The 72,089-nt window shown below is 44.2% G+C and overlaps 1 protein-coding gene across 3 annotated transcripts; it reads left to right on the forward strand.

Annotated features, from left to right (window-relative positions):
* The first annotated feature begins 7,606 nt into the window (after window positions 1-7,606).
* LOC124545294 lies at window positions 7,607-59,455 on the forward strand. 3 transcript variants are annotated; one of them, XM_047124188.1, is made up of 6 exons: window positions 7,607-7,737; window positions 14,967-15,200; window positions 20,122-20,331; window positions 32,732-32,877; window positions 38,789-39,193; window positions 58,998-59,455. In XM_047124188.1, the coding sequence occupies exons 1-6, from the start codon at window positions 7,649-7,651 to the stop codon at window positions 59,276-59,278; spliced, it is 1,365 nt and encodes a 454-aa protein (XP_046980144.1). In that variant the 5' UTR covers window positions 7,607-7,648; the 3' UTR covers window positions 59,279-59,455. The 3 variants fall into 3 exon arrangements, with proteins under 3 accessions (XP_046980144.1, XP_046980143.1, XP_046980146.1); XM_047124187.1 differs by having other exon boundaries at window positions 7,625-7,737; window positions 14,964-15,200; XM_047124190.1 differs by having other exon boundaries at window positions 7,625-7,737; window positions 14,964-15,200; window positions 59,001-59,455.
* Window positions 59,456-72,089: the final 12,634 nt, after the last annotated feature.

A 72,089-nucleotide genomic window follows, 5' to 3' on the forward strand; every position in this document is an offset into this window, starting at 1 on the left:
ACAGTAAAGCTGCATGCCCTCGGGAAAAATTACGGCTATAGTTTCCCCTTGCTTTCAGCCGTTCGCAGTACCAGCACAGCAAGGCCGTTTTGGTTAATGTTACAAGGCCAGATCAGTCAATTATCCAGACTGTTGCCGCTGCAACTACTGAAAAGGCTGCTGCCCCTCTTCAGGAACCACACGTTTGTCTGGCCTCTCAACAGACACCCCTCCGTTGTGGTGCACCTATGGTACGGATATCTGTATTGCTGAGGCACGCAAGCCCCCCCCCCCCCCAACAGGGGGGGGGTCATCCTCCGTTTACACCATTTTTATCGTCAGGTAGATCTGATGATGGCAGTCTAGTGAAACGCGTAGTTATAAGAAGTCAAGATGCTGTCAGGAAAATTTTGGGAATAAATGTATCATGCTCAGAATCTTCTACAAAGAATTCCTGTCTTCCAATAGAGTACCTATCGCATATACATGCGTCCATTACCTTGTACACTTGTATACTAATCAGTAAGTGCTAAAACTGAAAGTCCATTGCACTGTTCTGCATACTATCTCACGAAAGTCGTATTAAAAACTGACGATCGAATCAGCCGATGTTTGTTTTCATACGAGTGCTAGCATATTGTCCACTAGTTGAGACAGTCAATCACAGGTTCAATGAGGATGCATAATTTGCTATATGTACGTCTTTTGTTGTGTACCATGAATAAAGGGCTCCACACACACGAGAGACGGATCGCAGCGAGTCGTCGCAGGCAACATCGCTGCAGTCGGTCGCACGCCTTCGCTCCACACACGCACGGACGACTCGGCAACCAGTTTCAACCAGTAATACTAACACCACCGTGTCATGAAGATTTGCTAGCAGCAATGGCAGTTGATCTCCGTATCTCCACTATTACTTGCAAAATAAAGAAATAAAAATTAAAAAGAAGACGGGAATTAAAATTTATTAAAACTTCTTTGAAACGTTTTTCTTGGAAACTGTAGGTTCACGTTCTAGAATACGTTTTTCACTGACGTGAAATGCGTTGGTTTCATCCTACCAGTGTGCTAATACAATTATTTTTCAATCATTTTTCGGGTTTTCGTCTTAAGCTTACTGCAATTAATTTAAGAAATTTTGCGCTAAAAGCTTTACGCTTTTATTTACACAGTATCTTCTGTTGCCATTGGTGTTTCTGCCTCTTATTTACAATTCTGCAAATTACTGCCTTTTCCTTCGATATTACCGGAGCTTGCGGTCGGAAGAAGCTTAGTTGCATAGTCATTCTCGGCAATTCTTTGCCTTTTTTGAAACCACTTTTACTTACGCTGTATTGCCGATATTTTCACTTCACCTCGCTTCTGAACAGAAATAGAACTGCAGTGGCATGTGTTCCGCACTCAGCATAGTGTTTATGTTTATTTTAGCATTCTAAACATAAACACTATGCTGAATTCGGAACACATGTAACTGCAGCTCTTGTGACTTTTTTTTGTGCTGCCATCCAGCCTTTAATTCGTCATTGGACTGTAAGTTGTGAGTTTCAGTGAAGTAATTAAAACACAGCGGACTGAGGCCTTACCCAAACTTGACAACCACAACACATTGACACCCTACACCATTTTTCGTGTACCTGCGGTGCTGTAGTCCAATGTCAACAGCTACAGCTAACATATTTCCAGATCTTTGTCATGAGCTATTTCACTCCCCCGTGTTTTAATCATTTTATTGAACTCCCACACACACATAAATTTAACATGAGTTAATGCCAAAATAGAGTGATCATTAATTTTCAAGAAAACTGCTTCTGTGTCTGCCACGGAGTTAATAAAGACAGCCAAACGGAATATTCCAGGCACTGCATCCATTCCTGTCTTGAGTAATACTTGTAAGTAGGCTGTTTAGGTTTTTATGTTGGTAACGCCACGTAGTGCTCTGTATGAAAATAGCTGACTGCGCTGTGTGCAGTCTGTGGCTGGCTGGACTCATTGTTGGAATATTCGCTTGTGTCGTGTTGGGCAGTTGGATGTGAACAGGGCGTAGCGTTGGGCAGTTGGAGGTGAGCAGCCAGCAGTGGTGGATGTGCGGAGAGAGATGCCAGAGTTTCGAGAGGTTACTATGAGCGGACGATCGGGACGTGTGTCCATCAGAAAAAGGAAATTTGTTCAGTCGGATTGAACGTTATTAAGGTAAATACATTGTTTGTTCTCTATCAAAATCTTTCATTTGCTAACTATGTCTGTCAGTAGTTAGTGCCTTCTGTAGTTAGAAACTTTTATTTAGCTGGCAGTATTGCCGCTTGCTGTATTGCAGTAGTTCGAGTCACGAAGATTTTTGTGAGGTAAGTGATTCATGAAAGTTAGAAGTTATTGTTAGTCAAGGCCATTCTTTTGTAGGGATTATTGAAAGTCAGATTGCGTTGCGCTAAAATGTTGCGTGTCAGTTTAGTGATGATCAGAATAAGTAAAGAGAAAACTACCTAACTACTTTCAGTTCTGCTCAGCTGTTTGAAAATCAAATTAAGTAAGAGTTTTTCCAGTACTGTCATTTTTTTACATTCAAAGGAGAAGTTTCATCCTCTCACAACACTGTGGGCACCTCGTTGCAGATAGTCCAGGATACAGTTCTAGTCCGTGTGCTCGGTCTATACGACAATGTCGTCCACATACTGTAGAAAGGCGACCTGGTAACGTAACTGTTGACCGATCTCTGGGACATACTAAATGTAAAAAGTAACGGTCGTAAGGGATCCCTTGGTGGCAAACATTTGTAGATGGTTCTAGAAATCGGTTGTCCGTCCACCGTGCTTAATCTTAAGATGCTGTAGTGTAGTAAATGCGAGCACGAGTTGACCATTTTGGGTCGTACACGAAACTCACATAGTTTGTCGTAATATAGAAATATCAACATTACGATATCAATCTATATATCTTTAAAGGCTTGTAAACGTATTGCAGATTGTCGGATAAATTTAATTGCACTTCTGTAACAAAAGCACTTAGTATATCCGTTGCGCTCACATTTTTAGGGAATCCAAATATCCTGTTGTGAAGTATTTTATTATTCTTTACAAACCACTCAAATCTGTTCGCGATCATCTTATTCATAATTTTGCAGGTACAGTAAGTAAAGGATGTTGGGTGGAAAGAGTGGATTGACGCTGAATCTTTTCCCAGTTTGGAGACTGGCATCATTTTGATTCACCTCCATTACTCAGGGACGTAGGTGTTTTGAAACATATGGTTGATAAGCACAAGGAGAACGATTTTTATTTCGTATGGGAGACTAAAAATCATGCAGTACGTTATTTTGTCTGATCCTATATTTTTCTTCCCCATTTATACTAAAAGGTGTATCCAGCTGTGGTGTATAATTAGGTACATATCCTTGCTGGAAGGTCAACTCAAGCGCCCCTCGTGGCACATAGGATGGTGCTAACAGGTCCATGAATGACTGTTTAGTCCTCCTTTGCCTGGGCGACATTACTGTCGAGACCTGCTTCTTTAAAAAATTAAGTCTTTTTCCAGAGTGTTTGTGCTAAAACATTCTGCCCAAGTTTGGAACAACATTTAATCCAGCCTCCACGTGTGATCTTGCAGTTTTATTCAATACCTCTACAAAATTGTTAAATGAACCAATTTTAAGTATGTTAAACACAAGCTGTCTTATGGCGATTGCATAAGAACACTGTGCAACAATTCAACGGCAACTGACAGAATTACTTTCTCAAAGTACATCTATCTACGTTGGGGTCATCGTTAGGTGTATAAGCATTAAACATCTCAGTTAATGTTGCTTGATATCCTTGCCAGTTTATACGCCTATAGAAGCTCTCGCCATCCCATGTCTATCCATGGGGACAGTACATATGTGCCATGACGGAGATTATATTAAGATGGTGATCGCTGCGTAGAATATCAGTCAGCAGCTCCAATTAGCGTTTTAAGGATAACTGCGAAGATACTTGTGTAATATCTGGTCAGGATGGGCGTTGCATTGGAGCGCCTGATCTAGTTGGTGTTAACTGTTCAGTAAGAATAGATTTCGTTGAGCAATGGAGTCTGCGAGTTTGTTACCGACGAAATCATTTATCTGATCGTACCACACGCAACTGCGTGCGTTGAAATCTTCTGTAAGCATGCATTTCTTCAGTTACTAATTGAATATACAGTATGTGACTACGTGGCTGTGGGAACTTGGGAAAGAGGAGGAGAGTACATAGCAGTAACATTCGAAATGTCTTGCAAGTTCCTTCTGTCGAGCAAGAAAATATCTGTGGAAATATTATTTGCTTTTTTACTACAAGGAGGGCAGATAAAATGTTTTTCCACAACCTGAACTTCTCCTGCCGCGCGGGATTAGCCGAGCGGTCTAGGGCGCTGCAGTCATGGACTGTGCGGCTGATACCGGCGGAGGTTCGAGTCCTCCCTCGGGCATGGGTGTGTGTGTGTGTTTGTCCTTAGGATAATTTAGGTTAAGTAGTGTGTAAGCGTAGGGACTGATGACCTTAGTAGTTAAGTCCCGTAAGATTTCACACACATTTGAACATTTTGAAACTTCTCCTAGTCCGTCATCCCTGTCCTTTCCACAAATTCTAAAACAGCTGTCCTTCAGGTGCACTTTGTCTGTTAACGAGGTTTCAGATATTATTGCTATATTGGGATGCAATTTGCTCATAGGAGCATAAATATGCATATATTGTTGAACAGCGCACTCGAGCGCGCCCCGGCCGCGCGCGCGAGTGCGCGCGCGCGCTCACACACACACACACACACACACACACACACACACACACACACACACACACACACACACGCATACCACACATACATACTCTCACAGTGAACTGTTTTTGTACATGTGGCAACTAATGTAACCAACAACAAACGTAATCTAAACTCCTGAGGATGAACTTTTCGCCGGCCGGTGTGGACGAGCGGTTGTAGGCGTTACAGTCTGGAACAGCGCGACCACTACGTCGCAGGTTCGAATCCTGCCTCGGGCATGAATGTTTATAGTGTCCTTAGGTTAGTTAGGTTTAAGTAGTTCTAAGTTCTAGGGGACTGACGACCTCAGGAGTTTAGTCCCATAGTGCTCAGAGCCATTTGAACCATTTGAACTTGTCGGTTCGAAATCGGTAACGCTCTATTTATGTAAGTGAACAGCATTATTAACAGTGGCTCTCTGACGTTTTCCTCCTTTTTGTGCACAGACACAGTCTCGAAACATTCGTTTCCGACAAAACAGCATTCTCCCTGATGGTACGGTCGTAGCTCCGGAGAAGCGGACTGCTGCTTTTGTGGTTGTTGTTGCCACCGCTGATATTTTCTGGTTTCTGAGTAGTAGTTGGTGCTTCACCTGATGGAGTTGTTGCAATTGCTTTGCCTGGGTCTGCGTCTGGTGTGATGGCAACATATGTTAGGCTGCCTGCTGGATTAGATGGTCGCAGCTATAGACTGCCTGTTTGATTTACAGATATATCATTTCGGTAGACACTAGTGGGGTCAGCATAGCTGTCACTTGGCCAGTATCTATCAGGGGTTTTTCCACCACCTTCTTTAGTGTACTTCAAGCAACTTGTGTGAGTACTATAAACAACCAAAAGTGCGTAAAACACTCGGACCTGCACAGTTTCAGGTGTTTACTGTCGGTGACATCGAGAAGGAGGAATGCGCCCACGACCGCTGCCCGCGCCACTGTAGCTGCGGTTCTCTACGTCACCTGTAGTCTATCTAGAGAGAACCCTGTGAGCCCTTGTCTCAGGTCTTCTCTTCACAAGTACATCTGTTTCTTATTTTTGGTTTGCTGATTGCTGAAAACTGGCTTAAGTTCGCTGAAAATTTATTTTAGGTTCTTGTACTTGCAACGAAAATTACAAAATAGTCCACAAAACGTAACTTGCCAATTCTTTCTTTTTCTGCTTTCACTTCCTCTTCAAATTTGTCAACATATGTTTCAATTCTTTAATCATGTTTGGGAGTACCACTAAATATGTGGAGCATCCCTATCTTACTAGTCTTTCTATCAGTGCTTCTTGCCTGTGTCCGCCTCACTAAGTGGACACATGCAGGACACGATTTCTCTGCAATGGCAGTGTTAATTTTTAGTGTATTTGGGACCGTTCCTCAACAAACTGAGACAGAACTTCGGAAATAGGAAATTAGAATTTCTGCAATCATTGCTTCTGCTTAATGCAGATTCAGACTCAGTGAGGTTTTAGAGAACTGACACTTGTTTAAACAATTTGTTAACAATTTATAAAAAAATTGATTGTTTTGTCTTCGAATCGCAAGTGGTAAACTCACAAAAAGATATGAAGATCGGTTTGTTCATTAGACGTGAAATAACGACTGCATAAAATCTGAATTACTTCTGGTGCATGATTCTAGAATTGACTGTGCCTATACGTGAAATAAATGTAGCTTAGGGAAAAGGAAATTTAAAGTTTTATTTGGTTGTAACTTACAACTTTCAAGCATATTTTTTATAGTTAATATTTTACTGCCGTGTCTTCAGCATCGTCTGAATCAAGGGAAGGATATCTCTTTTCGTCTTCACACTTCCTTGCTTTCTGACTTATTTTGCGCAGTTGAGAAGTCTACACCTATTTTTGTGTCCGAAACTTTTGAAAAAATAACATCGATACTTTTCTATGCCCGTCCTGAGTTGTGCCTAGATTGACTCCTAATCTCTCCAGAAGATCGATTCTTTTATACACCCTCGTTAAAAGATGGAACAGCTTCTAAACCACCCAGTTTTACTGTTCCGTAGCGCACAAATACTGTCTTCGGTAAACAATTTTAATTTACAGATTATAAACCTTCATTGAGTTCTGGGTCTCCCCGTACTTAGAACGTTATTAAGCAAGGTCCCAGGTACAAGTATTATGGTGTTCACAACTGTCGTGTTTATGTTCGTAATTTTCGCCATGAGGTAATGCTCTTTTATATTTTCACTAGCTTTCAGGGCCGCTGGGACAAAGGTTGTACTATGGATCGCCATCATTTCGTATTTTATGAAAAAACACACAGCTTTTAATCATGCCGCCTCCAGAAACGAACCCAGGATCCGCACCTGCTACCAACAGCCTTTCTTCCCGGGTACCATTCATGACTGGAAGTGTGAGGGGGAGGAAGAAACAGTGCTATTCAAAATACCTTTCACCACACGGCATAATGTAGCTTGCAGAATAGTTGTAGGTTTAGATAATCGACAAGGAAGTCGCCATGAAATCGGTCGAATGATCAGCAAAGAAAATTTGAGAATGTAGAGTCATATACACATTTTAACAGTCGTTTTTACCGTGTCCAAGACTGGAGTCAACGACCCGACCCAGGACCGAGACAGTTTTGTAGCCGATACAAATTCTCTCCCTGGGCGAGTAACGGCTTGTTGTCTGCTCATGAGAGGTGAGTTCATCTGGTGGAGGGCAAATGAATTCGGCTCCCTTAACACCGCGGACGACGTTCACCCTGTGTATGGGTTTGTATTGTGCGGCGTTCGCCGCACTTGGGATCAACCGGAGCGTCTTCCTATCTCGCGGATCCCACTTCCTGCCGCCGGATACCGTCGTGTGCTCACTTCCGGCCCTAAAGCAGAGCTCGTGTCGCATCGAAGTGGCGGGCTTCTCCAGGATGCACTTCCAGTAGGTAACTGCAGGACACCGCTATGTCATCGCGACCGGCATGCTTCATTGTCCTGCTGTGCATCGCCATCGGCGTAGCCGCAGATGATCAGCCGCCAGTACAGGATAACAGGTGACGTTCTTGTCTACTGTTACTGTCATCGCAAGGCGGAATTTAAACTGTGGTGTCACCGCCAGACACCACACTTGCTAGGTGGTAGCTTTTAAATCGGCCGCGGTCCATTAGTATACGTCGGACCCGCGTGTCGCCACTGTCAGTGATTGCAGACCGAGCGCCGCCACACGGCAGGTCTAGAGAGACGTCCTAGCACTCGCCTAGTTGTACAGCCGACTTTGCTAGCGATGCTACACTGACAAATACGCTCTCATTTGCCGAGACGATAGTTAGCTTAGCCTTCAGCTACGTCATTTGCTACGACCTAGCAAGGCGCCGTTACCAGTTTATATTGAGATCATAATTATGTATCATCAAGAGCGATGTTCTCCAATTATGGATTAAAGTTAAGTATTCCAGAAGTTATGTACTATTTTTGGCTACTATAATTCCTTGTCATTTTCCAGACCTCACGCCAGTCTGCGTGTTGTAGGTAGTGAGTTCATTTCGTATGTTTTTCGCTGCATCCTGATCTTAGTACGGAGTCCTAGACACATTCTATTTCATAGCGGTTGATAGTGTAGTATAGAAATGTACGGCTTTAAAATTTGTGATGCAGTTTCTTCATGTCAGTTACCACAGAGGCTGTGGAATTGTTAACGGTTAAAACTACGCGTAAGTTTCCACTCCCACTCTGCCCTGTATTCCAAGTTCTTTTTTTTCGGTCATCAGGCATGTGACTGATTAGATGTGGCCTTCCAAGAATTCCCCACCAGTGCCATCTTTTTCATCTCAGAGTAGCACTTATGCTCAACGCTTCCACTACTTTGCTGGATATATTCCAATCTTCCTTTCCTGTACATTTTTTACCCTCTACAGCTCTCTCAAGTCCCACGGAAGTTATACTTTGCTTTCGTAGCACATGTCCTATCATCCTGATCCTCCCTCCTGTCAACGTTTTCCATGTGTTCCTTTTCTCGTCGATTCTGCGGAGAATACTTAATTCCTTATCTTATCAATCCACCAAGTTGTCAGCATCCTCCTATAGCAGCACACCTAGTGCGTTAGCAGTCACGTATTCGGTTACATGCTAGGAGCAGAAAACCAAAACAGAAACAAAAGTTTGACATGCTGCTTTTGCTGAGAGTGCGATGATAGTAAAAGGCAGTCGTGTTAGATCGTGCCGTAGTCCGGATTCATATATATATATATATATATATATATATATATATATATATATATATATATATATGGCATTGGTAGATCGCTGGAGGAAGTTAGCACCGCTTCTGCACACACACACACGTCACCTAATTCCTGCAAATTTGGAGAGCCTTGACGCCACGTTCCATCACATCACAGGGTTCAGATCTGGCGTGTTGGGGGCCAGCATCTTAATTGCAGCTCGCCACCGTGTTCCTCGAACCACTTCATCACACTCCTGGCCTTGTCATATGACGCATTATCTTGCTAGAAACTGCAACTGCCATCGGGAAATATGATGGTCATGAAGGGGTGTACGTGGTCTGCAACCATTGTACGATACTCCTTGGCCGTCATGGTGCCTTGAGTGTGAATGTTCCACAGAGCATAATGGAGCTGCCACCATCTTGTCTCCATCCCACAGTAATGGTATCAAGGAGCTGTTCTACTGGAAGATGATAGATTTGCGCCCTCCCGTAGATAGGATGAAGACCATTCAACGCTCTGCCACTGCACCAACGTCCAATGTCGTTGGTCACCTGCCCACTTCAATCGTAGTTGCCGGCGTCGATGTGTTAACATAGGTGCACACGCATTGGCCTTCGGCTGTGGACTGGCGTTCAGACACACTTGTGGATTGTGTTCAGGCACACTTGTTCTCTACCCAGAATTAAAGTCTGAGGTTAGTTCTGACACACTTCGCCTCCTGTCCTGCTTTACCAGTCTGCCAAGCCTATGATGTCCAGCATCTGTAATGATGGGTGGCCGCCCAACCCCACTACGTCTGGACGTAATTTCACCTTGATATCACCACAGAACTCCTCGAAACCCGACAAATTGTGCAGTTTGTGTATTTCGTGCCCTCGGTCAGACTCAGATAGACTACCAACCTTCCCCATCCTACACACAGTCGGCATGCTCACTCATACAATATGCGCCATGCGTGTGTCTGACTAGCAGTTATTCCTTGCCAGGTGACTATGCTATCGCCTAGACATGTTTATATCGATAGTAGGTCAGTCGACATTATCTTCTGTCTGCTCAGCGAGTTTTTGTATACACTACTGGCCATTACAATTGCTACACCAAGAAGAAATGCAGATTATAAACGGGTATTCATTGGACAAATATATTACACTAGAACTGACATGTGGTTATATTTTCATGCAATTTGGGTGCATAGATCCTGAGAAATCAGTACCCAGAACAACCACCTCTGTCCGTAATAACGGACTTGATATGCCTGGTTGTGCATTATCCTGCTGAAATGTTGGGTTTCGCAGGGATCGAATGAAGGGTAGAGCCACTGGTCGTAATACATCTGAAATGTAACGTCCACTGTTCAAAGTGCCGTCAATGCGAACAAGAGGTGACCGAGACGTGTAACCATTGGCACCCCATACCACCACGCCAGGTGGTACACCAGCATGGCGATGACGGATACACGCTTCCAATGTGCGTTCACCGCGATGTCGCCAAACACGGATGCGACCGTCTTGTGGCTGTAAACAGAACCTGGATTCATCTGAAAAAATGGCGTGTTGCTATTCGTGCACCCAGGTTCGTCGTTCAGTACACCGTCGCAGGCGATCCTGCCTGTGATGCAGCGTCAAGGGTAACCGCAGCCATGTCCTCTGAGCTGATAGTCCATGCAAACGTCGTCGAACTGTTTGTGCAAATGGTTGTTGTTTTGCAAACGTCCCCATCTGTTGACTCAGGGATCGAGACGTGGCTGCACGACCCGTTACAGCCATGCAGATAAGATGCCTGTCATCTCGACTGCTAGTGATACGAGGCCGTTGGGATCCAGCACGGCGTTCCGTATTACCCTCCTGAACCCACCGATTCCATATTCTGCTAACAGTCATTGGATCTCGACTAACACGAGCAGCAATGTCGTGATACGATAAACCACAATCGCGTTAGGCTGCAATCCGACCTTTATCAAAGTCGGAAACGTGATAGTACGCATTTCTCCTTACACGAGGCATCACAACAACGTTTCACCAGGCAACACCGGTCAACTGCTGTTTGTGTATGAGAAATCGATGGGAAACTTTCCTCATGCGACCACGTTGTAGGTGTCGCCACCGATTTTATTATAATATATGATAATCTCTGACATAATGCACATACTTTTTGTTGTGGATTGGCAAGGCAGCCAACCCACTATGAGAGGAAGCCGAAAGGCACGCGTTTTAGCTCACGCAGGCTGGCGTGAGGTCTGGAACAGGTCAAGGAAATGAGACTAGCATAGAAGGATGTAGCTGTGGAATACCTAACTTTAATCCATAATTGGTGAACATCGCTCTTGACGGTACATGTTTTACAGCATCAATAGTAACTGGTAATGGCGCCTTGCTAGGTCGTAGCAAATGACGTAGCTGAAGGCTATGCTAACTATCGTCTCGGCAAATGAGAGCGTATTTTGTCAGTGAACCATCGCTAGCAAAGTCGGCTTTACAACTGGGGCGAGTGCTAGGAAGTCTCTCTAGACCTGCCGTGTGGCGGCGCTCGGTCTGCAATCACTGATAGTGGCGACACGCGGGTCCGACGTATACTAACGGACCGCGGCCGATTTAAAGGCTACCACCTAGCAAGTGTGGTGTCTGGCGGTGACACCACAATGGGTGTTTCCGTTACCAGAGTGGCCGAAGTATTAGGCGTTTCAAGAGGCAACCACGTACAGGGAAAGCGGAAAACCTCATGTACCAAATCACAACTCGGACTATAGTGTATGTTGAATGATTGTGACAGACAGTCATTGAAGTGGACTATGACGAAAAATAAGAGGTTTAGAGCAAAACCCACTGCAGAACCGAATGTCGCACTCGTGAACCTTGTCTGCGCCGAAGGACGGGAATGGAGCTCCATAAACAGGAAAGAGTAGTGCGAGCTGAAATTCCAAAACCACTGGCCAGTGATGCAAATGCCCGTAACGGGAAAACGTGGTGCTGAGGCCATAAAACCAGACAGTGGAGAAGTGGAATAATGTCATTTGCTCGGGTGGGTCTTCTTTCACACAGTTTCCAACTTCTGGCCAAGTTCATGTACGAAGAGTAAGTGATGATTTGGGCAGCTATATCGGTGTATTCCCTGAGCCGCATGGTTACTCAGCAACATCGCATTACTGTCAATGATTATGTGATCATATCGCATGATCAGGTCCAGGTCATGACGGAATGTTCGTTCCCCAGTGGTGATGCCGTGTGTTCCAAGGCGACAGCGCCCATGTTCACATAGCTTGCGTCGTTCACGACTAGTTCTGGGAGCACGAAGATGAATTTTCCCATCTCCCCTGGCCAGCGTAGTCACCATATCTCGAAGGTATTGGCCCCTTTTGCCTATTTTGGACAGAAATGTGCATGATCGCTTTCCACCTCCACCGTCGTTACCTTACGCTGCCGCTATTTAGCAGGAAGAACGATACAACATTCCCTTAAAAACCATACTGGACCAGTATTCATCCATTCCGAGATGATTGGAAACTATTTTGAATGCCACCGTGTTCCCTACACGGTATTAAGCATGGTGATATGTTTGTGGCGTTTCCATATACAGGGTGTTACAAAAAGGTACGGCCAAACTTTCAGGAAACATTCCTCACACACAAAGAAAGAAAATATGTTATGTGGACATGTGTCCAGAAACGCTTACTTTCCATGTTAGAGCTCATTTTATTACTTCTCTTAAAATCACATTAATCATGGAATGGAAACACACAGCAACAGAACGTACCAGCGTGACTTCAAACACTTTGTTACAAGAAATGTTCAAAATGTCCTCCGTTAGCGAGGATACATGCAACCACCCTCCGTCGTATGGAATCCCTGATGCGCTGATGCAGCCCTGGAGAATGGCGTATTGTACCACAGCCGTCCACAATACGAGCACGAAGAGTCTCTACATTTGGTACCGGGGCTGCGTAGACAAGAGCTTTCAAATGCCCCCATAAATGAAAGTCAAGAGGGCTGAGGTCAGGAGAGCGTGGAGGCCATGGAATTGGTCCGCTTCTACCAATCCATCGGTCACCGAATCTGTTGTTGAGAAGCGTACGAACACTTCGACTGAAATGTGCAGCAGCTCCATCGTGCATGAACCACATGTTGTGTCGTACTTGTAAAGGCACATGTTCTAGCAGCACAGGTAGAGTATCCCGTATGAAATCATGATAAGGTGCTCCATTGAGCGCAGGTGGAAGAACAAGGGGCCCAATCAAGACATCGCCAACAATGCCTGCCCAAACGTTCACAGAAAATCTGTGTTGATGACGTGATTGCACAATTGCGTGCGGATTCTCGTCACCCCACACATGTTGATTGTGAAAATTTAGAATTTGATCACGTTGGAATGAAGCCTGATCCGTAAAGAGAACATTTGCACTGAAATGAGAATTGGCACATTGGTGGATGTACCATTCGCAGAAGTGTACTCGTGGAGGCCAATCAGCTGCTGATAGTGCCTGCAAACGCTGTACATGGTACGGAAACAACTGTTTCTCCCGTAGCACTCTCCATACAGTGACGTGGTCAACGTCACCTTGTACAGCAGCAACTTCTCTGACGCTGACATTTGGGTTATCGTCAACTGCACGAAGAATTGCCTTGTCCATTGCAGGTGTCCTCGTCGTTCTAGGTCTTCCCCAGTCGCGAGTCATAGGCTGGAAAGTTCCGTGTTCCCTAAGACGCCGATCGAATGCTTCGAACGTCTTCCTGTCGGGACACCTTCGTTCTGGAAATCTGTCTCGATACAAACGTACCGCGCCACGGCTATTGCCCCATGCTAATCCATACATCAAATGGGCATCTGCCAACTCCGCATTTGTAAACATTGCACTGACTGCAAAACCACATTCGTGATGAACACTAACCTGTTGATGCTACGTACTGATGTGCTTGATGCTAGTACCGTAGAGCAATGAGTCGCATGTCAACACAAGCACCGAAGTCAACATTACCTTCCTTCAATTGGGCCAACTGGTGGTGAATCGAGCAAGTACAGTACATACTGACGAAACTAAAAAGAGCTCTAACATGGAAGTTAAGCGTTTCCGGACACATGTCCACATAGCATCTTTTCTTTATTTGTGTTTGAGGAATGTTTCCTGAAAGTTTGGCCGTACTTTTTTGTAACACCCTGTATTTTCCCATCAGCAGGGTTTCATAGTTCGTACATGCCATCGAAAGTGAAATGATTAAACATTTTTATGTATAACGTATTTTGTTTTTGGTTGGTATGTACGATTTAGTAACACTATATCAAAAATTTCTCTCTTTGCCTATTCCGTGGAGGACCTCCTTGTTTCTTATCAGTACATTTAAATATAAACATGCTTCTGTTGTTGTGACTTGGCAAGACAGCCAAGTCACAATGAGAGGAAGCCGAAAGGCACGCGCTTAAGCTCACGCAGGCTGGCGCGAGGTCTGGAACAGTTAAGGGAATTAATAGTAGCAAATAAAGTACGTAGTTGATATAATACTTAACTTTAATCCACAATTGTAGAACATCTCTCTTGGCGGTACATGTTACAATTAAAATATAAAATAATACCAAATGCTATGGCGCCTTGCTAGGTCGTAGCAAATGACGTAGCTGAAGGCTATGCTAACTATCGTCTCGGCAAATGAGAGCGTAGTTGTCAGTGATCCATCTCTGGCTAAGTCGGCTGTACAACTGGGGCGAGTGCTAGTACGTCTCTCTAGACCTGCCGTGTGGTGGCGCTCGGTCTGCTATCACTGACAGTGGCGACACGCGGGTCCGACGTATACTAATGGACCGCGGCCGATTTAAAGGCTACCACCTAGCAAGTGTGGTGTCTGGCGGTGACACCACAAATACATTTAAATATAAACATGCCTCTGTGACGACGTATCCCACGCGCTTCGATTTCCATGTTTTCCAATATTCTACAGTTAATGATAACTTACCTGCACGAATTATTTCTGTGAATATCAGCCCTTGAATCTTGGAGCAGCCGACGCTACTCTGAGGAAGACTGCCAGTGTTTGGTAATGAAATGTGCCTTCCTCCTGCCGTACCAGCGGCACTGGCGAGATCCTGGTGCTGGAGTTCCCGGGACACCCAACCGCGTACTGCGGCTACCAGTCACATCCAGAGGTAGCGATCGCCGGCTCCTCCTTGAGGTTCACCGTGGTCCAGCGTGGCGAGGACGGGCGCGGAGTCAGAGACACCTACTACTGCGTGCTCGCGGGCGACGAGGTCGACTTCAAGCAGCTGGCGGAGGACAACATGCTGGCCGTCCGGCGAGGAGCTTTCACGTAAGTCTCTGCTGTTTTCAACAGACTTGTTACACTGTTCAACACACGAGAAGTGTGCCACATCGTTTCAAGCTTAAACATGCTCACACTTCGTTACATGTGATTGAAACCATATTTATGAATTTTCGCAGTTAGTTAACAGGAACAAGAGTTGCCGGATCGGTGTTCCGGTCCCTAGTCCAGTACAAAAAGGTTCGTTCCGTCGTGTAATTTCAAGTGGTAACTTGCTTTAGGAGATATCATTTACTGTATTACATTTATTTACAAGCATTGAAGACTGAGTGGTCTGTAATAACGTGTTTTCTGATATTTTCATTATCGTGATACTAATTCAATTTTTGACTGACAGCCAGACATAATTTTCTCTAGTGGTCTCTTGTAGTATACTCAAACGACTGAACGAAAAGAGAACAGAGGACCGACAAAACAGTTACATGATATGGGTTGCACACAAATGAGATGGAACGCAATTCAGTTTGTTCGGATACTTCTGCATGATAGTACATCGTCTTTATTGTGGGAATGTAATAAATACTGGAAGGATATTGTACGCAATCAGATGGATGTTCATCAGGGAGGGAATGGTAGTTGTGATGCTGGTGTTAGGAGATGGAGAGGACGCCAGCTGGTAGTCCAGGGTCCTGAAGAACAAAGGAGACTCAAGTTAATGGGAAATGTAGGAGAGGAGAATGTGTTCTAGGTGTTTCAGAAGGTGTGAGAAATTGATTAGCTGGTACAGGATACGAGTGGGAGAAGTAGCCGAATATGGAAAGCAACTTAATGTCATTCCAGGATTCGGAGGGAGTGCTGTTGCGCTTACTGTCAAGTTAAACAGATAAAGGCGGAGGAGGAGATTAGTGTTTAACGTCCCATCGACAACGAGGTCATTAGAGACGGAGCACAAGCTCGGGTTAGGGAAGGATGAGGAAGGAAATCGGCCGTGCACTTTCAAAGGAACCATCCCGGCATTTGCCTGAAGTGATATAGGGAAATCACGGAAAACCTAAATCAGGATGGCCGGACGCGGGATTGAACCGTCGTCCTTCCGAATGCGAGTACAGTGTGCTAACCACTGCGCCATCTCGCTCGGTTAAACAGATAAAGTTGTGTTGCTAATGATGATGGGAGTGACATTCTTCGAAACGTCGTGCCGTTCCGGTGAACTCACCCAGCTGGGAACTCGAGAATTCAATATACCGAGTGATCAAAAAATGGCTCTGAGCACTATGGGACTCAACTGCTGAGGTCATTAGTCCCCTAGAACTTAGAACTACTTAAACCTAACTAACCTAAGGACATCACACACATCCATGCCCGAGGCAGGATTCGAACCCGCGACCGTAGCGGTCACGCTGTTCCAAACTGAAGCGCTTAGAACCGCATGGCCACACCGGCCGGCAGTGATCAAAAAGTCAGTATAAATTTGAAAAGTGAGTAAATCACAGAATAATGTAGATAGAGAGGTAAAAATTGGAATGACATGGGGTTTTATTAGAACTAAAAAAAAAAAAACGAAGTTCACAAAATGTCCGACAGATGGCGTTGGGCAGCAAAACGTCAGTGACTGCGCATGACAATCGTGTATAAAAGGAGCTATAATGAGAGAGAGGAACGGCGGACATGCCGCCGCCATCAGCCCCCGTCCACCTTCTCCAGTTTGCCGATGACACCGCCTTCCTTGCCCTTGCCCCCACCCTACAGCGCTCCCAACACCTTCTCCAATCCCATCTTGACCGGTTCACCGCTTGGTGCAACCAGTGGTTGCTCAAGGTCAATCCCTCCAAAACCCAGGCGATCATTGTAGGCAAAACCACCCCTTCCTTCCGCCTCCTTGATTTCTGCATCACCATCTATGGCCGTCCTATCGCCCTCACTCCCACCCTTAAGTACCTTGGCGTCACCCTCGACCGTCGCCTCTCCTGGACTCCCCACCTCCGGACAATCCAAGCCAAGGCACGCTCCCGACTCAGTCTCCTCAAGCTCCTCTCCGGCCGCACGTGGGGTCTGGACCCCTCCACCATCCTCCACACTTATAAATCCCTCATCCGCCCTATCCTTTGTTATGTCCATCCGGCTTGGATCTCCGCCCCCCCTTCCTTTTATAAATCCCTCCAACTCCTTGAACGCCATGCTCTCCGCCTTGCCTATCGCATCCGTCTCCCCTCCCCTACGCGGATCCTGTACGATCTCATCCCCTTCCCCCACCTCCTCCTTTTCCTTGAAAGGATACAGATCCTGTACACCTCCCACAAACTCGATCCTCCTCACCCGCTCGTCTCCCCAACCCTCTCCCACCCCCGCCCGCTGCCGCGCCTGTATTCCCACGTCCCACCTGGTCTCCATCTCTCCACCCTCCTAACCAAGGTGGCTTCTGCCAGCTCCCCCTCCCTGATGATGTCCTCCTCCCCTCCATCTACCCCTCCTATCAACTTTGACCCTGCCCCACCCCCCACTTCCAGTGTCCTTTCCTTTAGGCACCCTCCCTCCCTCCCTTCTCTTCCCTTCCCTTCCCTTCTCTTTCCTTTTCCCCCGTCCCCTCCCTCCACCCCTCTTCCCCCCGGGCTTCCCCTCCCACTTCCTCCCTCCCCCCTTTCTCCCCTGCCCGTGGCATCTCTGCTCTCCCCTCTCCCTCTCCCACTCCCCTTCCTCCTCCTCCTCTCTTGGCAGGTCCCCGGACTCGCACACGCATAGTGAACATTCGCGCGCCGGAGATCGTCGCCATCAGTTTCTAGTGTGTGTGCTTCGTTTTGTGTTTCGTGCAGTTACAACTCAACTGTTCACATGTGCCGTCGCCGTTCTCCGTGTTTTGTGCGCCGTGTCACCAAGTGTTAGTGTTTTTATCGTCCAACGAGAACGGCTTCTTGTTTTTTGTTTTTTGTAACTACTTTCTTTGCCCGCCATTTTTTGTATTGTCTGTGTCACCTATATCATATTATTGTACCCCATAAGGCTGAAGAGCAGCGTATTAAGCTGCTGCCAGCCCGCCTGTATCAGGTGATGAAAATTACAATAAAAGAAAAAAAAAAAGAGAGAGAATCAGATGCGCCAGCGGTCGCAGCATGTTGACTTAACCTGAAAAGGCACTTTTAGTGAATCTGTATTATCAGAATAGGGAATGTGCTAGTTCAGCGTTACGATCGTATCGCTATAGGAAGGGAATTCGAACGGGTAAAGGTCCGTTGACAAATGCAACTGTGGCGAGAATGATTTCGAAGTTCGAAGCCACGGGTTGTGTAGACGATAGACCCCGTAGTGGCCGACCGAGCACAAGGCGTAATGCTGCGGAGACAGTTCAGGAAGAAATGGAGACTGTAGCGGGTTCGTCTATGCACGGGGAAGTCAGCGCTTGTGCAGTCGCACGTCGCGCCGTCATTCCGTACACTGCTGTTTGGTTGGCACTTAGGAGTACCTTCCGATGCTATCCGTACAAAATGCATTGGCATCATGAACTGTTACCTGGCGATTTAGTGAAACGGAGGGCATTTGCGGTGTGGGCGTTTCAAAAGATGGCGGCAGATGGCGATTGGTTGAATAACGTGTTGTGGACCGACGTAGCTCATTTCACGCTCCGAGGGTCTGTCAACGCCCACAACTGCAGAATTTGAGTTACCGAAATTCCTAGAACTGTCGTGGAAACTCCATTGCACGACCAGAAAGTCACGGTATGGGTTGGATTTACCACATCTACCGTTATCGGGCCTTTTTTCTTCGAGGAAATGCGTGATTCTGGTTTTGTAACTGCTACCGTGACGGGTGAGAGGTACGCCGATATGTTACAGAATCGCATCATCCCCAACCTGGCTGATAAACACCTGCTAGAACGTACGATGTTTATGCAGGATGGCGCCCCACACCATATTGCTAGACGCGTGAAAGATCTCTTGCGCGCGTCGTTTAGTGATGATGGTGTGCTCAGCCGCCACTTTCGTCATGCTTGGCCTCCCAGGTCCCCAGACCTCAGTCCGTGCGATTATTGGCTTTGGGGTTACCTGAAGTCGCAAGTGTATCGTGATCGACAGACATCTCTACGGATTCTGAAAGACAACACCCGACGCCAATGCCTCACCGTTATTCCGGTCATGCTTTACAGTGCTGTCCACAACATTATTCCTCGACTACAGCTATTGTTGAGGAATGATGGTGGACATATTGAGCATTTAAAATGGTTCAAATGGCTCTGAGCACTATGGGACTTAACTTCTAAGGTCATCAGTCCCCTAAAACTTAGAACTACTTAAACCGAACTAACCTAAGGACATCACAAACATCCATGCCCGAGGCACGATTCGAACCTGCGACCGTAGCGGTCGCGCGGTTCGGGACTGTAGCGCCTAGAACCGCTCGGCCACTTCGGCTGGCCTTGAGCATTTCCTGTAAAGAACATCATCTTTGCTTTGTCTTACTTTGTTACGCTAATTATTGCTATTCTGATCAGATGAAGCGCCATTTGTCGGACATTTTTTGAACTTTTGTAATTTTTTTTTATTCTTTTATTTTTGATTCCAATAAAACCCCATGTCATTCCAAGCATGTGTGTCAATTTGTACCTCTCTATCTACATTATTCCGTGATTCATCCTATTTTCAAATTTATGCTGACTTTTTGATCACCCGGCATATTAATAAACGATTTTTTTTCCTTGAGTTGTTCGTCAGCGCCGGCCGGAGTGGATGAGCGGTTCTAGGCGCTACAGTCTGGAACCGCGCGACCGCTACGGTCGCAGGTTCGAATCCTGCCTCGGGCATGGATGTGTGTGATGTCCTTAGATTAGCTAGGTTTAAGTAGTTCTAAGTTCTAAGGGACTGATGAGCATAGCAGTTAAGTCCCATAGTGCTCGGAGCCATTCGATTTTTGTTCGTCAGCTGGCCTTTCTACCGCCTTTCACCACTAGGAACTGAGGAATCGTGCTCGTATTTCGCAGAGACGGTGAGCCGGCGCTGGAACTGGGGCGCGTGCACTGCGTGCTGCAGCCCGCTGCCTCGGTGCCCGCCGACGTCTTTGACTTCCGCGCGACGCGCCTCGCCTCGGGGCTGCCTGCATTCCTCTGCCTTCGTCTGGACGCTGCCAGGACCCTCGCTGAGCCGCTGGTGGAGAGCGCCGCGCCGCCAGTGGCGGACGCACTCGTCTTCAGGTCAAGCTCTGTCTCGCCCACTTGAGCAGGCTGGTAACGCACTCCACAAAGGAGACGGTAGAACACTTGATACACTACTGGCCGTTAAAATTGCTACACCACGAGGATGACGTCCTACAGACGCGAAATTTAACCGAAGGCAAGAAGATGCTGTGATATGCAAATGATTAGTTTTTCAGAGCATTCACACAAGGTTGGCGCCGGTGGCGACACCTACAACGTGCTGACATGAGGAAAGTTCCCAATCGTTTTTTCTCATACACAAACAGCAGTTGACCGGCGTTGCCTGGTGAAACGTTGTTGTGATGCCTCGTGTAAGGAGGAGAAATGCGTACCATCACTTATCCGACTTTGATAAAGGTCGGATTGTAGCCTATCGCGATTGCTGTTTACCGTATCGCGACATTGCTGCTCGCGTTGGTCGAGATCCAATGACTGTTAGCAGAATATGGAATCGGTGGGTTCAGGAGGGTAATACGGAACGCCGTGCTGGATCCCAACGGTTCGTATCACCAGCAGTCGAAATGAAAGGCATCTTATCCGCATGTCTGTAAGGGATCGTGCAGCCACGTCTCGGTGCCTAACAGATGGGGACGTTTTCAAGAAAACAACCATTTGGACGAACAGTTCGACGACGTTTGCAGCAGCATGGGCTATCAGCTCGGAGACCATGGCTGCGGTTACACTTGACGCTACATCACAGACAGGAGCGCCTGCGATGGTGTACTCAACGACGAACCTGGGTGCACGAATGGCAGAACGTCATTTTTTCGGATGAATCCAGGTTCTGTTTACAGCATTATGATGGTCGAATCCGTGTTTGGCGACATCGCGGTGAACGCACATTGGAAGCGTGTATCCGTCATCGCCATGCTGGCGTATTACCTGGCGTGATGGTATGGGGTGCCATTGGTTACACGTCTCGGTCACCTCTTGTTCGCATTGACGGCACTTTGAACAGTGGACGTTACATTTCAGATGTGTTACGACCCGTGGCTCTACCCTCCATTCGAACCCTGCGAAATCCTACATTTCAGCAGGATAATGCACGACCGCATGTTGAAGGTCCTGTACGGGACTTTCTGGATACAGAAAATATTTGACTGCTGCCCTAGCCAGCACATTCTCCAGATCTCTCACCAACTGAAAACGTCTGGTCAATGGTGGCTGAGCAACTGGCTCGTTACAATACGCCAGTTACTACTCTTGATGAACTGTGGTATCGTGTTGAACCTGCATGGGCAGCTGTACCTTTACACGTCATCCAAGCTCTGTTTGACTCAATGCCCAGGCGTATCAAGGCCGTTATTATGGATCTATGCACCCAAATTGCGTGAAAATGTAATCACGTGTCAGTTTTAGTATAATACATTTGTCCAATGAATACCAGTTTGTCATCTGCATTTCTTCTTGGTGAAGCAATTTTAATGGCCAGTAGTGTACAACACACGGACAATCAAAGCACCCTCTTTTGTGCCAACTTCGTCACCCCACAGTAACAAATGCACCCGACGTCATCAGTTGGGTGATGATTACAGGGTGTTGAACAAAATGGTATTCCATATATTGAGATGTGGTAGTATGAACCAATATAAGAGAAAAAATTGTCTTCTAAACATGGGCTCTGAAATGCATCTATTGTCAAAGCCTCAAGCACTTGTTCATCTTCGCTACTGTGAAACACATCTCTTCTCCTACAAGCTCTTTTCTATTTCGAACGACCTACAGAACGCACCCCCCAAACTAATAGAAACTAATAACTACAGAATGAATCCTCCAAAAGTGAAGTACCTAAATGTCCCTACTAAAACTGAACTCCGCCCTAACGGACCACGAAGGCCCAACGGTACCGACCGGCCGGCGTCTCATCCTCAGCCCACAGGTGCCACTGGATGCGGATATGGAGAGGCATGGGGTCAGCATACCCTTCTCCCGGCTGTATGACGTTTTACGAGACCGGAGCCTCTGCATCTCGATCAAGTAGCTCCACATCTGGCCTCGCAAGGGCTGAGGGCACCCCGATTGCTAACAGCGCTCGGCAGACCTCATGGTCACCTATCCAATTGCTAGCCCAGTCCGACAGCGCTTAACTTCGCTGATCTGACGGGAACCGGCGTTACCACTGCGGCAAGGCTGTTGACAAATGGCCCTATACCCGCACCAAATTTTCTTGTCAGACGGTTGGTTGAGAACGACCATTCGATAACCGAATCCACCCCCCAAACCCCGCCTCTCAGGCTCTCCAATACATCTGACGCCCACCTCAACTTCAAATTGTACGGCGAACCGGGTGATTCAAGAAGAAAGAACAGATTTGAATTGTTTGTTACGGAAAAACTATAAAAAATAGAAACATATTCCGCATGGCAATGCATACAAGAAATGTCAAAGTTTTGACACAGCTTTGATGTTTCTGTGTTGGAATTTTCGCAAAGTTAATCCAATGGTCAAGGGCAACGTGCATTCCGCTGTCGATCCAGCAAGAAGCCACCTCTGCACATGCAAATTAACGACTGAGATACAAAATTCTCGGAAGCTGGTTGCATATGTAAAGGGAAGAGCACTGGTCGGCCATGCAGGTCTACGACCATAACAGAAGGAACGCATTATGCACTTCATTTCTCCAGTATATGGAATATGATATTTTTTATGGAAGATTCATTTCTTCGGATGAATCGACGTTTCATATGTCGGTTACAGTTAGCCGCCATAATGTAACAATTTGGGGGAGGGGGGGGGGGGCGCAAAACCCTGGCGTGACATGAAAGAGGACACGAAAAAGACTCACCGAAATTGAATGTGTTTTGAGCTGTTTCTGTTCACAGAGTTTATGGATCTTTCTTCTTTGTGGAGGAAACTCTGGCAGGAATATCTTACCTAGATATGATGAAGAATTGATTGTTTCCCCAACTACAGGAAGATTATAATGATTTCATTTTTATGCATGACAGCACTCCACGCCACCTACCTCTTGAGGTGCAGAGTTATCTTGTAAACACCATCCCACAAAGTTGGATTGGAAGAGGTGTGCAAGAAGACCTTAAGTAGTGGAATAACGCTGTTTCAAAGACAAATAATTTATTCACAATGGCGACTAGCTTTTTCCCACTCTCACTCCATTTGACATTACACCCCATCAACCCCCTGGAAACGGCGTGAAATTTTGGCAGGAAATAGCGCAATTGGGGTACCTCCACTATCCTAACTCCCTCACCCCTCCCCACACCCCTATGTGGTCACCCAATCTGCACCAATCCTATGATATCATCCCTGTAAATGGCAGAAAATTGTGAGTCTCTGTTCAGATGCAAGAGAGGAAGGCTAGGTTAGTGTCCTTTTTTACCTTTTTTTGTGGGAAACGGTAATACTGTGCTGGACTGGAAGGCAGGGTATTATATATATATATATATATATATATATATATATATATATATATATATATAGCTCAACTGGACTATTTAGAGTAACCTAAGTTGGAGACGTGTGTTCGCCTTGAACTGCAAGGACCGACTGAGCTAATTCACACTACATCCACCAGACAGCACTGTTGGCCTACCCCCTCCTGCTCGCCCCTTCCCACCCCTCTTATGAGGTCACTCACCCTCACCACCAACCCCTGTCCTGGAAATGGAAGGAAAAGGTCAGTATCTGTCCAGCTGTCAGAGAGGGAGGTTAGGTTAGCGTACTTTATTTTTGATGGGAAACTGAAGTAAAGATCACTCCTAATTATACATTTACATGCACAGTACTACATGAGTGCCTAAAATCTTAATATGCAAAAAATTTGAGATGTCATTCAACTGGTGTTTTCTTGCTGGAAAGATTCACAATTCCGCACTAGTAGCAGGCGGACTCAAAAAATTAATAACAGCTCTACGTAGGACACTTCCTTCACCTACAAGTCGAAATAAATGTCCCTGCTCCACAAACGAATAGGGGGAAAAAGTTTCAGTCTTAAACAATAATTGAAACAACCCCGTAAACTGGTGCGCGCAGAGAATTTAAGAAGGGAACTGCAGTTATGTTAAAAAAATGGGACTTTACGTACCTGTTACTTACAATAACACCATGGTAAAAAAACGATTGTACGAAAGATAACACTACTTCTTCCGTAAATTACAACTGCATGCTGTGGGATATAAAAACATGAAAAAGCTTTATAAATTAGCAGGTGCTGCGTCTACGACGCAGATAAACCATTTGTCTGCAATGTACCCTTGTACGGAAGTGAAACGTGGAGGGTAAGTTCAGACAAGGAGAGAAACCTTTTGAATTGCGGTGCTACAGGAAAGTGCTTAACAATATACGGGTGGTTCGAACAACAAAGGTAAAAAGCAAAGGAAGAAAGAAACTTATAGCACAACTTGACTAACAAAAGGAATCGGCTAATACATAAGGATTGTGCAAATGTTCGCAAAGCCTTGGTTTTGCTGTTTGGTATTCCGATTGCTATGGGTTTATTTATCGATAGTCATTTTTTATTTGTAGTTCACTGCTGCTATTTGAGTTTACATATTGTTATTTTGTCATTCAGAGATACTGAGTGGAGTTGTGGAAGCCACAAAATGGAGAGCCAAGTGGAGAAATCGGAACATTTCTAACATATGTCATTGAACGGAGCACCACAAAAATATGGTTTTCTCGTTTTAAGGGGGATCGTTTTGAGATTATTGACTCTCCTCATTCAGGAAGACATTAGCGGTCTGATGAAGCTCGTTTCAACGCATTAATCCACACTTATCCACGTCAGTGTATTCGGGAACTGCTAAATGTGATCATTTCATCATTCTGCGACATCTGTACGCAAACGGAAGGTTCAAAAATCAGGTGTTTGGGTACCGCATGCGCTAAAACAAAATCACAGAAAATAGTGCATGAACATACACTACTGGCCATTAAAATTGCTACACCACGAAGATGACGTTCCACAGATGCGAAATTTAACCGACAGGAAGAAGATGCTGTGATATGCAAATGATTAGCTTTTCAGAGCATTCTTACAAGGGTAGCGCCGATGGCGACACCTACAACGTGCTCACATGAGGAAAGATTCCAACCGATTTCTCATACACAAACAGCAGTTGACCGGCGTTGCCTGGTGAAACGTTGTTGTGAAGCCTCGTGTAAGGAGGAGAAATGCGTACCATCACGTTTCCGACTTTGATAAAGATCGGATTGTAGCCTAACGCGATTGCGGTTTATCGTATTGCGACATTGTTGCTCGCATTGGTCGAGATCCAATGACTGTTAGCAGAATATGGAATCGGTGGGTTCAGGAGGGTAATACGGCCTCGTATCACTAGCAGTCGAGATGACAGGCATCTTATCCGCATGGCTGTAACGAATCGTGCAGCCACGTCGCGATCCCCGAGTCAACAGATGGGGACGTTTGCAAGACAACAACCATCTGCACGAACAGTTCGACGACGTTTTCAGCAGCATGGACTATCAGCTCGGAGACCATAGCTGCGGTTACCGTTGACGCTGCATCACAGACAGGAGCGCCTGCGATGGTGTACTCAACGACGAACCTGGATGCACCAATGGCAAGACGTCATTTTTTCGGATGAATCTAAGTTCTGTTTACAGCATCATGATTTTCGCATCCGTGTTTGGCGACATCGGGGTGAACGCACATTGGAAGCATGTATTATTCATCGCCATACTGGCGTATCACCCGGCGTGATGGTATGGGGTGCGTCTCGGCCACCTATTTTTCGCATTGACGGTACTTTGAACAGTGAACGTTACATTTCAGATGTGTTACGACCCGTGGCTCTACCCTTCATTCAACCCCTGCGAAACCATTTTAGCAGGATAATGCACAACCGCATGTTGCAGGTCCTGTACGGGCCTTTCTGGATACAGAAAATGTTCGACTGCTGCCCTGGCCAGCACATTCTCCACATCTGTCACCAATTGAAAACGTCTGGTCAATGGTGGCCGAGCAACTGGCTCGTTATAATACGCCAGTGACTACTCTTGATGACCTGTGGTATCGTGTTGAAGCTGCATGGGCAGTTGTACCTTTACACGTCATCCAAGCTCTGTTTGATTCAATGCCCAGGCGTATCAATGCCGTTATTACGGCCAGATGTGGTTGTTCTGGGTACTGATTTCTCAGGATCCATGCACCGAAATTCCGTGAAAATGTAATCACGTGACAGTTCTAGTATAATATATTTGTCCAATGAATACCCTTTATCATCTGCATTTCTTCTTTGTGTAGCAATTTTAATGGCCAGTAGTGTATGTGCGTCTCTATTTGCTCATCATCAGCTGGCTCGTGAACAACACCGACGTTTACTATCCTGCATCGTTATCGCCGACGAAAAATGGTGTCCTTAAGCTAACATTAGGAAAAGAAATGGGGGTTGAGCCCAAAGAAAGCAGCAACTCCCCGTACAAAGATTTGCGTGCATTCATAAAAGACAATGTTATGCACTTGGTGGAACAGCGACAGTTTGGTGTACAACAAATTGCTTGCCCGAGATGTAACCACCACTTCTGACATTTATTGTCAACAACTGAGACGTCTTGCAGACGCAATCCAAGAACAACGACCAGAAAGACTGCGTGAAGTGATGTTGTATCACGATAACGACCACCAGCGCTCTGCTAGACTGAGAAAAAACATTATCTAGGAGCTGCGTTGGGGAAGTCATTCACCTTGTTCAATGGATCTTGTGCCCTTAGATTTTCGCGTTTTCCGCCCTCTGTCGAACAACCTTCGAAGATCTTCCTTTCCAGGTGAAAACGAGCTCCGAACATGCCTCGATGAGTTAAACCACGTTATTCCTATAATTGCGGACTCGAAAAGTTACCCCAGCATTGGCAGAATGTTGTAAATAATGGAGGAGAGTGACTGAAGTCTCTGTCATGTGTAACTGTTGTGATTATCAAACTTAATGGAGAAACGCTACCAACTTATGCTCCAACCGAGTACATTCTGAGGCATCAAGGACTAGAGCCAGTTTTGTATGGAAAGTAAGCGTGTGAGATGAAAGATTAGTGGGAGACCTAGGCGTGAACGCAGTAACCAGGTTCAAAAAGATGGAGATTACAGTAGTTAATCAGGGAGTAAGATGCTTGTACGGGGTAGACTAGGGTAGACAGCTGTGTCAAATCAATCTTCAGGCTGACAATTACAGATAACAACCACGCCTCGTTTCTGCTATGTCTCAACCCTTTTTCGTTTACTCTCAGTCAGTGTTCTGGGTTCAGTCTGCACTTCTTCCTCTTATCACAGAGGCTGGCAAGCAGGGTATATACAGAATACAACGCCGTACCGCCGAACTCATTCTGATATCATTATTATAGTGTAAGGAAAATATGGTCGTCTAAAATGGCAATGCCCCCACCACGTACTCAACAGTTTTGCTATTCCCTCCCTAAGACGCTTATTTCCTCTGGTCAAAACGGTCGCAAGATATGTCTTGCACTGAACATGTGTGGGATACGACAGAACGTGATTTGTCCTACTGCACGTTACCTACAGTTAGTCTTGAGCAATTGGCACAACCAGTTGAATTAGTATGGAACAATGTTTCTGAAGACGACATGTAACATTTCGTTTTAGATACTCATCCTCATCAACTCTGTCAGACTGTTGGCGAATTGCCATTCAGCTGATGTTGTTACAGGGTATAAAATTCACATCGCGTTTGCCAAGTGGCAATACACTCAGATCTCTTGAAGCATCACCACAGTTTCAGGAAAACATTTATTTGATATTATTTCTTCACACATGATGCCCTGAGGTGATAAAAGTCATGAGGCAGCGACACGCACATTACAGATGGCGGCAGTATCGCACACAAAAGGTATAAAATGGCAATGTATTGGCGGAGCTGTCATTTGTACTCAGCTGGTTCATGTGAAAGATATCCAAAGTGGTTATGGCTGCGCGACGGGAATTAACAGACTTTGAACCGGAATGATAGTTGGAGATAGACGCATGAGACATTCAATTTCGTATTACAGGCGTTACTCTCACCACGGATATCGCAGTAGCCAACGACCATCGGTTAACGACCCAGAGCAGCGGCGTTTGCATATAGTTGTCATTGCAAACAGACAGGCAACACTGCGTGACATAACCGCAGAAATCAATCTGGGACGTACGACGAACGCATCCGCTAGGGCAGTGTGAAGCAATTTGGCGTTAACGCGCTATGACAGCAGACGACCGACGCGAGTGTCTTTGCTAACAGCACAACAACACCGTGAGCGCCTCTCGTGGGCTAGTGACAATACCGATTGGACACTAGACGATTGGAAAACCGTGACCTGGTCAGCTTAGTCCCGATTTCAGCTGGTAAGAGCTGATGACAGGTTTCGAGGGTGGCGCAGACCCCACAAAACCATGGACGCACGTTGTCAACAAGGCTCTGTGCAAGCTGGTGGTGGGTCCATAATGATGTGGGCTGTGTTTATATGGAATGGACTGGGTCCTTTGGTCCAACTAAACTGACCATTGACTGGAAACAATGCAATGCAATTTTTGTGGGTGACAGTGTGCTATGTCACCAGAAGACATTTCTTCGAGATTCGTTTGAAGAACATTCTGGAGAATTCGAGGGACTGATTTGGCCAGCAAGATCATCCGACATGAATCCCATTGAACATTTATAGTGCGTAATCGAGAGGTCGGTTCATCCACAGAATCCTGCAACATTTTCGCAATAATGGACAACTACAGAGACAGCATTGCTCAATATTTCTGGGGGGGGGGGAGGGAGGGGAGCTCCAACGACTTGTTGAGACGATGTGGCGTCGAGTTCCTGCCTTTCGCCTGGCAAAAGGAGGTCCGAAACAATATTAGGAGGTATTCCATGACTTTTGTCATCTCATTGTGTGTTGCAAATGGTAGATATGCGAACACGTGAAAGGGCACATTTCGTCTTGCAAAGGGTTAAGCATTATGCCAAATAGTCTGCTTATAATAAAGTTATGAAATGAATCATTTCAAACGAACTATTAGCTTAGAAAATGTTCTATAGGCAGCAGACCTGGCCGTGGACGGTGCAAGTTCAATAGAAACATAAGTATTATCCGGTGTTCCGCAATGATGGTAACATAAACAACCACCAATCACTTATTTGTATCTCAGCTCGAATTTGACTCTCGAACCGTGAAAAATGAGGGTTCTGTAATTTTCTGAGGAAAGAAAACTAAATTAATTAGTAGAGTTGCAAACATTTCTTCGTCATTTTAAAACTGAAATCTCAATGATGAATGTAAAGAGGGTTTAAGCTGGATGCCATTGATGTCGTAAGTTTTGGAGATCTTGGCTTATTTGCAAACCACATATGGTTTAATTTTCATGGGACTGCACATTAGAAATTGTCGGATGATAACGATCCAGGAATGCCGAGCAAGTTTTAGCTACGATATTATATTTTGTGACGGCCATACTCATGTTGTCCATCATTAGCTATTTAATGTACTGTAAATAGCTGTCTTTAACATACTAACTAGTTTCAGGATGTGGCCATTTTTAAATGCAGATGTGCATCGATAACGTGTGTGTCAGAACATTTAAAATCAGTTCGTATTGTGTGGACCTAATTAGTCGCGATGGTGATTGGCTGTCAAACTCATGTTGCCCACCATAGGCTATTTAATTTATTGAAATGAGTTGACCTTATACTCCAACATCTAATTTGAATTTCTAGCTGATTTCAGGCAGTGGCCGTTTTTAAATGTACACTATATGATCAAAAGTATCCGAACACCCCCAAAAACATACGCTGGAAAGGGGCATTGTGCTGCCCCTTACTTGCAGGCACTCCATTCAGCGACTACTGAGGTAGTCATTAGGCATCGTGAGAGAGGAGAATACGGCGCTCCGCGGAACTCATGGACTTCCAACGTGGTCCGGTGATTAGGTGTCACTTGTGTCATACGTCTGTACGCGATATTTCCACACTCCTAAACATCCCTGGGTCCACTATTTCCGATGTGGTAGTGAAGTGAATACGTGAAGGGACATGTACAGCACAAAAGCGTAACAAAAGCGTACAGGCCGACCTCGTCTGTTGACTGACAGAGACCGCCGACAGCTGAAGAGGGTCGTAATTTGTAATAGGCGGACATCTATCCAGACCATCACACAGGAATTCCGAACTGCATCTGGATCCACTGCAAAAACTATGACAGTTATGAGGGAGGTGAGAAAACTTGGATTTCATGGTCGAGCGGCTGCTCATAAGGCACACATCACGCCTGTATATGTCAAACATTGGCCAATTGAACAGTGGAAAAATGTTGTGTGGAGTGATGAATCACGGTACACAATGTGGCGATCCTATGGCAGGGGGTGGGTATGGCGAATGCCCGGTGAACGTCATCTGCTACCGTGTGTAGTGCCAACAGTAAAATTCGGAGGCAGTGGTGTTATGGTGTGGTCGTGTTTTTCATGGAAGGGGCTTGCACACCTTGGTATTATGCGTGGTACTATCACAGCACAGGCCTACATTAATGTTTTAAGCACCTTCTTGCTTCCCATTGTTGAAGATCAATTCGGGGTTGGCGACTGCATCTTTCAACACGATCGAGCACCTGTTCGTAGTGCACGACCTGTGACGGAGTGGTTACACGACAATAACATCCCTATAATGGACTGTCCTGCACAGTGTCCTAACCTGTATCTTGTAGAACGCCTTTGGGATGTTTTGGAAAGCCGACGTCGTGCCAGGCCTCACCAACCGACGTCTATAAGTCTTCTCAGTGTAACACTCAGTGAAGAATGGGCTGCTATTCCTCAAGAAACCTTCCAGCACCTGACTGAACATATGGCTGCGAGGATGGAAGCTGTCATCAAGCCTAAGGGTGGGCCAACACCACATTGAATTCCAGCATTACCGATGGAGTGCGCCACGAACTTGTGAGTCATTTTCAGCCAGGTGTCCGGATGTAATGGAGATGTACATCGATAACATGTGTAGTCGTATTTAAAAGCAGTACGTGTTATGCGGACCTGAATAAGAAGAACCTAATGGAGCTTTTGCCTAATGAGGCCTTGGCTGCATTTGAACATGGCCATAACCAGAAAGTGGCTAGTAATGGAAAATAAATATTGAAGTTAACCTTCAGTTTGTTCTAGTTCATTAAACATCCTGTTGTGTCAATTATGTAGACAAAAACAAATATCATCCGTCTTTTGCAACTGAGTGTTTACTTTGTTTTTAACCAAACACGTTTCATACATTCATATTAGACATCATCAGATTAATGTTTAGCTACACATATTATGATGTGAGTTAGGTTATCTTACTATTTACAAGGGTTGGTTTATGTTTCATTACGTCCTGCCGGCCGCGGTGGTCTTGCGGTTCTAGGCGCTACAGTCCGGAACCGCGGGACCGCTACGGTCGCAGGTTCGAATCCTGCCGGGGGCATGGGTGTGTGTGATGTCCTTAAGTTAGTTAGGTTTAAGTAGTTCTAAGTTCTAGGGGACTGATGACCTAAGATGTTAAGTCCCATAGTGCTCAGAGCCATTTGAGCCATTACGTACTTTTATGTTTCCTGTTCTTTTCACGTGTCCATTCGTTCTTTTGTAGGCACTAGAAGAACATAATGTATTAACGTTTCTCGCCGGACACTGTGCCTCGCCTTGATGTAGGACTGACTAAGGGATCATGGGAACTGTAGAGGGTGGGATTCTAGCGTGATAATGACCTGAGGAGAAATGCTGAGTTGCTGAATTGGTAGTATGGTAGTGCAGGCACTATGTGTGTGTGTGTGTGTGTGTGTGTGTGTGTGAGAGAGAGAGAGAGAGAGAGAGAGAGAGAGAGGGGGGGGGGGGGGAAGAGTATTTGTTTGTGTTTCAGTTTCATATTTTAATTCTTCTTTATTTCTTATGGTAAACTGCGAATTAGTTGGAATATTTTCCTTCTATTATTGCTTGTTGGCCATTTACTATATTTTCACTTTGTTTTATAGCGCTTGCACGGAATGTCCTTCCTGGAGAATGAGCCTGGCGTTGCTTTTATTATTATGGCGTAAGAGTACCACGTCTGGTTTCACACCACTGTGGAGGCGATGTTCTGCGTCTCGTAAAAGACGGATTGTAACTACACGATAAACATAATTGAAGTAGCAACTGAGAAAGAGAAGCTGCAAAGATATTAACAACATAAACAGGCTGTATTGTACGGAATGGTTTAGATTTTCAGAAAATACAATGAGGCTGTGGACGAGAATGGCTAGCAACGAATGTCACATTATTATATCGCGTACATTAACTATCCAAATCGTTACATTACCATGTGTCCAAACGTAGTTCGTGAAACGAATGGGATTAAATCAGCCCTTATTGGATAAAGCCACGACAGATATATACAGGTAAAGACTTGATTCTATTTTACCTGGCACTAAGGAGGATTTTCGTCTGCAGGTTCATCCGCGTTAACGTGCCGGATCTAGTGTGCCGTCCATTTTCGGACGTTCCTCTGTCGGAGTCGGACATCGAAGTGGAACTCTTTGGTTTCTTACATCCAGCCAGTGGGCCACTCAACTGTCGTTTCCGGCGTGTTTACGAAGGTAAGTAACGTTGAGATATCATAATTAACTATAGATAACGATATGACAGGCGAAGACGATGACGTTGGTAGATTTCAATAGGCAGGAATGATTCTGGAGAAATGCAATAAGTCTTCAGAGGAGAGTGCTTATAAAACACTAGTAAGACCTACCCTATTGTTCATGTACGAGGTGCGTTCAGTAAGTAATGCAACGCCTTTTTTGCTTGGCCAGTTTTGGTTGCTGTGGGACATCGTGGAAAATACAGCCCCTACATTTTCATGAAGTTCCGATAGGTGCCGGAGATATACGTAGTCTTCAAAATGGCGTCTGCAACGGAGGTCCGTTCCGAACAGAGAGCTGTAATTAATTTACTTTCGACGGAAACCCAGAGCATCGTAGATATTCATAGGCGTTTGCAGAATGTCTATGGTGACCTGGCAGTGAACAAAAGCACTTTGAGTCTTCGGGAAAGGCGTCTGTCATCATCTCAACAAGGCCGCGCAAACCTCTCTGATCTCCCGCGTGATGCGCCTCATACACTCATAGCTCACAGCAAGAGTTTCAACCCTGACGTGCAGCGAAAACAGTCAACACGACACGGTATACACGCTGGAGTACCCCAGGGAAGCATCCTAGGGCCCCTACTGTTTAACCTCTACATAAACGATCTCTCAAGCACACACAACACAACGATAGCAATCTACGCGGATGACACAGCCATCCTCGCGCAAGATTGGAAACCATCAAACATTACGTCACGCTTACAGGCCGCACTCAGAGTGGCTGAGTCTTGGTTAGAGAAATGGCGTGTTAGAGTAAACGTCGACAAGTGCGAAGCCGTTGTGTTCACTGGAAGACCGAAACAACTGCGCAAACACCGATACTGTAGACCAATAACTCTACATCCACGCCCAATACGTTTCCGCGAGAAAGTCAAATACCTCGGTGTCTGGCTGGACCGGAAATTACTCTGGGGGGGACCACATGCAACACATGACCAACCGAGCAAGCGCGAGGCTCAAACAGCTCTATCCTATGTTCAACAGGCGTAGCACACTGAACAGAAGGGTGTCGAGGTCCATGTACATGACAATTATTCGGCCCCTGATGACGTATGCAGCCCCTGTCTGGGGATACGCTGCGCCCACACGCCTGCGCCGTCTGTATATCGCCGGCCGGAGTGGCCCAGCGCTTCTAGGCGCTACAGTCTGGAACCGCCCGACCGCTACGGTCGCAGGTTCGAATCCTGCCTCGGGCATGGATGTGTGTGATGTCCTTAGGTTAGTTAGGTTTAAGTAGTTCTAAGTTCTAGGGGACTGATGACCTCAGAAGTTAAGTCTCATAGTGCTCAGAGCCATTTTGAACGTCTGCAGATCGTACAAAACAAAGCAATCAAAATCATAAGCAATGCTCCACGATACACACACAACGCGGACCTTCACCGGGAATACCGACTTGTGACTCTCACGGAGGTAATCCACAAACTCACCACAAGACTATACAGAAACTCCAGACATTCGCAGAACCCGTTTATTCTGAATCTGTGGAACTACGACCACAACCATAGATGGAAACATAAAAGACCAAAAGACATACTTGTAATGACCTAACATCTATGGCCAAGTACACGCAAACACAACGGTACAGGTGAGCCCCTGTTAATCAGCCACTATTACTGGATATACAGTTGGAACACACTTGTCGAATAACTGGCACCACGCAGGGTAGCCGTACCATACACTACATGGAGACAAGCTCCCCTCCCCCTCCTCCCCCCCCCCCCCCCCCCCCCCCGCCACACAATGAGATGATCTATGGCCGATCTCCCACTAATATATAACGATCCAGATTGTTCCAGGAATTCAGCGGCTGCAGCAGACTCGAATACATCGCCATCGCCTGCCAAGTCAATGATGCATGGTACCCATACTAACAAACCCAACCTTGCATGAACTATCGCAGCTAGTAAGCCACTACTGCTCTTACTACCCATCGCACTGTCGCAGAGGTTTTTTCCCCACGATACGAGCCTTGGCACTTTTTTCCCTCTGTTATTCAAATTGCTGCCCTCATTCGCGTTTCGTCCACTACCTATCACCTGATGGACCGTGTTAATGTGTAGTCTTACCCAGACGCACGGATAACATCACAGCCTAGCATCCTGTGATCCACCTATTAGGTAACTAACATGTTGACGGAGGTGACAGTAGAACTTTTGGTTTGGTCACCACGTTGGTGCGGGCACGGAGGGGCCCCATCTCTATCCCACGTGCCGGCCGGCCGCACGTAACTGTGACTCCTTCAGTATACGGACGTGCGGACACTCTCTCATTCGAGGTGATAACGGATCACAGTCAAACATTTCACTAATCCGCTGGACGTCTCTGTTGGTAGTGCTGACACACTCGTCCACCAGTTAGGGTACCCACAGTTGGTACCTGCTGGGTTCCTCGCCGACTAACAGAAGAGCATGAGGAGCAACGAAAGACCGTCTGTGCGCAGTTGCTTGTGCGTTACGAGGGTGATCGTAACAATTTCCTGTCGAACATCGTCACAGTCGATGAAACGTGGGTTCGTTACGTAGAACTGGAAACAAAACGGCAATCCATTGAGTGGCGCCACACCACCTCTCCTCTGAAGAAAAAGTTAAAGCCGCGCCCTCAACCTGTAAAGTCGTAGTGACAGTCTTGTGAGACAGTGAAGGAATTATTCCGTATGATATCCTCCGTCATGGTGCAACCATCAACTCTAAAGTGTATTGTGCTACCCTCAGGGAATTGAAAAAACTATTTCGGCGTGTTTGTCGCACAAAAATGCAAACGAACTTCTCATTCTCCATGACAACGCAAGGCTTCACACAGATCTGCGCACCCGAAAGGAGCTCACAAACCTTCATTGGACTGTTCTTCCTCATCCACCTTATAGCCCGGATCTCATGCCTTCCGGCTTCCTTCTGTTTGACCAAATGAAGGATCACTCTGCGGTAAGCAGTACGCGGATGTTTGGGAGATTGTTGATGCAACAGAACGTTGGTTCCGACTTCGACAGGTAGTGTTGAACCTTGCGGGCATCTAGGCCACCCAAGTAAGGTTGCGTAAGGCTGTCACATTGAAGGAGATTATATTGAAAAATAGAGTTTTATAGGCAAGAGAGTGTGGAGAATATGGTGTAATGGAATCCTGAATAAAACCAACATGCTTCCTCAAAAAGTGTGTTGCATTACTTAGTAAACGCCCCTCTTATGTTGGATCCATAAAAAATAGGACTATCAGGGGCTATAGGACGTATGCAAAGGAGAGTAGCAAGTATGATCACAGACTCGTGTGAGCCACGGAAGAGCGTCACGTAGATGCTGAAAAATCTGAACAGGCAGAGGCATGAAAATAGGCGCAAGTCATCTCTCGAAACCAGCATAAAGTGAGGAATCTAGGAATATACTGCAATACCCTATGTGTCAGCCCCACAGGGGGTGCGAAGACAAGATTAGACTTACTTATTTCAGCGTGCCAAGTGTAAATAATTCTTACAATGCTCCTTATGATAATGAAATTCAAAGGAGCTTATACAGATATTAGAATGGGAGGTACCCCCTGCCCTGTACTTCGCAGTAGTTTGTAGAGTATACACATGGACGTACAATTCACAGTATGGGTCCTCGTGCCTTCCGCACGTTCAAGTATCATCATATTAATTATTGACGCTGTAACTTACCTACTGACGGCTTACCCGCCTGTTGTTGATTCAACGACTGGGGCTCCGTCTCACAAGCGAACTGCTAAAACCGAATAAAATGGTTCTTTTGCTACGGAGATAAGTCTATTCTATCACTCATAAAAGTCTATTTTCTTCAGAACTCAAGCCAATAGTTCTTGACTTTTTGCGACCTAACCATAAAACAAGAAACACCCGTCTGTTGTTGATTCAACGACTGGGGCTCCGTCTCACAAGCGAACTGCTAAAACCGAATAAAATGGTTCTTTTGCTACGGAGATAAGTCTATTCTATCACTCATAAAAGTCTATTTTCTTCAGAACTCATCATTTACGAACTGATATTTGAAGGTTAACGAATCTAAAGACTACAGTTGTATAAGCTGCTCAAGAGACAATCACGTTGAACAATTATGGCTAGTGGATTCGTAGGAGCCACACATAATGTATTATTTGGTAAATACTAAACATATGTTTGATAAAATCTTGAAAAAATACACGTCAACACCTGCACTACTCACAGAGCCGCATTTTAGAATATAGAAGCTACAACCTAACCTACCCTTACTTTCCGAACAGCCCTCGTACAATGGCATGAGAACACCACTTGGCGGTGTAAACACCGCAGTACTCCAGTCCGGCCACAGTTTTAGCACATCTCTCGATATTTTTGCGTAAAAGATCCATCTAAAACTAACAAGTGTTACGTCACTGTACACGACTTTTCAAAAGTTTTCGAATGCCGATAACAAGGGTAACGCTACATTTAAAGAATCGAACTTGCTTCAGTATCTCAGATGATACAGTAATTAAGAGGACTAAATGTACAAAAAAATTATACTATCTGACCAAACGTATCAAGACACCTATACAAATAAGGAATTCACCACTAGATGTCACCAGAGGTGGACGCGCCACTATGAAAGAAGGCAGGGAGTATTATGCCGTCACTATAGAAGCAATAACAACACAATCCATTGCGTGATTAGTGACTTCGAATGTCTGCTAGTCATTGACGTCACCTGAGTAACAGATCAATCAGGGACATTTCAAAGCTTCTAGGGCTGCGCAAATCGACTATTAGTCACATGACTGTGAAGTGGAAATGCGTAGGAACAAACACTGGTGAGCCAAAACCAGGCAAACCTCACACAGTGACGGACAAGGCCGGTCGATCATTGCGGAGGATGGCTGTAAAAAAATACCATGAAATCAATGGAAGGGAATCATTAGTGAGCTCCAAAATGCTACCAGCATACCAGATAGTGAAAAAGTAGGGAGTCAAAAAGAAATGGGTACCACGGCCTAGCAGCTCATCGTAAGTCACATATTCTTGTAGTCATTACTATGCGACGCTTGAGATAGCGATGCTGCTGGGCAGTGGATGACTAGAAACGAGTAATTTGGAGTACTGACCCTATGGCTATGCAATGGAGGGGTTTCGGTTTGGCGAATGCCTGGAGAACGTTAACTGTTATCATATGTAGTGTCAAGAGTGAATTACAGAGGAGGTGATGTTACGGTAATGGGGTGTTTATTTTGGTTAGTGAGTGGTTCCTTTACTGCGCTTCAGAAAACAATAAATTCAGACGAATATGGACACATTTGAAAGCCTTGTGTACTGCTTACAATAGAGGACCAGTTGGGAGACGATTTGTATCACAGTGACAATGGTCCATATCATAAAGCAGCATCTGTCAGAATGTTTTGCGGACAAGAACATTCTTGAAATATACTGGCCAGCCCAGAAACCCTATCTGAAACCAATGCAACACCTTTGGGGTGACTTGGAACGTTGGCGCCGCTCCAAATCCCAGCGTGCAGCGTCACTGCCTTCTCTGGTTTCTGCTCTTGAGGAGTAATTGGCTGTCATCACTCCACAGACTTTCAGAAAACACACTGATGGTGTTCCCAGCAGAGTTCAAGCCATCATGAAGGCAAAGGTTGGGCATACCCCATATTAGTGTCCACTATAGGTGTCCAGATGAGGTGTTATGTTTTGAGGGACTCAACCTGTGTGTTATGAACAGTATAGTCCTATAATACTCTTATGAGATATGCCGGAAACTAATTTTACATCACTCTGTAACGAGAGACATACTGATTTCTATTTACTGGAAACCCTTCAGTCCAGTTGGTTTATGTTTCCATACTTATTGATGCTCCTATGGTTGTTTGCTAGTGCCAGTAAGCGGCCGCACTCTCTGTCGTGTTTTTAGGCCAGTCTGCTGCTGCGCTGCTGAACAAACTGTCGCAGGAGATGCGCGCGCAACTGGTGATCCGCCAAGACTTGCCCCCGACTCTCACCCTGCCCAACTTCACGTGTCAGGCGGCGATGCGAGCGGACCAGCCGGCCCCTCCTGCAGATGATCTTTCACCATCATCATCGCCTGCCTTCGCCGTGACCGGCCCCAGCAGCCGATGGACTCTCTGCTGGACTTCTCTTCAGCATGCGCTAGAAGATGTGACCATCGAGTTCCCAAACGTCCCTCGCATCATGTGCAGATCTCACGAAGTCCCTGCCGTCCCCAGCCTCAACGACACCGAGTTCTACTTCGTCCTCCAGTTGGGATCTTCCTCGCGGCTCCTGTGTCGGTTCGCTGGGCTTCCGAAATTTGAATCAGGTATAGTTGTTGCTTATCTGTTTCACCGAGCGATAAGATACTGCATCTTGACGATGTTCTGATGTGATCTCTGTGGTGTTCTTGAGCTATGATTAATTCATGAGATTATTCGTCCACAGTTAATCTTCACAGTGATACTCGAAAATGTTATACAATGGAGAAACAATCAAACAAGCAATGGATTACTATAGTCAAGTTTAACTTTTATGTTGAAAACAGTACCATTTTTGAGTATACATAGTTGCAAACAAGTTAACAAATAATGTCAAAAAAATCACAAACACACACACACACACTCCATTGTACACATGTCACACACTACACAGAAACACCTGGCTTCAAGACCATTACCACACTTCTGCCTTTGTGTGATGTCGTTCATGTTTTCACACCTCTGTCTGAAAATTGTCACCATCCCTCAAAATGTAGTGTTCAGCATAGAAAAATGGAAGGAGGTCGATTATCATTCGTTACAAATGTGAGGCTTAAGACTTTACAACAAGATGCACTATATATAGGGCATAAAGTATAGAACAACACGGATGTTTGTTAGTAATTTGTGTTAATATATTTATGATCTGTTCTTTGTGTTCTCTAAATAATGCATGACCTTGTAGTATGTGTTACTTAAGAGGTATGATTTAATGGAAATTTTTTAGTTCAAGATTTTTAACTGTCACCTTGGTTAGTTTATTGCACAGTTTTATTCCATGGTACAAAATGCTGCTTTTTGACTATTTTTTCTCCTTAAACGTAAGTACAGCTCTATTTAGATGATTATGGATGCTGCTGTTAATGGAACAATTACTGATGTTTTTGTTAATGTGCATAACAGGTTAGTAGATGTATCCATATCATACAATAGGAACCCATCACAATCACCACATATACGACGTTTCGTTATTAATCTAGTGGCCTGTTTCTATAGTTTGATCCGTGTTTTGGATTCCCAAAAATGCTACGAACTTAGTGCATATAAGAATAGTATGGAACTACAAGGCACTTCCTGTTACATACTATTAACAGGACCCTGAGGGTATAAGAAGGTGACAACATATTACATTCCGCGGGCTGCAGTCGGTAGTTCCTATAAGGAAGGAAGGAGAGGGTAGGGGTGGGGAAGCACTTGCTGAATCATGGGAAGATTCATTGTATAAAGTCCTGCAACCGTTCCACAGGACTGACAGTTGGGAGCTTAGGATGGAAGCACATCTAGGTAACATTCCACAGTCATTTCGAAAAGAAAACGATATTACTGAAAACAAGCAGTCTTCATACCCGTTTTCCTCTGACTAAAGACAACATTGTTTCAAATAGATCAATGACTCTTTTAAAAAAAAAAAAAAAAAAAAAAAAAACACGGAGTGTTACACAAATAACGCAAAAAACATAAGAAAGATCACCGGTATAGAACAATAGAGGATCACACAAAATGTTTAATGAGGTACGGAATAAACGTCATATTCGAAGCAGAGACATAATTATTTTCTACCCGGTATGGTGTGGAAAAGGTGTACGGCTCAAGATGTGGGAAGATGGTAGGTGTGTAGGAAGTCCTGTGCTGGATACTGAGGAAACGCCACTGAGTGATTCTCAGGCAACTATAGAGGGTAAGCACGTGAAGTAAAACTGTCGTTGACCCGAAACTGGTGTGAACAACGCAGTGGTTTGCTAGGCACGGTCCTATTGAAGATGCATTCCTGCGACCTCTAACCTCTTCACTTTTGAGATTAAACAAATTCACAGGAAATTTTCCTTTTCATATTTTCGAACAAAACAATATTTAGAAATTTTTTTTAAATTATCCATTAAGGTATAAATGGAAGGCCACGTGTGTGCACCACCAGCCCCATTTATCGTGAAAACTTACTAGCCTTGTCTTTGTATCTTCTCTTCATGTTACAGTAAAATATTTATTTTATTTGAAATAGTCGACTGCATACGCTAACATACAGAGAAAATAGGTTTCTTAATGTGATTATTTTTGAAATATCTGATTTCCAATAAAGGTTTTGTTGATGCTCTGAAACAGCTTCATATATGCAAGGAAATCAGTATCACACAATAATTTCTGGCAAGTAATAATTTGCTACTGGCAGTAAAAAAAAATCTTTACTTTTCTGCATAAGCTCTTAAACATTTTTTTCCCAATATATACAAATAAATTTTACATCTGATGATCATGACTCTTGTTCCTGAACTGTGTCCCTGTTCCCTGTTCTGTTCCCTGCACTCTCAAACATTTTTTGCTCATTGTCAAACCCAACTTCGGCAGTTGGCTGCAAAAGAGCTCTTCTTAGTTATTTATTCACATTTTCTACAGCATCTGCATCTTCACTGACAGAGAAATTTATTGTACAACAATGTCCTCTTCGCGTAGTGTCCACAGCTCGTGGCCCAGTGACTAGCGTTGCTGCTTCGTGGGGTCCCGGCTTCGATCCCCGGCCATGTGGGGGATTTTCTCTTCCAAGGGACTGAGTGTTTCTGTTGTCCTCATCATTTCATCATCATTCGTAAACGTGGCTACAGTGGACTGTGTAAAGAGTGGGACTTTTTACGGGCGCTGATGAGCGCGCAGTTGAGCGCCTCACAAACCAAACATGATGATGATGATCATCATCATCCCTTCGCTTAGCAACTATCATGACATATTTGTAATTCATTATAACATTGCCAATCGCTGACAGTCCTTTTCTTTGCCGGCCGCGGTGGCCGTGTCGTTCTAGGCGCTCCAGTCCGGAAGCGCATGACTGCTACGGTCGCTGGTTCGAATCCTGACTCAGGCAGGGATGTGTGTGGTGTCCTTAGGTTAGTTAGGTTTAAGTAGTCCTAAGTTCTAGTGGACTGATGACCTCAGATGTTTAGTCCCATAGTGCTCAGAGCCATTTGAACCATTTTGAACCTTTTCTTTATCTACTTGACTGATTTAACACTCTCTGTTCAGAATGGTTCAAATGGCTCTAAGCACTATGGGACCTAACATCTGAGGTCATTGGTCCCCTAGACTTAGAACCACTTAAACCTAACTAACCGAAGGACATCATACACATCCATGCCCGAGGCAGGATTCGAACCTGCGACCGTAGCAGCAGCGTGGTTCCGGACTGAGGCGCCTAGAACCGCTCGACCGCAGCGGCCGGCCACTATCAGCGATACATCACCCAACAATTGACAATTACGTGGTCTATAAAATGATTAAAAATCCATACCGGCTATTTTCCTGTGCAGATGTAACATCTGTAATACGATGAAAATCTGTCACATAGAGAAACATCGCCCATGTGTTCATTATAGAGTTTCATTACCATTGGTTGTGGAACATCCAACTACTTTCCACGTACGAAAATCCTCAGAAAGTGTGTAATTTCACAGTAATGAAATGAATTTAAGCAGATGTGAACTAATGCTCATAATCTAGAATAGTCGGCGAACTCTGTATAAAAACACATATTTTCAGTGAAACCTTTAGGGATATTAATTATTTATAAACCCTTCTGGTTTGTTGAAGCAGCCATTTTCAGTGTATGACAAACTATTATCTATCACACGAACTAGGAGGTCCACTCTAATGGACCAACGTTCTATAAGAGGAAAAATCCGCGTATTTGTGGAGAAAAAAATGAACGAAGGTCCTCATTTACGTCCTCATTTACAAGGGCGTCTGCAGATTAGCATGGGTTCCGAATCAAGGTTCAATTAGATATACACTGAAGAACCAGAGAAACAGGTATACCTGCCTAACATCGCGTAGGGCCGCCGCGAGCATGCAGAAGTGCCGAAACACGACGTGGCATGGACCCGACTAAAGTCTGAAGTAATGCTGGAGGGAATTGACTCCATGAATCTGTTGTGTACCGCCCACTCGTCTAATATACACAATCTCGTACTGGTATTGAGACAACAGCAAAGCCCATCGTTGCAGTTTTTGGGTAGTTCGTTCAGGAACCGGTTTCGGCGGTTGAAACAAGGATTTCAATGGCTTGTGATCCGTTACTAAGTAAAATTTTTGGCCATACAAATAGTGGTGGAATTTGGTGACACAATACGCAATAATCAATGTCTCTTTCTCTATTTGTGAATTGTTACGTGGAAGTTTGGACAACACTTTTGATGCGAAAGCAAGAGGCCTGTCTTTATCACCAATTCTGTGCGAAAGCAGTGTACCGATTCCGCAAGAGCAAGTGTCAACTTGCAACACAACATTGGCGACGAGGAGATCAACGGATCCCATCCTCGTCGCCAATGTTGTGTACTGTCTACTCGTCTAATATAGGGTGCCTAGGAAACCTGCTTTCCCGGATCGCTAGACAAGAATTCCAGCAAATCGTATTAACGAATTTTATTTATAGAAAATAAATGATAATACTTAACTTTGAGACATTACAATGCTGTGGGGGGATGGGGTGAAAAGGGTACATAACTCTAAAATCTAGGCTGCCCTGCATTACTTGTATGTTATGTGGGTAGTTTGAGGATGTGTTCCAAAGGGCATATATCCAGATGGGCTCAGATGAGCATAGAGAGAGGTATGGAGGCGATCGATAGATGTAGATGGACAGAGAGAGGTGGGTGTAGAAGATGGACAGTGTGAGAGAGGGGGGGGGGGGGGAGAGGAGGACGTGGGCCAACAGAATGGGACAGTAGATGTACAGGTAGAGATGGAAAGGTGATATGGACAGAAAGAGAAGAGGGAGCGGTTGACAAGTACACAGAGAGGAGGGAGGAGGAGATGGACAGAAAGAGGTGAAGTAGGAGATGGTGAGAGAGAGGGGCCAGAAGGACTCAGTCAGAAAGAGGAGGGAGGAGGAGATGGACAGAAAGATGAGAGAAGAAATGAATAGAAAGGGAGAAGGAGGAGAAAGAGATGGTGAAAGAGATGTGTCAAAATATGTGCCATGCACAGTGAAAGCATGGGTGAAAGTCTAGTATGACTATATATTTATAAAAATAGTTTAGTGTATGTATGTTCCACACCTCCTCCTAGAACACGGGATCAATTTCAACCAAACTTGTTATACATATAACTTATTATCTGGAAAGAACCACTGTGGTGGTAATAACCGGCCACCCTCATAAGGATGGGAGTTGGTAAGAAGGAGGCAATATCTATATTACTAAACTCAGATCATTATTCGTGGTGCACAGATCCAGCTGCAGGTTGCATACATTGGCCTACAAATTTATACTTTACTATTGTTCCATATTAGGTGATCCTATTGATTTTTGATATCCTAAGTTCAGAAATGCTAACCGTTTCCCCATATCACTTGAGGCATTTCCAGGAAGGAATGATGACGACCTAGAAAATTCATGCTAAACACATATATTCGATAAAGTTTTAATAATAATAATAATAATACATGTTAAAAGAAGATACTCCTAACATAACAATGGAGTATTGTGTTCTGTAGAACTGATACAAAGCATAGATATTAAGTCTCTTTCCTCTCGAGAGCAGTGTGCTGACCACATGACCCTCCACACCCGCATCCAGTGATGGCTGTGGGCTGAGGATGACACGGTGGTCGGTGGATAAAGTGAAGCTCGGACGTACAGAGTTTTTCCCCTTCAAATCTCCGTCGAGTTTTCTTCTTTATTGTACCTGAAGGCACTGCATGGGGAGCTTACAGCAGCAGTCAATTGCCATTCTATCATTACATCGACCCTTTTACTTCCGTTGCAGTTACACTCCTGGAAATGGAAAAAAGAACACATTGACACCGGTGTGTCAGACCCACCATACTTGCTCCGGACACTGCGAGAGGGCTGTACAAGCAATGATCATACGCACGGCACAGCGGACACACCAGGAACCGCGGTGTTGGCCGTCGAATGGCGCTAGCTGCGCAGCATTTGTGCACCGCCGCCGTCAGTGTCAGCCAGTTTGCCGTGGCATACGGAGCTCCATCGCAGTCTTTAACACGGGTAGCATGCCGCGACAGCGTGGACGTGAACCGTATGTGCAGTTGACGGACTTTGAGCGAGGGCGTATAGTGGGCATGCGGGAGGCCGGGTGGACGTACCGCCGAATTGCTCAACACGTGGGGCGTGAGGTCTCCACAGTACATGGATGTTGTCGCCAGTGGTCGGCGGAAGGTGCACGTGCCCGTCGACCTGGGACCGGACCGCAGCGACGCACGGATGCACGCCAAGACCGTAGGATCCTACGCAGTGCCGTAGGGGGCCACACCGCCACTTCCCAGCAAATTAGGGACACTGTTGCTCCTGGGGTATCGGCGAGGACCATTCGCAACCGTCTCCATGAAGCTGGGCTACGGTCCCGCACACCGTTAGGCCGTCTTCCGCTCACGCCCCAACATCGTGCAGCCCGCCTCCAGTGGTGTCGCGACAGGCGTGAATGGAGGGACGAATGGAGACGTGTCGTCTTCAGTGATGAGAGTCGCTTCTGCCTTGGTGCCAATGATGGTCGTATGCGTGTTTGGCGCCGTGCAGGTGAGCGCCACAATCAGGACTGCATACGACCGAGGCACACAGGGCCAACACCCGGCATCATGGTGTGGGGAGCGATCTCCTACACTGGCCGTACACCACTGGTGATCGTCGAGGGGACACTGGGGGTGCACGGTACATCCAAACCGTCATCGAACCCATCGTTCTACCATTCCTAGACCGGCAAGGGAACTTGCTGTTCCAACAGGACAATGCACGTCCGCATGTATGCCGTGCCACCCAACGTGCTCTAGAAGGTGTAAGTCAACTACCCTGGCCAGCAAGATCTCCGGATCTGTCCCCCATTGAGCATGTTTGGGACTGGATGAAGCGTCGTCTCACGCGGTCTGCACGTCCAGCACGAACGCTGGTCCAACTGAGGCGCCAGGTGGAAACGGCATGGCAAGCCGTTCCACAGGACTACATCCAGCATCTCTACGATCGTCTCCATGGGAGAATAGCAGCCTGCATTGCTGCGAAAGGTGGATATACACTGTACTAGTGCCGACATTGTGCATGCTCTGTTGCCTGTGTCTATGTGCCTGTGGTTCTGTCAGTGTGATCATGTGATGTATCTGACCCCAGGAATGTGTCAATAAAGTTTCCCCTTCCTGGGACAATGAATTCACGGTGTTCTTATTTCAATTTCCAGGAGTGTATTTAATGTCTTGATGGAACCATTCTCCTTGTCCCCCACTCATGACACCATGATTTCCAGGAAAGCAGTTGACGCTGGAGTTCAGAATACGCAGCTTAAAGCTCACTGAGGCATCCATTACTTTGAAATTAACCAGCACGTTTCTATGCTCTTGCAATGAAGATCTTTGCAGTTGCCGAGAAGACTTGTGTCAATTTCTTTAAGGAATATATGGGAATGCTGACTTTCTTGGTGAATCTCGATGATGAAGTCTTCTCGGGTTGTCAATTGAGTCAAAGTGTCGTTCTGCGGCAACGTTTCGACAGGCCTGAAGATGATGAGTAGGAAACTTATCGAAACGTTGCCGCAGAACGACACCTTGACTCGGCTGACGACCCGAGAAAACTTCATCTCTGTTTAAAGAATATCTAACATCATCATCATCATCATCAGTTATCTGCTATATTAGCAGGTCCTTTGCCTCTCCATTTTCTGCGATCCATTGCTTCCTTCTTAAGGCTGCTGTATGTTGTACCGTCCATCATGTCATCCAGTATCTGGAATCTCTTCCTTCCTCGCTTTCTTTTCCCTTCTACATAACCTTCTAAAACTGTTTTTATCAGTCCGTCATTCTTTCTTAATATATGCCCAATCCAATTTCTTTTTCTTCTCTTTATTACATCTAGTAACTGCCTTTTCTCTCCCACTCTTCTCAGTACCTCTTCATTTTTTACTCTGTCCATCCAACTTATTCCTTCCATCTTCCGCCATGTCCAGATCTCAAAAGCCTCCAGCCTTTCTCTGTCTTTTTTCCTCATAGTCCATGTTTCAGCGCCATATAGAAGAACACTCCATACAAGACATTTTATGAGTCTCTTTCTGAGTTCTCTGTCCATACCGCTGCAGAAGATTCTCCTTTTCTTATAAAACGCCTCTTTTGCCATTGCTATCCTTGTTTTAATTTCTGTGGTGCACTTCCAGTCGGTGTCTATCCTGCTTCCAAGATACTTAAAATTTTGCACCTGTTCTAGTTTTTCTCCATTCAGCACAATTTTTAATTCCTTATTTCCTCCTATTGCCAATACTTTTGTTTTATTTGTGTTAATTTTCATTCCATATTTTTTTTCCGTTAGTTGCAATGGTGTCCACCAAATCCTGTAATTCTTTTTCCCCTGTGGCTAGAAGGACCATGTCATCAGCAAATCTCAAGCACCCTACTCTTCTTCCTCCAATTTCTACTCCTTTGTCATCTAATGAGCATTGGTCAATCATATTTTCCAAGTACAGGTTGAAAAGAGTAGGTGATAAACAGCATCCTTGTCTTACTCCTTTCCCTAGCCTGATCCAGTTCGTACTTTCTCCTCTCACTTTAACTGAAACTTTTTGATTAAGGTACAATGAGTTTATAAGTCTTCTGGTTTTCCAGTCCACTCTCTTTTCCCTCATAATAGTCGCCAGCTTGTCCCAAACCACATTGTCAAATGCCTTTTCTAAATCGATGAAGCACATATATAGGTCTCTTCCTTTTTAATTAAACCTTTCTCCTAAGATTCGTAGGAGCCCTATTGCATCTCTGGTGCTCGTATTCTGTCTAAAGCCAAACTGCTCCTCGCCGAGATTCTCCTCTATTACTTTTTCAAGTCTTTTATTAATTATTCTTAACATCACTTTGGCTGCGTGTGAAATGAGGCTGATTGTCCTGTGTTCGCTGCATTTCTTGGTTCCTTGTTTTTTCGGCAATGGAATCATTACTGTTGTCAAAAAGTCCTCAGGCCATTCACCACTGTCATATATTTTATTACATAACCTCAATATTTCTCTTATTCCATTGTGGTTCAAGCATTTTAGTATTTCTCCCGGTATTGTATCTGTACCTACTGCTTTGCCATTTTTCATTGCAGCAATAGCAGACTTTACTTCTTCCATTATGATGGTCGGTCCTTTCTCTTCATCACTTGCACTGTTGTGTGATTCAAGTTCCAGAGTTTCTGGTTTGCTATTTGTGTCATATAGCACTTTTATATATTCTTCCCATCTCTGGAGGACATCGTCACGATCTTTATACACTACCTCTTCGTCTTTACTCAAAATTTCCATAGTAGCACTTCCTGCTCTGTTTTGTTCCCATGTCATAGTCTTTACTCTGTTGTATAGTAAGTCGTATCTTCCTTTCCTGTCCAGTTCTTCAATTTCATCACATTCCTCTTTTAGCCATTTTTTCCTAGCCTGCTCTGTTTCTCTTCGCAGTTCGTTATTTAACCTTCGGTATATCTTTCTTGCATCTTCAGTGTTCTTGTTTTTCAATTTTCTTCTCTCCTCCATCTTGGAAATCATTTCTTGTGTGACCAATGGTTTTTTTGACCTTTTCCCTTTTACATATGCTATATTTTGCTGTCCTGCTTTAATGATTACTTCTTTCAGCATATTCCAGTACTCGTTGGCATTATCAGGTGCTTCTTTGTCTCGTAATGTGTTTAGAAAGTCCCGAGACAGCATTTCTGTAATTTGTTCTTTGTTGGACCTTATCTTCTCTATATCCCATTTCTTCACCATTGTCGCCTTTTTCAGTTTTTTCATTCTTATTTCTATTTCTGCCATAAGTAAGTTGTGGTCACTATTAATATCTGCACCTGGTAATGTGTGCACCTTCTTGATTCCATTCCTGTATCTTTCTTCTACCAGTATAAAATCGATTTGGTTTCTATATTTATCCCCTGGTGATTTCCAAGTGTAGAGCCTCCTCTTATGGTTCTTGAACCATGTGTTTGCCACTATCAGCTGCCTTTCCCTGCAGAAGTCAATTAACCATTCACCTCTGTCATTTCTCTTTCCAAGACCATGACTGCCTACTATGTTTCCCTCTTTCCCTTCTCCCACAATGGCGTTCCAGTCTCCCATTACTATTTTGCAGCGTTTTTTATTTTCGTCCATTATTCTCTCTATTACATTGTACGTTTCCTCTACAATTTGGTCATCATGTTCTGAAGTTGGCATATACACCTGGACAATCAGTAAATCTTTTTGTGCTCCTTTCAGCCTTACACCAATAACCCGGTCATTTGCATAGGCTACATATTCCACACATTTAGCCAATTCCTTTGTCATAATCATTCCTACTCCATTAATTCCTTTTACTTCTCCTCCTGAGTAGTAGAATACATATTCATCTGACTGCAACTCTCCATGTCCATTCCATCTTACTTCAGCAACTCCTACGAGGTCCATATGATTCTTTTCCATCTCTCTTTTAAGGTTTTCTAGTTTTCCTGCTTGTAGCAGAGTTCTGACATTCCAGGTACCAATTCTCGTTTTGATTTTTTGCCTCCTTTCAAGTTGTCCCCCCCGGAGATCCGAATGGGGGACTATTTTACCTCCGGACACTGATTTAACATGAGAGGAAGCCATTTTTTGTGCATAAAATGGAGACTGCATTATGCAGGGAAGATAATCTGCGGTGGTATTCCGTTGCCTTCCGCAGTTCTGGAGGCCGCCCCTAACATGGGATACAGACGCCTTTTGCAGCCGCCCGCTCCGGGTCAGACGCTGCATGAGAAGTATAGGTTGGAAAATGAAAGACCCCTAGCCCTCGAAACCTAATAGCGTCAGGGTCGGAAAAGAACAAGAGCTGGCCGAGGGTGGCCAGATAGGAAAGATAAGAGTGAGGAGCCTGGCATAAGTAAGTGGAAGCAATGTCAGGACTCAGCTCGGGGCCCCGTGGTCGCCAGCCACGTATCACTAGGTGTGACTCCCTGAGGGGAATATCTAACATGGTCTTTAAATTTCATCCATTTTATCTTCGTTAATTAGTTTCTGATCGTCAGACCCAACGAAAACCTCTTATTTCATCTTAGCTTCTGATAGCTGCGATAATTCACTCATCATTTATTTGAAAGCGTCACCATCTTTTGGTAGGCCGTTTATAATTTCATAGCATAAAATTTTGTGAGAAGTCGAGGCAGAAGATATTTTTTGGAATCCGCCAAAGAATCGAACAGTACTCTATTCTCTTCAACGTTTGTCGTACTAATTGGCAATATTTTCTAATATCAGTGCTTTTGCAAGGCTGCCCCATTCCTATTGGAAGCAGACGTATTTGGCACAGCCACCATCCTGACCAAGGATGACAGAGACTTGTTTGAAATCCCCACAAATAGTCAATTCCTATACTTGAGTTTGACCAGGAAGAAGGCCAAAGAATCGCACTTCTCTTTCAAATGTGTTGAATATTCATCAGGTATGGAAGCATATTGTTCCAATTTTCAACAACACATAAGATCATCGTCATGAAAAAAGTAAGGAAGGAAATCTGTTTTTCTGCTTACGAATCAACAGAAAAAAAGTTCCAAAGCCCAACATGTCCTTTTCCTATAGCCTAGAGGCTAACAGCTGTGCTACATCTTTTAGGAGTGCCAGGTCTCTGGTCATATCGTTCAATTCGGATGGTGAAAACTATTGTGGCTCACTTCATATCCTCGTCAGAACTCTCATCCGTCTCAGTAGCAGAAAATGGAAGCACTTCATCGAAATTATCAGGCGGAAGAGATACAGAAACATCAGATCCGTGAGGCACAGGACGTAACGCAGAATCAAAGATTGGATAACAGATATCCCTATTGGTTTTCCTTCCTCACAACTCGAACACATTCAATATGGGGCCTACGACTTGCCCCGATTCTCAATCTTTACGCCAAAGTACGTAAAATATGCTTCTTTGAAAACGTATGAAATTGTCCGCTGCTGCGTTTTCGTTAGATGTTTGCCACAGATGTAACAGAAGCGATCAGAATAATTAATATATCCTCTTGAAGACATGACGTTCGCAAAGCGCCAGGTGACTTATCAGCCGTTGCTAAAGTTTACGTGAAAAGTTATGTGTAAAGCAAACATAGACCTTGAAATTACACTATCACGGTAATATATAGGTGGCAATATAATAGACGTTACAATGAAACATTTTTTTTGTGGTAGGTCTCATTGCAAACATTCACAAAACAATACTGGCGTCATTATATAGATTAAATTGATACAATTTGCGAGACGCTGATAATAGTTTCCACAACGAAATTTTGTCCCAAAACCTGGCAGAAAATCTAAAGCGATTCTGGTCGTATATAAAGTATGCTAGCGGCAAGACACAATCATTGCCTTCTCTGCGCGATAGCAATGGAAATGCTATCGACGACAGTGCTGCTAAAGCGGAGTTACTAAATACAGCCTTCCGAAACTCTTTCATCAAAGAAGACGAAGAATTCGGATGAAGAACAGCTGTCAGAGAAGTCGCAGTTCGTAGTAACTGATAGAAAATCATCGATTTAAACAGAAGTGATTTCTGTCGTTGCCCAAGCTAATGTTACAGGTTCTTTGCCGTTTCTTGTCTATATAAATGATTTAGGAGACAATCTGGGCAGCCGTCTTAAGTTGTCTGCAAATGACGCTATCTTTTATCGCCAAGTGAAGTTATCAGAAGATCAAAACAAATTGCAAAACAATTTAGAGAAGATATGTGAACGGTGCAAAAATTGACCCTAAAAATGGAGAGTGTGAGGTCATCCATATTAAGTGTTAAAAGGAATCCATTAAACTTCGCTTACAATATAAATCAATCAAATCTAAAGGCCGTAAATTCAACTAAATACCTAGGAATTACAATTACGAACAACTTAATCTAAAAAGAATACATAGAAACTGTGGTGGGGAAGGCGAACCGAAGACTGCGACTTATTGTCAGATGGTTTAGTAGAAGCAACATATGCACTAAAGAGATTGCCTACACCATGCTTGTCCGTCCTGTTTTGGAGTACTGCTTCGCGGTGTGGGATCCCAGATAGGATTAAAGGAGTATATCGAGAAAGTTAAAAGAAAATCAGTATGTTTGGTATTATCGAGAAATAGGGGAGACAGTGTCAGGGACATGACCTAGGATTTGGGGTGGATATAATTCAAAACAGCGCATTTTTCCTTACGGCGGGATCTTCTCAAGAAATTCCCATCACCAACTTTCTCCTCCGAATTCGAAAATATTTTGTTGACGCTGCCTTACAAAGGGGAAAACGATCATCACAGTAAAATAAGGGAGATTAGAGCTTCCACGGAAAGACAGATGTATTCGCTTTTTCCGAGCACTGCTCGAGGGTGGAATAACAGAGAATTATTGTGAAGGTGATTCGATGGACCCTCTGTCAGGCACTTAAGTGTGATCTGCAGTGCATCCATACAGATGTAGATGTACATTTTGCGTAGCTCGCCGAAATTCTCATTTTGTGTCAAAATTGTACATGACTGAATATTACCCATTCAGCACCCAAAACTGCCCCAGAAAAACACTCTACCTTTATGGATACAATGGGAATAATACAGCCATCGAGTTACACGTCAAATGTTTATTCAATCCTTTACTTAAGTTTCGACAAATGTGAACCTGTCTTCCTCAGAGGACGTAATAATACATAAAAATAGGATACATTACAACCATTACATGGAAGTCAAACGTGCAGAAAAGAGAAACATCAAAAAATTACGTACATTGGAAGTATAAGATCAGCTTACGTGTTACACATTGTCAGAGGAGAGAAACGAAGTCATAAAGCTCAGTCAACAGGAAAATGATCCTTGTACAAGAGGCGTGCAAAAAGAAACGAGCCGGAGTCTGGAATGAGCAAACCGGTGACAGGAGGGTAATATGTGGGGTGTGTAACGAGATGTGGTTCAGGCCACAGCGTGGAAGTTCACAGCCCGTCGCTAAAGGGCTCGCGTGCTCGTCACGTGACTATACAGAGCTAGCAGCAGAGTGCATCAATCGTCCAATGCTGCCAGTCGCATTGCAGACAGTGACACAGGGGCATCAACAGAAGAGCAAAGAGGTGTTGTTCGTTTTCTGACAGCGGAACGGACATTCATCGACGAATGTCACAAGTGTACGGCGAACACTCCATGTCCCTTACAAGGGACAAGGCGTAACACAAGCGCTTCAGGGAAGGAAGGGTGTCGTTAGCCGATGATGTACTGTCGGGAATACCGCATTGCACTACCGATGACATCGTCCAGCTGGTGGATGCACTAATTACCCAGGACCGCCGAGTGACAGTGAAAGCCACAGCCGCCATGATCGGATTGAGCGCCGGAAGCGTCCACACCATCATGAAGAACGACTGCACATGCACGAAGTGTGTGCTCAACGAGTGCCCCACAGTCTTCAACCACACCAGAAAGCATGTCGAATGGCCCACTGTCTTGCTCATCTGCAGCGCTATGCTCGGGAAGGGAGTGCGTTCCTGGCACGAGTGGCGGCTGGAGATGAGTCATGGTGTCATCACATCGAACCAGAATAAAAAGGACAAAGTCTCCAGTGGAAGCATCCAGGATCACCACCACCACCAAAAAAAGCTAAGGCCATCCACACAAGTGCAGGAAAGGTTATGCTGGCGTTCTTCTTCGACCAAGATAGCCCCCTTCTGATTCACTTCCTGCAGCACAGGGCAACAGTGAATGCCCAACGTTACTCGCAAACCTTGACCACCCTTCGCCAAGCGATCAAATCAAAACGAACAGGCAGTCTCATCCGTGGGGGCATTCTGAGCCACGACAATGCAATGCCTCATACGGCCAGTACGGCCAACACAGTCGAGGCACTCCTGCAGAAATTCAAATGGGAGGCTCTCGGCCACCCTCCTTACAGTCCGGACCTCTCTCTCTCCCTGTGATTACGTCGTTTTTGGTCCCCTTAAAAAGACTGCGAAGAGCAAACGTTTCACCACGTACGACGACGTCCAGCTGTACTTGCGGAACTGGCTAACATCGCAGCCCCAGAAATTTTATGAGACAGCCATTCACCGCCTTGTGTCACAGTGTGACAAGTGTCTCAACAGCCAGAGTCAGTACTTATAAGATACAGGTACTGGGTTCTGTAATTATGCCTCCGGCTCGTTTCTTTTTGAACTCCCCTTATAAAACCTAAGGTAGACGTGGATCATACAGACAAACAGACAACTAACGGGGCAGAAGTGACAAGCCAACAGGAAACTTACAACAGCTGGAGCTCACATAAGAAGCGGGTCTGCCACAAAGGACACCTGTCATGTTAATAAAACTACATTAAGTAACATTACAGAATCACTAACATAACAAAAATTTAAAAAAATAAATTATGAAATCATTTAAATTTATGCAAATGGTGAACAAAACTACGACACACATTAAAGTAATATAACGACACAGTGCGTATTGAAAAATAACATGTCGAAACTGTGAGGAACACCCGATGTAGCTGCTATGTCAATTTACAAACAGGCCGAAATCTATCGAAAATGTTTCCTTCTTTAAGCTGTAATTGATCGTTTATAATAAAGAATCTATAACTGGGTTTATGCCTAAATATTTGATATTCCTCCAGCAAATGCAATCTAACATAATTCTCTTTCCTATGCACAACAACCGCGTTTTCCAATTTAGTAGGGGAGTGTGCACATTGTGTGAGATGGCATAAGTAGAGCCACGAACGTTACCACGTGCTTTACCCAATAAATGTTCTTTGAATCTACCTCTGACTGCTCTTCCTGTCTGTTCTATACAGAAACAGAGACAATCATTATACCTTATTTTACACTATGCTGATAAGTCATGGGATATCTCCTAATATCGTGTGGGATCTCTTTTTTCCAGTGCAGCAACTCGACATGGCATGGACTCAACTACTCGATGGAACCAGAATGAGATTTTCACTCTGCAGCGGAGTGTGCGCTGATATGAAACTTCCTGGCAGATTAAAACTGTGTGCCCGACCGAGACTCGAACTCGGGACCTTTGCCTTTCGCGGGCAAGTGCTCTACCAACTGAGCTACCGAAGCACGACTCACGCCCGGTACTCACAGCTTTACTTCTACCAGTACCTCGTCTCCTACCTTCCAAACTTTACACAAGCTCTCCTGCGAACCTTGCAGAACTAGCACTCCTGAAAGAAAGGATATTGCGGAGACATGGCTTAGCCACAGCCTGGGGGATGTTTCCAGAATGAGATTTTCACTCTGCAGGAGAGCTTGTGTAAAGTTTGGAAGGTAGGAGACGAGGTACTGGTAGAAGTAAAGCTGTGAGTACCGGGCGTGCGTCGTGCTTCGGTAGCTCAGTTGGTAGAGCACTTGCCCGCGAAAGGCAAAGGTCCCGAGTTCGAGTCTCGGTCGGGCACACAGTTTTAATCTGCCAGGAAGTTTCATATCAGCGCACACTCCGCTGCAGAGTGAAAATCTCATTCTGGAAACATCCCCCAGGCTGTCGCTAAGCCATGTCTCCGCAATATCCTTTCTTTCAGGAGTGCTAGTTCTGCAAGGTTCGCAGGAGAGCTTCTGTAAAGTTTGGAAGGTAGGAGACGAGTACTGGTAGAAGTAAAGCTGTGAGTACCGGGCGTGAGTCGTGCTTCGGTAGCTCAGTTGGTAGAGCACTTGCCCGCGAAAGGCAAAGGTCCCGAGTTCGAGTCTCGGTCGGGCACACAGTTTTAATCTACCAGGAAGTTTCATACTCGATGGAAGTCCCCTGCAGAAATACTTAACTATGCTGCCTCTATAGAGGTCCAAAATTGCGGAACTGTTGCTGGTGCAGGATTTGTGCACGAACTGACCTCCCGATTACATCTCATAAATGTTCGATGCGATTCATGTCGGGCGATCTGGATGGCTAGACCATTCTCTCGAATTTTCCAGAACGTTCTTCAAACTAATTGAGAACAGTTGTGGCCAAATGACATGGCGCGTTGTCATTCATATAAGATTGCATCGTTATTTGGGAGCATGAAGTCCATGAAAGGATGCAAATGGTCTCCAGGTAGCCGAACATAACCATTTCCAGTTAATGATCGGTTCAATTGAACCAGAGGGCCCAATCCATTCCGTGTAAACACAGCCCAAGGCATTATAGATCCACCATCAGCTTGCACAGTGGCTTGTTGGGTCCATGGATCCATAGGGTCTATGCCATACTCATACCCTACCATCAGCTCTTACCAGCTGAAATCGGGACTTATCTGCCCAGGCTACGGTCTTCCAGTCGTCTAAGATCCAACCAATAATACCACGATCCCAAGAAAGTCGCTGCAGACAATGAGTGCTGTTAGCAAAGGCACTCGTGTCCGTCGTCTGCTGCCATAACCCATTTACACCAAATTTCGCCCCGCTGTCCTAACGGATATCGCCGTCGTACGTCTCTCAATGATTTCTGCGATTATTTCACTCAGTGTTGCCCGTCTGTTAGCACTGTCAACTCTACACAAACGCCTCTGCTCTAGATTGTTAAGTGATGACCGTCGGGCACTGCGTTGTCCGCGGTAAGAGATAATGGCCGAAATTTGGTGATCTTGGCACACGCTTGACAACGTGGATCTGAGAATATTGAATTCTCTATCGATTTCCAAAATGGAGTGTCCCATGAGTCTAGCTCCAACTAGTATTCCGTGTTCAAAGTCTGTTTCCCGCCGTGAGACCATAATCATGTCGGAAACTTTTTCACATGTATCACCTGAGTACCATTGATAGCTCCGCCAATGTTCTGCCGTTTTATACCTTACGTACTTAATACTATCGCCATCTGTATACGTGCATATCGCTAACCCATGACTTTTATCACTTCAATGTATAGATGCCAGAGTGAGAAAATGGTTCGTCGTTACGCTTTGTGGCCTGACTTACACCTTTTCCAACACTGTTGTTATTAGAAAACGAAACTTTACAGCTATATTTCTTAGTAAGTCGGCAGTTTACCTTATTAAAAATGTTTCCTGGGAACTATATGGGAAAAAAATTTACTCCTTCTTTACCTTCCTTACCAGTTTATAATCTCATAGAGTGGAACATTTTTTAGCGGTTTTATTGTTCAATATCCGGTCTGCTAATGACGGTTCGTAGCCATTATTACTGGTAACAGTTTATAACCAAATTTCTCTCTACCCAGTAATTCTTCGGGGATAACGGATTAACCGAGTCATGATGTGTATTAGGACGAAAAATACCAATGTCTTAAACACAATTACTTTAAGTTTAACAATAAATTATATGTGCAGCCTTTTTGGCTTGGACAAGGGTAGGCCCCTAGCCGGAATTTTAGCTGACATGTTCATAAATTCCCACGAAGAAGATTTCTAGCCGGCCGTGGTGGCCGAGCGGTTCTAGGGGCTTCAGTCCGGCACCGCGCGACTACTACGGTCACAGATTCGAATCCTGCCTCGGGTATGGATGTGTGTGGTATCCTTAGGTTAGTTAGGTTTAAGTTGTTCTAAGTTTTAGGTGACTGATGACCTCAGATGTTAAGTCCCATAGTGCTCAGAGCCATTTCAACCATTTGAAGAAGATTTCTTCAAGAGTAATTCTGAGCTAAAAAGTAGCATTAGCTTCAATGCTCGGTACGTTGATAATATAATTTTTGTATTCGAAAGTACCTATGAAGCATCAGAAAATTCCAATGGCGACTTAACTTCTGAGGTCATCACTCCCATAGAACTTAGAACTACTTAAACCTAACTAACCTAAGGACATCACACACATCCATGCCCGAGGCAGGATTCGAACCTGCGACCGCAGCGGTCGCACGGTTCCAGACTGTAGCGCCTAGAACCGCTCGGCCACTCCGGCCGGCTAAGCAATAGATAACCCTTTCATTCCTTCAATCAGTTTCACGAGAAAATAGTGTTCACTGAAGATTTGCATAACGAAAATAGTGAGTAGATTTGCCTTGCTCTTACTTTTGGTATGTAAAACGATAAATTTGGCTTCAGAATCTATCGTATTCAATCTTCTTGAGATAACGTTACCCAGGTTGATTTGGCTCACCCCTCAAGCACACAAATTGGCCGTTTCTTATTATAACATCCCACATAAATTACCGAACCAAATCCTTTGTGATATACCGTTGAAAGTCAGCCATATCATTCTTCATCGCGAATATTCGTACGTTCGCCATTAAAGATGATGAACCATTTTCATACTGAAGCTTCATTCATCACATTTTCATATGCTTCGATTATCTGTCTGTGAATTTCGATAGGGCGTTATTTGAATTTTTATTTGTTTGTTTATTTTTATTAGGAAATCGTATTACAATACGAACTTTATACTTGACAGTATCGTTAATTTTGTGACACATGGATTCACACAGATTAACAGTGATGTTAGACACGTATAACACTGTCAAAGACCTTTACAACCTTATATAAAAGCTAGTATAGCGTTCTAATTTTTATAAAAGATATGATAAAAGTACCGCACTACACCGCCAAAAGTTCAATAAAACCTTCTTTATAAGAGTTATCTGACAAAGTTCTATGACACGGTAATAGATTGTTTTAGGGGCCCACGTCATACAGGCGCCAATGATTAGGTGGTGGTAAGTTCCTATGGGACCAAACTGCTAAGGTCATCGGCCCCTAAGCTTACACACTACTTAATCTAACATTAACTTACGCTAAGGACAACACACACACACACATTCCCGAGGGAGGACTCGAACCTCCGATGGAGGGGAGCCGAGCGAACCGTGACAAGGCGCCCAAGACCACGCGGCTGTGATTAGGGAGCTGTACGACACACGGTCGGAGGTGCAGCGCTCGCCAGAGCAGGACGTTCTGTACCTTTTAGAAAGACGCTCGCAGCTTTTGATGAAGATGCATCTTGTGAATTTTGCTTACATTTCAGCAATGACACAGTTGTTGCTCGCGTCGGACTAATGACACCTACTTTCCAGCAGATGCGGAGGCTAGGCTACACGAGATGCTGGAGAAGTCCTCCAGAGAGATGGGAGCAACTCTGCGGCCTGAGGGAAGCGTTCTCGTGCTGGAAACGCCTCCCGCATCCTGCGTGGACTCCCCTGGCTACTCTGGTTCTTCTCTTTCCGACGGCGCTCAGTTCGTCTACTCTGTCCGCGGCAAGACTAAGCTCTGCGTGCTGGCGAAGCGCGAAGCCTCCCCTAGCCAGCCGGTGCTTTCGCAGCCTGATAAATTTGCGGGCTGGTTACCAATCGCTTAACTTATCATTGCTTCAGAGATCAACTTTAGAAAACTGTTCTGAGCCCAAATTTTATTTCATTCATTACTGTGTTCCCAATTTTAAAGTTTGTAAATTTGATTCTGTGTGCTTTCCTGTAATTGCTGTTTTATTTTCCACCTATGGCATAAAGCTGTTTTATTTTCCTCTTGTAAGGTAAAGTGCAGAAATAAAAATAATAAGATTTGTTGATGACACTGTCATTCTATCAGAGGCAGCCATGGACTTTGAAGACCCATTGAACTTCACTACTGATCCCATCGCTCAACAAAGTGTCACAGGCCTGTAGCATAGAATTCTTGTGGCAGCTAAGCAAGTTGAAAAAGAGGGAGAGTGAGGGTTGGTTGGTTGTTTTCGGGGAAGGAGACCAGACAGCGAGGTCATCGGTCTCATCGGATTAGGGAAGGACGGGGAAGGAAGTCGGCCGTGCCCTTTGAAAGGAACCATCCCGACATTTGCCTGGAGCGATTTACGGAAATCACGGAAAACCTAAATCAGGATGGCCGGACGCGGGATTGAACCGTCGTCCTCCCGAATGCGAGTCCAGTGTCTAACCACTGCGGGAGAGTGAGGGAGAAGTGATACGGTGATATATTTACGTACATACGATAAATCCCCTTTCCCTCAAAAATATTTCTCTCTTTCACAGCTCCTCTGTGTTTCCACAGATGACGTGTCACTGATCTCATTTGTACTAAGATTGCAGTACACGCGAGGTGCCTATTTGCTTCCACCGCCCAGAATGGAATGCATAAGTTCTAATAAAAGTTCACCAACCTGCAGTCTTCTACAGTTGTTGTCCCCTGCGCAGTAAACAGCACGTAGGTCGTGAATCCGTAATCTTGAGGGTGTAAGAAACTCTTTGCGAGGAACTGTTATTTTAGAAATGATTAAATTTCCAATCAGTTTGTTTATACGAGAGGCCACTCGCTTTATATTGGCAGAACATGAGAAACCGCACAGTTACAATCCTTTTAGAGTCCCAAATTATTTCTATTCTTCAACAAATTAATGAACTGCATATTAATATTACACTGTCCTCAACTATATGTCCAAATAACCATACATTGCTAATAAAGTCTTAACTAACACTGAGTGCGGCAGACATGTCTGTCTTCCGAGGCTTCCGGACCAACTCTGATCTTACAGCCGAATCACTTCGCTCGCTATCCAAGTTAGGCGCGATCCGAAGACCACTGAAGTGCTTCGTCTGCCTTTTCGTTTCGCAGATGTTTATTATTCTACTGGTTATAAGTACTTGTGTAATAATGGAATGATAGCACGCTATTGAGAGATTCTTTAAATAAAACATGTCAGTAAATATGCTGTTTAGCTTGTCTACGAGAGTGAGTCAAATGAAAACCTTAAATTTGTAATAACAAATCGAAATTTCGCGCCGTTATCCTGTAATTTGGTAAGCGTGCTACAAATATCGTGCAGAATGGCCTGTAGGTGGCAACATTGTGCAGATGCACACATACCGTCGCAGTATCAGTATAAAGATGACCGCCCATTTGCGACTTGCACCAGGGAAGAACAGCGTTCTGTTATTCGGTTTTTGCGTAGTGAAACCTATTGAAATTCATTGATGAATGTTGGTTCAGTACGGTGATGCATGTTTGTCACAGCAGCAATTCTACGAATGGAGTAGTAAGTTCGCAAATGGTGTTACTTCAGTGGAAGATGCTCCTCGTTCAGGTCAGGCACAACGAGTTGTGACTCCACAGAACATTGCAGCAGTTGAAGCCATAGTGAAGGAAAACCGCAGAGAGACACTGAATGACATTGCAGCGTGTTTACAGATTAGTCGTGGGTCAGCACACCACATTGTGCATTTTATGCTCCAGTTTCACAAAGTGTCTGCAAGGTGGGTGCCACAGTAGCTGACTCCTGAAATGAGAGAACGACGTGTTGATGCTTGTGAAAAACTTCTTCGGCGCTTTGAACGAGAAGATGATGGCTTCCTTGCAAGAATCGTTACTGGGGACGAAACCTGGGTTCACTTCCACCAACCGGAAACGAAGAGAGCGAGCAAGGAATGGCGCCATTCCTCATCACCAAAACCAAAGAAGTTTCGAACAGAACCATCAGCAGGGAAGGTTATGCTGACTCTCTTTTGGGACAAAAAAGGCGTCATTTTGGAGCATTACATGCCTTGAGGGACCACTGTCACCAGTGCATCATACACAGATCTCCTAAAAACTCATCTGAGGCCTGCAATCAAATCAAAGCGACGTGGATTGGTGTCAGCAGTTGTCCTTTTGCAACATGACAATGCAAGGCCCCACACTGCTCGTACAACAGTTGCAAAAATCACAGACCTGCATTTTGAGTGTCTTCTTCATCCACCATACTCACCAAACCTTGCCCCAAGTGATTTCCATATGTTTGGACCACTCAAAGACGCAATGGGAGGAAAGAAGTTCCGTTCTGATGAAGAGGTACGCCACGCGGTGCATGAGTGACTGCGCGGACTACCAAAAGAATGTTTTCTAAAGGAATTTATGCACTTTGTAAGCAGTGGAGGACTTGCATTGAGCGTGGGGGAAATTATGTTGAAAAGTGATACAGCTTTGTACCACTTCTGCACAATAAACAATGTTTAAAAAAATATTTGTTTTCATTTGGCTCACCCTCGTAATATTAGTAACAGAAGATTGTCATATTGGCGCGCAACTTCCGAACACAGCAGCCAATCGCTGAGAAGGACCACAATTTAGGCGGGCGTTCTCACGATACCTGTACCGAACAAAACATCTACCATCGGTACCTCACACCACATTTCGTCATCTTGCCACAGCTGCCTTCTCAACTGCTCTAAAAAGAGCTTCTTGTAGCCGAATATGATGGCTGTAAAGCCAGAAATAATACACAGCGTTCGCATCTAACGAGTGACCACTCGGGCTATACACTGACGGGAAAAACAATCGCAATACCAAAAAGTAACTGATGCAGAGTAATGAAATTTCGGGAATACTTTTGTCTCGGTAAAATATTTAAGTGATTAACATTGCAAGATCATAGGTTAAGTAAGCGAGAGATATCCATTGAAAATGTGAAATGCTGGTACATTAATAGCGGGCGTACTGCCAGAATATTGAAATCTGTTTTGCTAATCATTTCGTTTTTCCGTTTCGTGACACAAAGAGCAGAAGCTACACCACTATACGTTGGGATTTTTGGAATTTCCGTTCGGAGTTTGTAATTCTCTTCCTTGAGTGTCTTGATTTCCACTTCCAGTTCAGCAATTCTGAATGATGCAACAGGAGCATAGGCGACCACAAGTTCCTTTCTTTTTCATTGTCCACTCTGAATTCATTGTTGTTACCTGTGAGTTTGGCCTGACCAGGAACAAGTGACCAAAATTTTTGTCTAACAGGTGCTGTGATTGTTGAGGATACTCTTTTTGTTTTAATTCAGCTTGGAAGTCTGTGAGAATATCATCAATAATTTCTATTAGTTTTCTCTCAATGCTTGGTCGTCGTGGCATAGCTCCCCCCTCGAGCTAGTTGCTCCAGTGAGTGTGTTGTTCCCACTGTCTGACATGTTTGTTATGTTCATACCTGGGGATTGGATTGCACCATCACCATTTGCAGTGGTTGCTGCCATCTTATGCCAAGTTACTTGCTCCAGTATCTGTGTATTAATGCCGTTGTGAAGCTAAACTTAGTGGAGAGTGTAATGTTTGGTGTCCCTAGTGCCTCAATGTGTGACATAAAGATAGCTCACATGAGACAGAAATCACTGAGCAACAGGCACACTATGACACTTGCTGCCGTAGTAGTGTCTTTAAACAATCACTTGTTATGTGAGAATAACTGCATGCAGCTCAGCACCTGCTGAGTTACCCGCAGCTGTCAGGAATGGCTGGGCAGCTGGCATCCGTGAAGACCAGATGTAGCGCGGAAGTCAGCATGTGGTGTTGCTCCCTCAGGTTTGGCTGAGATGCGCAATATGTGATGTAGCACAAGCCAGCTCACACCAAGCACCATGGGAGACCGACGATCCCTCCACACTGGTGTTACCGATTGCAGTTCAAAACTTTTATCACTCCAACTGTCTAATTCGCACCTGATTTATCTTTTAAATATTGTGCACCACAATGAGTGTCACTTTCAGCACTTGTGAGAACAAACACCAGTTGTTGAAATCCACTTCTACCATGTGAAAACTACATTCCAACACGGAGCCGATGTGAAGCCACAACCGAGCTGAATGGGCAAATGTAGAGGCTGTATGCTGGCAACACACAATATCCTGTTGCAGAGCATGCTCTACAACATGTCACTCATGACCTCGGTTCCTGTTCCATCACATGTGCCATCTGGATTCTTCTCCAGACACCAGTTCCTCAGAACTCTGCACTACGACATGTACTTGGTTCTCTCCACCCACCTGGCCTTGATTTATGTTAATTCCTGCTGTCTCAGCATTTCTTCACAGTAATTACTCCTTTCTTCACACCATTTCAGTTTCCTACATCTTTCATTATCCGACCTGTCTATTTCTCGCTGTCCCCCCTGCCATCTCTGTTACATACAATACACTTAGCTTTTCAGTCTTAATTACCCATGCACATTGCTCTAGTAGTAATCTCTGTTTTGCATATTACCCTGCTTTCACATTTAAGCTCTCAGGTTTTCAAATCTTGTCCAGTGCAGTTCCAACAATCAGTCTTTCCTTCTCATCCCATCTGGTAAGTCTCCAGTGACTGGGGGTTCTGAGTGTCTTTTCTTAACTATACCCCTTTCCCTAAACCTCTCCAGTCCTTTTCCTTCACCACTCTTTCTTCCCCTTTAACTCTTCTGCCAGAAGAAGGAGCCACTGGCTCTGGGAGCTTGTAAGAGTTAAACCTTTTTGTGTGTGTGTTCTCCTGCCGCTGTTTCGTGAGTAGATTTTTTATCTATCCATTTATGTTAAACATACATACTCTGTAAGCCACCATAGGGGTATGTGAGAGAGAACCTTGTACTACTGCAAGTCATTCCTTTTGCTGTTGCACTCTCATGCTTCCACATGATTTCTCCCATCATGCCTCTGTGGTCCGTATGCAAGATGTACATTGGTGGCAGTAGGATCATTCTCCAGTCTGTCATTAATGCTGGTTCTCTAAACTTTCTCAATAGTGCTTTCTGAATAAATGTCTTCTTCCCTCCATGGACTGATTTCTGCATTCACATACCATTTCTATAATATTCACACACGCCTTCCCTACAATCAAACTCACATGCTCCTGCCATTTTATTTTTCTTTGCAATGTAATGTTTAGATATATCACGGATATGACTGCATCAATCAGCACACAACTAATATTGTATTTGAACATTATAGGATGTTTTTCCTTGTCATCTGCATTAATTTATATTTTTTTCACATTAGGAGAAAGCTGACATTCATCATACCAAATAGATAATCTGACCATGTCATCCTGTATGCTCCTACAGCCACTACAAGACAGCACTGTCCCATACACTACAGTGTCATTAGCAAACAGTAGTAGACTGCACTTCACTCTATTTGTCAGATTGTTTATGTATATAGAGAACAAGGCCACTCCCTGGATACTCCACTTCTGAGAATGTACCTCTCTCTCTCTCTCTGTTGAAAACTCACCAGCCACTCCAATTTATTGATTTCTATTGTTTGAATAGGTTTAGGGCTCTAACACCTCTGAGAACCTATTTTTTACAGTCCTCAGACATTGTTAACAGGTTGCCGCATGGCACTGTGCAAAACTATTTCCAGAAATCTAGTAATGTGCAATCTGCCTGTTGCCTTTCATCCACAGTTCACAGGATTTTGTGTAAGAAAAGGGCTAACTGAGTTTTGAAACAGTGATGTTCTTAAATCTGTGTTGATTTGTGGACAGAAGCTTTTATGTATCCAGGAAGCTGCAGAGGGTAAAAACTGTAGGTGAAGGCAAAGACTGGAATACATCCAACAAATAATTGGACAATGTAGAATGCACATGCTACTCTGAGATGAAGAGCTGGACACAGGCGAGGAATTTGTGGCATGCTCCATCAAACTAGTCAGGAAACTAGTGATCACCCCTTCCTCACCCCAAAAAAAATTAATAATAATAATAATAACTATAAACTTCGCCGTTGCTGGTTCCAAAAAAGACTGCACCTCATCTCACAAGTAATAAGGAAGGAGGAAGGGGAGGAATAACGCCTCTTTAAAAAAAAAAAACTCTAGATACATCTGGTTCCTGATAGAAGCACCGTATGAGGACCCCTATCTTGGGTTACAGGTGAAACCTGGCCAACAATTTCAAAGGCAGAAGAGGAGTTGCACTTCCCAACAGCAAAGAGAAAACAAGAACAACTCTGTGAAACAATTGCAATATCTGCTGCTCATTGTCAGTGGAGAAAGGTTAGAGTCTGTTTACTCAGTTGGTGTGGCTGCAAACAAGAGCTTTAGAACTAATCACTCCCATTCTAGTTAACCAGAGAAAACTGGAATAAAAACCAAGCATAGACATAAATTGTGCAAGGACTACTATTAATATCCCAGGCCCTGTAGCCCTACCACTAAACCAGAGGGAGTCACAAAAATCTGCTGAACTTTCCGTCAGCATGAAGACATACAAAGGAACACTGAACATCACTATGCTAACCACAGTAAGGAAACTACATGAATTAGACAATGTGCTGTACAAATAAAAGATTCTGATATTGGCAACACAAGAGACCCACATAAGAGATGAAAACCCTATACTTCAGCAACTACAGACAGGTCAAGAGCAAAACACATAGGAAAACAAGCAAAGGAGCTCCACTTCTGAGAATGGCCTCTGCAGTCATGAAAGGATCCTCTGATCCGTAGCTGAAGTGAAACCAATGGACAACTGACTGATAGTAATGAGGCTCAAATGTGCTACTAATACACAATAATTCAACACACATGCACCTGTAAACCCAGATAACATGTCAAACAAGGAAGGAGTCCATATGTACTGGGGTGAACTGGATTAAAACATGGGAAAAACCCTTAATGGGAATGTTAAAATTTTATTAAGTTATTTAAACTCACAATTAGACAGAGAAAAAAGATTCAGGAGAACAACAGAACAATAACCAGGATACAGATTCACTTACAACAATGGCTAGAGACTAGTCAAACTATGTTACTAATACAATATGGGGTAATGTCAACTTGCTTCAAGAAAGACACTGAAAAAATCAAGATGTGGACATTGCCATTCAAATCCTTAAGAGAAAAGAAAATTGCCCTTGTAGCAATTACACACAAGAACTACAGAGAAACTATGAACCTACAAGTTGGAAGAGGGGCAAACATGGACTCCGATTGTTATCTTGCCAGAACCAAAATCAGGCTGACACAAAATAAAATGATAAGACCACCATGATGATATCAAAGATCTATATTACAAAATTAAAATTATTAAGGATCAAAGAGAAAAGAGAGGAAGAGACAGCCGAGACCTGGGACGAACTCAGAGAGAAGAAAATGAGTGAAATAAAAGAGAAAATACCTCTTATTAAAAAGAAAAGATGTCCACATTGGAATGACAAATTCAATAAAGCAATTGAGAACAGAAAAATAACATACAACTAATGGAACAGTGACAAAACAAATTAATCTGGCAATGTATCTAAAGATGAGAAAGCAAATGAGAAGAAACATCAGGAGGATCAGAAAAGAATATTAAAAGGATCTGTTTAAAGAAATAGAAGAGGATAACACAAGAGACTTCTATAAGACATTTAAAACCAGAAACATAAGATACTAGCCACAAAATTTGTGTTTCAGAAAAAGCATGGACAACTGGTACTGAGCAACAAAGGGAATTGCGAGACACTGGTGAAGTACTTCAGTGAATTACTTAACTGTCCTGAAACAGCAGAGAGATTCTCAATGAGCAGAGAGATCAAGAGAAATGATAAGTCAAAAGCACCACACAAATTGGAGACCAAGGGACAAATCATGAAACTGAAAAACAGCAGAAAATCTAGAGAAGATGGCATTGTAGCTGAACTGCTAAAGGATCTGGACCGAATAACTCATATCACAGAAAACATACAGGAGACCAAAGTAATACCAGAAAACTGAATGTGTACACTTATACAACCTCTGCATAAGAAAGAGGAGAGGACCAATGTTAACAATCACAGAGGGATACATATCACAATGCCTGCTAGATATGATACAGTTGCAACTGGAAAACAAGACAGGAGAATACCAATCAGACTTCAGATAGGAAGGATTCTGTGAAAGAGGGACCTCAGCAAGAAGACACTGCAGTTATCAAACAGACACTAACAAATATTAAATCCAAAGTTAAATTCATGGGAGAGTTGTTAGAATCCTTGAGATTAAAACAGGAGTGAAACAAGGCAATGGCATTTCACCACTATTTTTCAGTATACTATTAGACAAAATTGCAAGGGAATGGGAAAAAGAATTGAAGATACAGGGACTTTACAAACCAGTTAGACTAGAAAAGGAATACAAAGGACTATAGACTGGCTGTCTGGCATTCGCTGATGAGCTGGCAATACTCACAGATGGCACAGAAACTTCAGTAAAGCAATTGAGGTCTTGAAATACAAGGCTGAAAAGGTGGAACTAAACATCTCCTTCAAGGAAACAAAATTTATGTCAAAACAAAAAACAAAATGATGCACCAAAAACAGGTCATGGCAAAATATGGTGAAATCAAGGAAGTTCATAAATTCAGGGATCTTGTTGAGATGATACAGGCAAATGGGATACAGAGAGAAGATCATGAATAGAAAAAAAAACAAAAGGTGGCTAGAGCATTCTGCAGGTCTGGGAACATCCAAAATAAATAGGCCTATTCACATAATTGGAAAGTGAAACATTAGAACACTACCATCACATCAAAAATCCTGCACCTCAGAAACATTGGTCATGCATTGAGAAACATGTGCTAGAAAACATCAAAAAACTAGAGAGGAGAGTCATCAGAAAATCCTATGGCCCAAAAGAGAGAAATAGGCTACACACTGCAGAGTAGCCAAGAGACCAAACAGATATCTAAGATAGAACATGCATGAAGAAATGCTGAATGATATTTTATGGCTAAAACAAGAGAATGCCAGAAACCTGACAAAATAAACGGCTATTGGAGTATACAGAAAACAGTAATAAGATTAAGTGGATCACCAAATTCAGAAATGATCTAAAGGATGCTGGCACAACAGACTCAGATCATCCACCCACAAAGTGCTCAAGTAGAAACAAGGCTGTGGAATGGGACTAGAGAAGGAGATAGGTGGGTGACGGACAATGACTATTGGAGGTTGAAGCCTGGAGGGTTACTGGAATGTAGGTTATAATGCATCGAGAGTTCTCACCTGCCCAGTTAAGAAAATCTGGTGTTGGTAGGAAGGATCCAGATGGCACAGTCTGTGAAGCCGTCATTAAAATGAAGAACATTGTGTTGGGCAGTGTGTTTAGCAACTAGGTGGTCCAGCTTTTTCTTGCACAGTTTGTCAGTGGCCTTTCATGAGGACAGAAAGCTTTTTGGTTGTCATGCCCATGTAGAATGAAGCGCAGTGGTTGCAGCTTAGCTTGTAGATCACATGACTGGTTTCACAGGTAGCCCTGCCTTAAACCCTGCCTTAAAAGGGATAGATGATAATTGTGGCCAGACTGGGGTAGATGGTTGTGGGTGGATGTATGAGACAAGTCTTGGGTCAAGGTCTGTAACAGGGATATGAGCCATGAGGCAAGGCATTGGTTGGCTCTGAGCACTATGTGACTTAACTTCTGGGGTCATCAGTCGCCTAGAACTTAGAACTAATTAAACCTAACTAACCTAAGGACATCACACACATCCATGCCCGAGGCAGGATTCGAACCTGCAGCCGTACCGGTCGCTCGGCTCCAGACTGCAGCGCCCAGAACTGCACGGCCACTCCGGCCGGCAAGGCATTGGGAACAGGGGTTGTGTAGGGATGAACAAAGTTTCTGTGGAGGTTTGGAGGGTGGTGGAGGGGTGTGTGATAGGAGTGGTGGAAGATAGTGGGTAGGCATTTCAGGGCATGAAGAGAGGTAGTCAAAACCCTGGTGGAGAAGGCCATTCATTTGCTCCAATCCTGGGTGGTACTGAGTCACAAGGGGAATGCTCCTCTGAGGCCAAATGGTGCACCTTTGGGTGATGGTGGGTCACTGGAGGGATAAGGCATTGGACATCTGTTTCTGTACATGGTTGCAAGGGTAATTGTGATCTGTGAAGGCCACAGTAAGACCCTTGGTATATTTTGAGAGAGCAACAAATCTGAACCAGGTGAGGGGTTTAGGATTCTGTGTGGTTACAAAGGATTCCTCTAGATGAAACATGAATAGGTTATCATAGGATGGTGCCACATGGATGCCCATTGCTGTACCCAGGTTTGTTTGTAGGTCACACCTTCAAAGAAGAGGAAATTGTGGGTGAGGATGTAGGATGTAGTTGGTCATGGTGACCAGGAAGGAGGCTGTAGGTTCGGAATCCATTGGGCAAAGGGAAAGGTATCATTCAGTAGTGGCTAGGCCATGAGCATTACGGATGTTAGTGGAACTGAAGGTGGCATCAATAGTGGCAAGCAGTGCACCATGTTGTAAAGGAACAGGAACTGTGGAGAGTTGGTGGAGAAAATGGTTGGTATCTCTTATATGATTAATAAGAGTAACAATATCAGTTCTCTTATATGATTAATAAGAGTAACAATAATAGTAATAATAATAATAATAATTATTATTATTATTATTATTGTTTCAGGAGTCACCTGCAGTTTTTACTAGTCATTTTGGACTATCTGCTGGGTGAGAGATTTGTGATAAATGCAAGCTAACTCTTTCAGCTGTCATTTGACACCAGGGATGTGTATTTCTATATCTTCCATATGACAGCTTGAGTGGTGATTAAACAATCATACAACTGTACGAACCTCCAGAGTGAACAATTTTTTAAATGTGAATTTTAAAACTTCAGCTTTCCTTCTGCTGTCTTCTATTGCCACATCAACCAGACTAGAAGTACCTTTCAATGCACTTAGCGATTTTACACAGAACCACAAATTTCCAGGGTACTCACTAATACCTTTCACTAAGATATGGTGGTCTAATCTGTCCTATGCTTTGTGCAACAATCTTGTTACAAATGCACAAACTCATGCTAACTTTTGTCTGTCAACATTTACATTTTTTTAAAACTGAGAGTGTAGAAATATCTGTCTCCTCAGCATTTTCTGGACTTTGTTTTAAACCATCTTGTCTTTTCCATTATTAATCCATTTATTTGACACAGATTTTCTGGGGCACAATTTAAAATTAGTTTAAACTTCACCTGTAATTCCTCTATGGCCATCTTATTGGAACTAAATGATATCCATTTGTCGTCTAAGTTGGATGCTAACAACTGATTATCTGCTCTTTCCAGAAGAAAAACTCTCCTAGCCTTCTTTATGGATTTATCACTCTAACAACCATGACATCATGATCAGTAATCACCGTATCTAGACTGACATCGTCAATAATATGAAACCTATTTGTAGCTATAAGAACATAAAATAATTTCATTCCATATGGGTTGTCAAATTAGATACCCAAGGCAGTTTTCAGAAAATGTGTTCAATACCACTTCACAAAACTGTCTGTTCATACCAACTGCAGTGAAGCCATAGACAATTCTGTCTCCACTCAAGTTTAATGTTGCCTCCAACTAACGTTGCATGACTGAGATACTTCTGCCATATGACTGTAGACTTTTTCTGAATGATTGTAGAAGGCTTTTTCCAGTAAAGAATCCCTTAGCAAAGCCATACTTAGAAGCAGTTAAAAACAACTGACAAGAAAATTATATCAATATTCTATGCAGGTATGTGTTCATGCAAATGGAAGTAAAATAATAAAACATGCAAGTAGAAAGATTTAGTCCTATTTGGCACATTACAGTGCTCTGTAATAAGAATTAAAATCTAAAAATTCGGTTTTCCTTAGAATGAGTATTTACAGAAGAGTAGATGACTTTCTCCATACCTTTTTATTCCAAAGGACAGTATAAATACAGCACAGCAAGGAATCTAATGGTTCCTTATTTATATAGTCATTTCACAAATGCTATGAAAGATTTCAACTACATCAAGCAAGTCCTCCATCTTCAGGCCACAAGTGGCCCATTGGGGCCATCCAACTGCCATATCATCCTCAGCTGAGGATGTGGATAGGAGAGGCATGTGGTCAGCACTCTGCTATCCTGGTCATTATGATGGTTTCCTTTGACAGGAGCCAATACTATTCGGTTGAGTAGCTCCTCAATTGGCATCATAAGGCTGAGTGCACCCAGAAAAATAGCAACAGCACATGATGGCCTGGACAGTCACCCATCCAAGTGCTGGCCACACCTGACAGTACTTAACTTCAGTGATCTGATGGGAAGCAGTGTATCCACTGTGGCAAGGCTGTTGCCTTTAACTACATTGCTTCATTAAATAGTACAGTCATTATTTGTTATTGATTCAAGTATTCAACATTATGTTATCAGATTTCTATTTGCATGAAAATTATAGTTTTTATAATTCTGCACTTTATACCTATGAATATTTACAGATACAGAAGAAAAGTGTTTCACTTAAAAAACCCAGTAGAAAAAGGTTTTCTCATGAGATGGAAGTTGTGTACCTTAAATGTAGTCTATGGTATTGACATAACTCATCAAAACTCTTTTCAGAACTTCAATAAATGAGAACTAACAACAAATATGTAAACTGAAATGAGTAATCCTCACCATTATGATTGACTGAGAGTACTTTGCCAG

This window comes from Schistocerca americana, chromosome 8, assembly GCF_021461395.2.
Source record: "Schistocerca americana isolate TAMUIC-IGC-003095 chromosome 8, iqSchAmer2.1, whole genome shotgun sequence".
Taxonomy (NCBI): domain Eukaryota; kingdom Metazoa; phylum Arthropoda; class Insecta; order Orthoptera; family Acrididae; genus Schistocerca; species Schistocerca americana.

Bases quoted from the DNA above. Each gene is read 5' to 3' on its own strand.
- LOC124545294 (XM_047124187.1), top strand. From the start codon at position 7,649: ATGTCATCGCGACCGGCATGCTTCATTGTCCTGCTGTGCATCGCCATC. The intron at 7,738-14,963 runs GTGACGTTCTTG...CTGCCGTACCAG, and splicing joins CCGCCAGTACAGGATAACAG to CGGCACTGGCGAGATCCTGG. The intron at 39,194-58,997 runs GTATAGTTGTTG...CCTACTTTCCAG, and splicing joins GCTTCCGAAATTTGAATCAG to CAGATGCGGAGGCTAGGCTA.